Genomic DNA, 61,368 nt, shown 5'->3' with positions numbered 1-61,368 from the left:
ATCATGAAAATCCAACTCAAGACGACCAAAGTTATAAAGTGGCATCACAAAAAGTGTACGCCATCGTTGAAAAAACCTTGTAGGAATCAATTCATACAGGGAGACCCAAACTTTGACACTGACTGAAAAAGTCAGATTTTTCTTATCTTAAGGATGTCAAAGAGATGAAGGTATTAACAACTGCACTTCCTGCCGAAAGTATGATTTTGATATCTTGGGGTGAACGAAGTTCTCGGAGTGTGACAGACTTACAAAAGCTTTTTCCTTTTCATCTGCCCGGCAAATTATAGTCACATTGATCATACTTATCCAATTAGCTCGCTGGTGTCACTCCATTTTTTCTATAAAATAGTGCGGCCTAACCTTCTTGAAATAGTCCAGCCTAACCTTCCTGAAGGAAAAGTAAAAAAAGCCCATTTCTTTTCACTCTTAAGGTTTCTATATTTCTTTGCTCCCTCTTAAACTTATCCGCTGTTTTCGGTTGCCGTGCACTTCCTTACTGATTATCCGCTCCGAGTGCATGACGGGTAATCCTTAGCATGCTGTGATGCGCAAGGTAAAGGAAATTCCTCGATGAGGCATACTAACAATTTACAAATGTCAAAAAACCTGAACAGGGCATAAATTGTTTGACCCTTATCCATCACCATCCAACATTTATTCGAGTTTTGAATACTTCTACCGTAAAGCTCAATTCTCGCCAAGGGCAAACACCACGCATAAACCAGTACGAGTACGAGCGAATGGAGAAGAAATTCAACCTGGTCGACATTCCAGGCCTTTCAACACAACCGCTCAGAAATATATTTTTCATTTGACTCGTGGGTCCAAACAAATAGATAGTGTAATCAACTGAACAAAGGTGCAGAATACATTCTCCGCAATTATTCACATATGAATTATTCATAAACACTGAAATGATGAATCAATTTAATCAGTGATATGTGAATTAGTATGAGAAGACATAAACCGGTTTCAACAGCAGGATTTTTTCCAAGCCGAGTAACATATCCTAGATTAAGCGAAGACCCCACTTCTTTTTTACCATGTTTTGTCTTGCGCGAATGTAGTTTTGATTGCGGTATTCTCTTGGTGGGGTACAGACTTCGTGGTAGAACAGAGCAGGTCAGACCTACGCTGACAAATATTTATATTTCGCAAGAACTTCAAAGCATCGGTTTATGAGAAGGTCAAAGGCTCGGTCAAGTTCAGGAGATGTATCATTTATTATGTGCTATTTTCGTGGCGGTAACAAGAGGTTTACGATCCAACGTTGCAAAATGTGTTGCCAGCCGGCGAAATGCAATTTAAAAATCTAAATCAAACGCATCTGTGACCGGCACGCAGGACAACTGAAGTTGCCATGGTTACCTATTAACGCGGCCCCCTTATGCAGAAAGGTTTAATATCTTGAGACTTTAACCATCGTTCAAACGATCGATGGTCAGTTTTTATGTACTGTACAAGAGGATGATGGCAGTAAACTTTGAAGAAAACGAAGCAAAAGGTTTACAATGTTGTTCGCAGCTCAAGGAAGACCAGAAATCACTTTGCCGAGATGCATTTCTCCAAAGCTCTCAAGAACAGCTGATCTCAAATATATTGTATATGCAATTTTAGAGCAATATCACTTTTGGCTTTTCTAACAACTGATATTGTACCGGAAAAAGATTTTTCCACGGCCCTTCTGTGTACAGTTCTTGTATAAAGAATTCATTGGCAAACACAATAACTTGTCTTGCTTGCAGCAAATTAAATTTTTGATGAGATTAACATGTGTTGTATATATATTTTTTGTTCTTCTTAGCTGTTACACACCGATTATAATGACAACCGAAATCGTTTAATTTCAGTTCGTGCATGGATTGGAAGCCGTTGAAGCAATGGGGCAAATTTATTTTGTCAAGTTTCTGTAGAGCTATCAAAAACTTTTTACATGCCGTGATGTACTAGCAGAAAATAGAGAACAAGATAAAATGGATTTATCATACTCCCCCATGTACCCATGCAGCGTCACAGTTTCTTTGTAAACTCACCCCCCCTTTTTTTCCAAACAGAGAAAAGCCGTGTATTGTAACTGAAGCATTATTACTCAAATTATTTAACTTCTTTGTCCTTTCAGTGCTACTCAGGCTCTGCTTTTTGTCACGATACAAACAGCTAGGTGTAATAGGCTCTGCTGAAGCAAGCCAGGGAATTTCAGCGAACTTTCATCGAGCGATGGCGAGCCACGGCTCGCCATGTAGATATTGTGTTTTTTGTTTTGTTTTGTTTTTTTTCAGGAAGCTGATTCATTCAGAGTTTCAATTAATTCAGTCCTCTTTAACTGCTACACATTTTCTTACAGGTTAGTTACGAAAATTTTTCAGCGAGGTTAAGATGACAACGTCTACTTGATAAGGTTTGGTATTCTCATTACCTGTTTGCTGGATAATGTTTGGATATTATAGGGAGAAGTAACATGTTAACCACTACTTGATAAGGTTTGGTATTCTCATTACCTGTTTGCTGGATAATGTTTGGATATTATAGGGAGAAGTAACATGTTAATCACTACTTGATAAGGTTTGGTATTCTCATTACCTGTTTGCTGGATAATGTTTGGATATTATAGGGAGAAGTAACATGTTAATCACTACTTGATAAGGTTTGGTATTCTCATTACCTGTTTGCTGGATAATGTTTGGATATTATAGGGAGAAGTAACATGTTAATCACTACTTGATAAGGTTTGGTATTCTCATTACCTGTTTGCTGGATAATGTTTGGATATTATAGGGAGAAGTAACATGTTAATCACTACTTGATAAGGTTTGGTATTCTCATTACCTGTTTGCTGGATAATGTTTGGATATTATAGGGAGAAGTAACATGTTAATCACTACTTGATAAGGTTTGGTATTCTCATTACCTGTTTGCTGGATAATGTTTGGATATTATAGGGAGAAGTAACATGTTAATCACTACTTGATAAGGTTTGGTATTCTCATTACCTGTTTGCTGGATAATGTTTGGATATTATAGGGAGAAGTAACATGTTAATCACTTCTGAGACTTAAAAGGTCAACACTGAGAAAATGTAATTTTTTGGTAAACTTGGTCGGGACTTCAACAGGAGGCCTCCAACGATATCGCAAACACGTCTCCGCTGAGAGAGATATATCAGGAAAATAGGACTCAATAGACTTTAACTTCACGCTGGTTTTCTATTTACATCATATTTACATCTACTGATTAATCTATTTTCGATGGCCACATTATTCTTGGCAATTGTTATTTAACAAAATTCAAGGTGGGCTTTATCAGTTCATCTCAGCTCTATGAACATCGCATCACATCTTCTTGCAGGATATTTGGTCTTTTCCTAAAGCTAATGTTCTAAGTCTAGCTAAGCTGATTGGCTAAGAGGCAGGAAAATGTACATGCGCAGTGGTGCTTTTTCTTTTAACTCATTTGAGGGTCTCCTTGTACCCTCCATTTTCGTTGCCTTATATTGAGGCTGGCATTCTTAAAGACGAAGGCATTGTTATTCTGGTTTGAGTATTGTTGCAAGAGCACCATTCAAGCCGAGCCCAATGGTATTAGATCAATTTTTAAAGCAAATGTAGTTTCAATCAACGTCTACGTCAAGTTCTTTGTTTTCCTCAACGTCAGTTTGATTTTCCCCCGCTGAAGATTTTTCTTCCTCTGTAATTTCCACTTCTGTATCGTTAAGACATTCAAACGAGCCGTGTCTTTCTCGTTTTGCCTTCGCGCGACGATTTTGGAACCAAACCTGTAGAGAATAACGCGTATACCAAAATGGTTCTGAGTTTTTACATCAATGTTCAATTCTAATGGGCGTCAATAAGGAACCATTTATCTTTGATTACCTGGGAGGGGGGCTCGGAGAATATGGGAGGGGGGGCATACGGTTTTCAGGGGGGGAACGGACGGGGGATCATCATCATCATCATCATCTTTTATTTGCTTTATTTTAACAATAAAAATATTTAATTACAGCGATTACGGTTAGAAGGTGAGGAGACCCAAGAAGCCACCTGGCTTATGGGAGAGCCAACTCCAGTGGTCGCTAACAGAGTATAATGTAAATGGGGGGGGGGGCTATGAAAAATGAATTGCCAATGAGGAGGATCATTAGAATCCTATAGACTTTTTGCGGGGGGTGGGGGGCGGGAATCAGCTGAATTTTATATTGACACAGTCAAAATTCTCCGACCCCCTCCTCCCTTAGGCGAAAAAATAATGACTGTTCCCTAAGGAGGACCGCACAGTCGGCAGAGGGTGTACCTAGAACTTTGAAAACCCACGAATGAAATTACCTGAACTCGCGAGTCTCTCAGTCCCAGTCTCAAAGCGAGGGTCTTTTTAAACACACTGGTTGGATAGGGATTCAGAGCAAATGCTCTCTCGAGCTCCTCGATTTGCCATCTCTTGTAAGTGGTTCTGTTTCTCCTGCCCCCGGTTTTATCGTGACAGAAGTCTGCTGCGGAAATGAAGTATATATAATAAGCATTAGTGAAATGAGCAGTTTCCGAGTTGGTGTCGAAAGCAATGTGCCGAGCCGCAGCAGTTAAACTCAACGGAGTTTAGCGATTGGTCAATAAAACTCAACCCCCTATGTGTGCCTTACCATCAGGAGATTGTTCACCTTCTGTTATCTGTGCCGAAGAAGATGACTTCGATTTTTCACTTATTTCAGTCACTTGCGGCAAGTAATGGTCTTTTTTCTTCATACAGAAACACAGTTTTGCTAGATCTCAACCACAGTATAGAAGGACTGAAAGCCGTATGGTCATAAATGTCCCGTTTCAGTTTTGAGTGATTTGTGACACATCCGGGACCTCTGGGGGGTGAACTAATCAAAATAAGTATGCAAAACAAAGAAGCAAGCGGAAAGCTCCTCCCAGAGGTTGACGTGCGTATAAACGTTATTTGCTTGTTTGGACATATCTAGTTTACACATATCAACAGAATGGCGATATTCACCAACACCTGTGCATATGTGTTAGTACTGTATTCAAGGTGCAACAACACAATCCCTGAACGTGTTATGAAAGAATCATGACATTAGACAAATCATAGTGAAACCATTCAGGGTACACACTATCTCCTTTGTTCATTTATTGAGCTTGAAACAGGAAAAAAAACACCAATTATTAGGAATAGATTTAGGTATCTTTGGGTTTAATTAGTCGATTTAAAATGATTAGTGATTTGAAATCGAATGAGAACTCAGTTTGAAACATAATTTTCTTATTTCTGATTTTAAAGCTCTTTTTAGGAGTCTGAATCAAATTTGCGGCCAGGAGAACTACTCGATTTACATAGGAAAAAATCACATTTTTCTAGTATCCTAAATACCTTTGAAATGTGGGTTCCAGATAATTGAAATATCATTTTTCATAACGAAAAAGAAAAAAGAAAAGGAAGGAAGAAAGAAAGAAAAAGCAACAAAAGTATAACAGTAATAAAAGTGTATTGTGACTGAAACACTTCGTAAGAGTGGGTATATGGACGAGAACGTAATAAATTTTAAACATCCCTCTTGAGTCATATCAAACCGACTTCCTATTTGGATTAGCATCGATTTCCGTTTTCTCTAACCAGCAAAAATTGATTCTCAGATCTGCAGCGCTCATTAAGGCGTAAAATAGGAAACGAAACCATGCAGAAACCGCCATCTTTTTTACCGTTACTAAACTCCTGTTATCAGAAATACTTGATTACTACTTCCTCGCCATCAGTGGTTAATTGGCATGGGAGGCAATTTATCAGGAAACAAATTTGATGCTACACGAGTTTGCAGAGATAATGAGGCAATAAAAAAGTACTCAGATGGTGAGAAATTTTGAATCGCAGTTTGTATAAAGCAATGGTTTTGTGTATTTTTCGATACAAGAATGATCGATAAACGCCGGTTCTCTGTTTTCACAAGCTGGCAGCTGAGCAAAGATGCGCCAACCAAGCTATCGCCTAGAAGTTAATTATGTTGAATTTTACGTCGAAATCGATCTGTGAATGAGTGACATGTTGGAAAACATTGATATCAAAATAAGGAACTTTTGATGTCTTACAACGGATCGATCGGACACTTTCTCTAAAAGATAAATTTGGGTAAAAGTTTAGAAACCAAACTAACAATGCTTAAATTATTGTAAAAAGAGGTTTACATCGCATGTACAGATCTCAGTCGAACTGTGCTGAGTAACTCACCAAAATACACAAAAGTAGATGGAATTTCATTTTGCCATCAACACAAAACAACTACTTAAAGACTGAAGTTTTTATGGGAAAAGCGTAGGTGAAATCAACCTGTATACAAATGTTAACGTAAGTGCCTAGGAATATTGCATTTATTTTGGTTCTTAATGATTTTACGCGGGCTAAGAAGAGTTCATTAGTAGGACAATAATTTATTAGTAAAAAAACAGCGGTGGTTAATAAAAGGTCTTGGCGCGCCCGTACTTTCTGCGTTTGAAGCCGAGCAGAGAGTGTTTTACTACTGGAAATAATAAAGGTATATTTTATTTTACCTCTAAAACTTCAAAAACCAGTATCCGAGTCCAATTTTAGCGTCAGTGCGAAATGAATAAGATAATTATTTGTAACAATAAAAAACATTATATTACATGGAATAACTCTCTGTTAAGGAGACGGTGAATCAGGTCTTCTCGAATTAGTGGTAGATATATAGAGGACAATTTTCTTTTAAATTTTTCCGAAATTAGCCACTTACGGGCCGTAAATAAAGAAAACAACACAAAATTACTAAGCGAGAGCCGAACCGAGGTTTGACTTTATTACATTATTTCTACTATTGTAGTCAAAAAAGCGAAACATTTCCGAAACAAATCCCCTCCGAAAAGGGAAGGATAAACTTCTGCATTAGAGACAGCTGTTACCTGGTTATAGAAATAATTGGTACTTAGATTTTGCACTGAGAAAATAGGCTATCGATTTAATAGAGCAATGAATCAGGCCGCATGATGTCTTTTCTGTGCGAGTTTCTGTACGCGGTCTACATGCGCAGTATAGTGCCTTGCAACAGATTTTCCTATAGCTATTAATTTAAATGAAAAATGTTAATCGCCTCAAGAAGTAACTCAAGGGACATATATTTTGGTTAAAGCTCACGGGATACTTCTATTTTAAACAGTTTTTCATGACAAGTTGAATCAAGTGTAACTCCAGTTTCCTTCCTCCGAAAATTAGTAGGATTTTTTTTTTGTCGCGTCTCAGTGACGTTTCTTTGAAAGTCCGCACTCACCAACTACAATATTATCAAGAAGTTAAAAAAGGATGATATTGGACGGAAAAAGAGGTACTATACACAACAATCAGCTCGTAAATTGCGTAAAAATTTCTATTTTTGATAAATTGGACTTTTAAAAATTCAAAATGCATCTTAAAACTCACAGAGCGAAAGTATTTCACTCGCAGTGCTCTAAAAATAGAATTCCTTCGAAGGGTGAACAACTTACCATTTTTTAGGTCATCGAACTCTCTAGCTCTTCCATTCCCGTCGGTGTCTGTTGCATCTCGAGATTCACCCTCAGCAAACTGTGCTCGACTCCTCTCACAGTAACACTCGCAGGTGCAACGGGGAACAGACACTACTTGATAAGGGGAGACGGCCCCATATCGCATTCCTGCCAGGCGATACGGAAGCTGGTGCGAATACAGATAATGATGGCGTAGAAGATCCATTAGGTATGTGGCTCGACTGCCCGAGGCTCGCTTCGTAGAAACTAAATTAACAGGCAAACTCGCTACAAATATAGAGGACGAGTTTACAAAGCTGTCCAATTGTGTGATGAATGCCCGCAACCCTTAATTGAAACTGGTGTGAAAGACGCTTGCCAGCCAATACCGAGAGAGCGTGTCAAAAGCTTCATTTCTCGCTTTGTTAAGCGACACAAAAAATCTTCTCCAAGCGAGCGCTCTGCTACGTAACATCATGTTTCCATGGAGTTAAGGTCGAGAGAAAACCGTCCCATTTCATCGATCAGCCGTCATCTTTAATTTTACTGTCTAAACAGACGTTTCTCAGAGTTTTAGTCCATCCAAAGAATTTTTTCACTTGCTTATGAGAATCTAACCCGCATTTAGGCTTAATGAACCCACAACTTAACAGAATAATCTCACCTCACACCTCACCGGCATTTAAAAGGTGTGATATTGTTCGAGTTCGCCTGCCGAATCATCTCCAAAACTGGAACACACGAGTTTTAAATGAGCAAACCGGGTCATTTTTTCGACAAAAGAAATCAGTTCGAGTAGTTTACTTAAAGCCTCTAGCTTACGCATCACGGTTTGTAGATAAAGTGCATTCGTTGTAGCAAAAAAATTGATAAAAATTCATTCTCATATTTAAATGGTTCTGACACTATCAGTACAAGAAAAAAAAAAAAAACTGACGGATAGATCTAAAAGTTACCGTTGATCAGTCAAAAGTATCCGTGTAAAACGCTTATATCTTCCGCACTCAGTAATTACTTGAAGTTCAACGAGTGAAGACTTTCCAAGACAGTCTTGCTGACAATTGCAAAACAACCATCTTTATTATTAACTCTGACTTCCATAAGAAAAATGAGAAGAAGAATTGGACTTCAGTTTTCCGTTCTTTTTTAAACCAAATCTCCACCTGACTCTCAAACGAACTTTAATAACATCGTTTGGGAGGACACACATACACATTTTCTCTTCGAGTTTCTCTTTCACATAAGCAATTCCTCAAAGTTTACTTCGCAGCGAAGACTCTCCAAGCCAACACCTTTGCGAATGGACTTCTCTTTGTCTCTCTAAATAACCTTTATTCAGATAAATCTACACCACAGCTTCAACTAATTCGAAAAAAAAAAAAAAAAAAAACTAAGGTTCTCTCAACTTAGAGAAACGCATCTCGCTGAAATTTGAAAGAGGCACTAAGTTCGCACCAGAAGGAAAAGCAGGATGGCATTTAGACGACACTTACATATGTATATTTTTTATCAGTTCTCCATCGCGTGTTTGCAGAGTAATCGGAACAAACAAATGAAAAGTTGTATGCGAATAACTCAACCATTTGACCAAGAATCTCTTCCTACTTACTGAGTTGGCCGAAATAATAGCTTTGCAAAACTGTTTTCATTTGCTGATAATTTTTTCTTACTTATTTCGGGTTATCAGCCAAGGGAAACAAAAGAACAGGTTGCAATGAACATAGAATTTAAAATGCTTTTCAAATTAATCCGCACTCGTCGCCGATGTCTTAGAGTCACTTGAGACTAATTCTGTTTAACAACAACTCCCCTTCTCTGCAACTCTAAAGTGCTTTTAACCGCTTAACTCTTTAATAAGAGCAATATGGCAACTGTATCTCATATGAGCTTGAGCTCTATTATAAAAAGATTTTCATTGCTTCTGTAAACAACTAACAAAGCTATAATCATTACCCCATTTAAATCAGTGATCAGGGTTTGATTTCGGTTGTATTAACATACCAGACAAGGCGTCATATCTCTTAAACTCAACCTACGCAACCATAATTATCTCTTTTATTCGGTACAACAAAAGTTCATTTGTTTTTATCGTTTCCATTTGAGCTTATTTGTTGATCGGAGGACTACATTTTCTCCTTGTAATGTAAATACACGATGCAATTGGCTTTTAAACCGTTAAAAAACATGAGTTATGCAGATTGGTTGGGTTGGAAATGTGCAAAATCGTGAGGCCTATACACACCCGAACAACATCTTTGACTGTAAATTGATTTGGTTGAAGCTTTTTTATTAAGTTGATAGCGCGGACGAAAAATTTTGATATTTGTCGATCATATCCCGATTTGCTCACATAACATAAATTATATTAACAAACTACTTTTTTTCCCGCTTTAAATGTAACTCTATCAAATATCTCCGGGAAAATGAAATATTCAAAAACTGACTTAACAAAAGGAAGCTTTGAATTTTGAAAACTTAACTTAGGTGTGAGAAAGCTTTTATTTTTCCACGTATACGAACAAATTCTGCCTTACACAAAAAAATACTGCTTTGAGCCTGAAAACTGATGTTCGAGGAGATTATAGGGCCTCACAGTTTTTCCGTGGAAAGTTGTCCGCAATTTTCAATTAATGAAGATTTTAACTCGCTGAAATGAATAGTGAAACACAACGGGGCAAATTACGCGAAACATTAGTGAACAATGCGGGATAATTTACGTAAAAAGGCGTCGTTCAGCTGTGCATACAGTGTGTGGCTGGCGGTATATTAACTTCAGAGGATGTTAGATGAAAAAGGCACCCTGAATAAACCTTGTGGTCTTCGCGCGCTGTGCAGTTTTTATTACGAAACGTAAACGAGTGAAGCTCAATCGCGCATGATAGTCACGAAATTAAAGAATAGTCGACAACATACACGACTGTTTGCACTTAATATGTAAAAAATTGATTTATGCCGTCTCCAAGCGATCGTGAGAAATTATAACGATGTCGCAAACCGCTGGAAAACCCATCTTGTGACATTTGGTTTCACAATGAAAAAGGAGAGTTTGTCGTCAAAGTTTGGATATTCGTTAGAATTTGTTCAGTTAGTATTCGATCTTCTCGAGAAATCTACACCAACAACTTAACTCCTTTTCAATCAAACGATAGTTCGATGAAGTTTTTGATGTCCTTTTCTCTATTACACCTTTTGAAAAACGTGTCAATTGTGATTTATACCTAGAACCATCGCCACAGTGAATACTTTAGACCCCGCATGGACACGTGATGCGTGAGGGGCGATGTTGTGACCACGTCGACGGAAAGAACTAGGGACAAGCGGAAAGTTTCCAGCTTCGACAGAAACGATTATGTTTTTCGCTTCTAATATATTTTTACAGACACTGTTTTATGAGCTTTCAAATGAATCATTCACAGCATTAAGACAATCCAAATAGCTTCCTTCCTTAATTATTTTAGCCGCCAATTCTCCGAAGATTGCCCGAAAGCCGGGCGAAAGTTTCCTTCCGTCAGAACTGGACATAGTCCAAATTTTCAAGGAATATTTCCCAACGGCCGAGAAAATGTGACGAAAAGATAAGCTTAGTTAGTAACAATCTCTTGGTGACTATCTGAGAGATGGTTTTTTTTTTTTTCCGATCATCTGTTAACAGTCTCCGGCATGTTTCGCTTGAATTCAAAGGAAGAATTTGTTGAAAGATCAGGCAAGATGATGGCTTCTTTGTTAAGGCAATTTAGCATAGGCAGGCCGAACTCGATGTACGACTTCACCAGTCACATACTGTGATGACACGGCAGTAGAGTTACAAGGATATGCGTGTAAAAAAGGTTAAACTTAGGATCCTAAAATGTTGGTTAATAAAAAATAGCTCACCTCTTCTCTTGCAAGCGCTTCAATGCAGTCATGTGCCTCCGAAGTGGTTCAAAGTTATTTATATAGCTGGTTTGAAGTTTTTCTCTTGAAGAAAAGCATGGGAACAAAAACTCACTTATTTATTTCCATTTTAGCTTCTTCCGCCAACGAAAAATTAAATTGAGGAGGCGGAATGGGCGGTGAGGGATGTGATCTAAACTTAAACATCTTCAAAACTATTGAAGGTAGCAAATTTCACGATCTGAATTACCTGAGCCCGAATACTGTTCAGTGTGGCAGAGTTCACCTCTCAACCCAACTAAATTTCGAGGGATTTTTAGCTTATATCACTAAATAAATTACCAAGCTACAATACTGCGTGAAAGTAATAAGAATTTTTATTGAATTTATTGAGTGTATCAAATAAAGTTTATGAACCTTGAATACTTTCATGGACTTTCATAGCAGGCCTGAACCAAGCGAATGCAATAGCAAGGCAGAAAGCTACAGTGAAAGCTAAAAAAAGTATCTGTTGCACACACAAGCTGTTTTTGGTGTGGTCGATTTATATTGGGATCCTTCTCACCGTGTATCACACATAACACCTCTTGGATGAGGTTTCTTAGTCATTATGCAACATGTGACATGTTACAAACTTAAGAGGTTGGTTAGCACTTGATAGACACCTGTACCCCATCTCATGTCATATCTCTATGACCAATTTATGAAGCTCCTGATTGTCAAACAAATTCTCCTTGTCAGAAGCATAGGAAATGTAAAAGGGATAGTGTGGAGAATATGAATACCAATGTTCAGTTGTATAGGGGTTAAATTATTATAGCATATTGTTTCCAGGGTAAGTATTCAAAACACCAAACCCTGCATGAATTATTTGGTATGGGTGGTTTGCAACTAATCTCTAGAGACAGGTAACAATGGCGAAAGGAACAAATGCTGGTGGACGAACAAAAGAAGCTAATGAGATATCCATTGTTTACGTCCACCAACATGGCAGCCATGACATAAAGGGCAAACCACCTATACATGTATTCACCACCAGGAATGACTCAAAAGGAGTATCCTCTCGTAATTTGTACCCTTTAACTCTCAATCAATCAATCAATCAATTAATCAAACAATTTATTAACGTCAAAACGTAGGATGGGGTTGCCCTGGTCATACGAGCCAGAGGCTCATGAATAAAACGTATGAATATAAAATACTAAGTTAAAAACGATACAATTAAGAAGTCAATTAAAATACAAGCACCTACATTAGGATAATTTAGAAAGCTGCACCCACCCACGACCCAGTGAATTAAAGAAAAAACTAGGAAACTCTAGCAAAACCCTAAGATATACAATAATTACATTTACAGCTGGCTCTTAAGACTGGTAGATTAAAGGATTTTAAAAGCTTGCAAAATTCACTTAAATCGGTTGATCCTTTAATATAAGAGGGAAGCTGATTCCACATATGCGAAGCCTCATATGTGAACGAATTGTGATAATATCAATTATTAAAAACTAGAACATTGGATAATGCAATTCAAGACTTTTTATTGGCTTAGCCATTATGGTATATCAGCCAATATACCATAATCTACAAATATGGCAAGCGTACGTGTCAGCTTAAAATTAAAAAGGAACTAAAAATTTAATAAAATTTAATTTAATTTAACGTTTTTAATAAAACAATTATTCCACGAGCGCTTGTTGGATATGAAATGATTATAGCCAACTGGGCTCTACGCGCCTCGTTGGCTATCTATCATCTCATATCCAACAAGCACTCGTGGAATAATTGTTAATTATTGTAGGATGGTTGAGTGAGATTGTGGTCGCTGTTCCTTAAATTGTAGTGCAATATATGAAGTTCGAATAATCAAATTTGATTAACATGTAACTTCTCCCTATAATATCCATACATTATCCAGCAAACAAGACCTGGTTGCATAATTGTGTTACATCCTTAGGCAAAACACTTCACTCTCACCATGAGTATTGAAAATCAAGAGATTCTTCAAAAACTACACAATAATTTTCTGGCTAAATGTTAATAGTCTGGGGCTTGTTTTTATTCAGACCAAAAGAGTACAGTACTACATTTCTGTTATTATGACCTGTTCTCCTGCTATTTCTAATTGAAAACCCTGCAGTCAACGAAAACATCCAGTTTTAACACCTTTAATGCTGATGGCATTTTTTATTGTGCTAAGACAAACTTGTCTCAATTTAAATACACCTATTTTTTTCCAATAATATACATATCTATCTACTAAATTTGTCAATAATCAATCTACCAAGTTATTGTAACTCTTTGTAAATAACTTATAAACAGATAATATGAATTAAGATCATTTAACATTTGTTTATGATTAACATCAATATACAAAAAAAATTGTAACTTTTGCAAAGAAAACAAACAATGTCATGGTGCATATTAAAGTTCACACAGCAACCAGGTGGACAATCAAACACGGTTTGGTACTACTCTGGTTTAAAGATTTAATGAATGTAACTCGAGAAATCACAATTCATCCACCAAACATTAGTGGTTTGCTAATAGACCAAAATTATCATTAAATTATCAATATCACAAGAAATTATCTGTTAAATTATTTAACTGACTAAGTTTTGATTGCAAAGAGCTACCTTGCCATTCTGAAATTTTCTTTAAATGTGCTAAAAATCTGACTAAGGGAAGGAGGCTTATTGCAAACTTGAAGCTCTGCACAGCAGCAAGGAAGAGGTTATCAGAATGTTTAAAAAAAAAAAAAAAAACTGACCAATCATTTTACACGACCAAAAACAGGCAAAAACAACAAGCAAAACTGACCAATCATTTTACATGACCAAAAACAGGCAAAACTGACCAATCATTTTACACAAACTGGACTAAGAACATTCCCCTGACAAGAACTGTTCACTTAACTATGATGATGACTTCTGCATAGGTTGTTGAAACATCAGTCATCACCACCGACAACAGTCCTTCTCAGGACTACACTCACCTGAACGATTTTATTTGATAAAATCCCCTGATGAGTGAGCAATCACGAAAAAAGCTTGTAGGGATGAAAGCGTAGTCTTTGTGTTTTTCTAACTCGACATATATTGTGCTCTACTATTATGTATTAGTATAATTTCAGAGCTGTGCAAAAGAGTTTCCAGCAATCTGATTGGTCGAGCAGTTCCTTATATGACGCTATATAGACCGCTCCACGCAGTTTATATAAAATGTTAAAATAAAATGTTAATAGATGTTGCTAAAATGTTATGATTTTAGAAATTTCTCTATTGTTCAGCTCTGAAATTATACTAAAACAATTATCCACCTCAGGTTTGGTAAATATTGTCAAATAATCCCCTCAACTTCGTCTCGGGGATTATTCGACGATATTCACCTCGCCTTCGGCAAATAATTGTTAATTAGCACTGTAACACAGTAAAATCAAAATGCAGACTTACCATATATATAGCAATTTTTATAAACAGCAATTTTTTTGTTATGAAGGCCGAACAGCTGAAAAGTCATTAAATCTAGAGTCAGACCAGTTAGAAGTTTATCCCACTGTTCTTTGCGGAGTTCATTGTTTGCATTAACCTTTTCATCTTGTCTAATTAAATACATATTTATTTATATATTTGTTTATTCTTGTCACTCCTCGGCATGATATTGTACTAATTAAAAATTAATAGTAACTAGAAGTTTACCCATGGGAGTAAAATCCCCACAGATACAAAGGGAGCCTCATAGGCTTGTTCCAGAACCACGATTGTCTCTACATGTTCAGTTACACTCTAGACACCTCCAGAAAACTAGGAAATTCAGTAACACAAACTCTAATTCTTTAATCCATCTAAATGTTTTACTTTTGACAGTTTCATTCTATTTGATAAAAAAATAAAAAAAGAAAAATGAACAAATTTAGGTTTAAGCTTGGATTAAGTCATTTGGTTAAAATTGCCCCATTCGAAGATCTTGTTGTCGCAATGACAGATCTAACTATCAAGAAGAAAAATTCAGTATATAATTTTTATAAATTATCTAAAGGATAAAAACTAAAGAACACTCCCTTTTATCACATCCTCTGCATGACTTTTACTTTTGGGGATAAAGCAAAAACTCAGAGCAGCAACTCTCATAAATACCTCCCTTGATGGAGATAATAACAATTTATTCAAAACTAGATCATTGGATAATGCAATTCAAGACTTTTTATTGGCTTAGCCATTATGGTATATCAGCCAATATACCATAATCTACAAATATGGTAAGCATACGTGTCAGCTTAAAATTAAAAGGGAGCTATAAATTTAATAATTTAATTCAACGTTTTTAATAAAGAAATTATTCCACTCGTGCTTGTTGGATATGAGATGATTATAGCCAACTCGGCGCTACGTGCCTCGTTGGCTATCTATCATCACATATCCAACGCGTGCTCGTGGAATAATTGTTAAATATAAAATAGAAAAAACAGTCAATTTTCCTTTCAGCACAAATCTATTAAATATTCTGAGAATTCCAACAAAACATTTCCTTTGTTTTTTTCAAATGGTAGACAGAAAAAAAAGCAATGCAGGAGTTATGACTAATAAATTATATCCATGTTGAAGATGAGGGCTCATTTGATTATCTGAAAATCATTATTTATTCACTCGAGCTAGACATGAATAGTTTGTGTAACATCTTGCACACAAACACATTTTGCCAAAACAGAAATGCTTCCACTTGTTGAAGAAAAATTTGAATCTCTAAAAAAAATTATATCCACGGATTTTAATAAAAGGGACGGAGAAACATTAAGAATTCCCAAAAATTATGGAAGTAACACTACGTCATTACATATGCAAAACACGTCTAGTTTACGGTTGGCAATTCGAAAGATGAAAATTCAAACATTCAAAATCGAACAACTTCCATAATATAACACTGCGCAAAATATTTGAATTTTAAGAAAGAGCAGCTTGTTATTTTTTGAAAACATAAGCTTCGTAAAGGGAAGGGTAAACCGTATAAACTGTGCTACTGAACTGTGTAGGAACACGTAAACAATTGTTCCGTAAGGAAACCGACTTAAGCGCTCGCAGGGTGTGTCGACGATAAGAATTAAAATGTTAAAAAATATTCTACAGTATTTCTGATCGCTGAATATTTACCTAATATTTCTTACGACACGTTTTCACAGGCCTTTATTGAAAAGGCAGGCTTACGGCGTCCTTAGGAGAAGCAAATGCGGAACGAAAACTAAATTTCTATTCACCAATACTCGCCTCGGAACGTTTTAGCGCTACTAAATGACCCGACGCTAGCATGATACACGTAAAACCTTCGACAAAATCTGGTACATTATCGCTCGAAATGCATTCTACTTCTACTATAAGAATAAAAAATTCTTACTTTCAATTTAACAGTAAAAAAATTAAATGAAAAGCAGCCATACTATCCCAAATGAATTTCTTCTGTAGTCTCTGACTGACCCTTTGAAAGTAGATATTGTGTTCATCGAAGGCGCGTTGTCTTCGAATATACGTTGAGCCACTGAAATGGCAAAATTAGCCACATAATTGACAGATATTGCTGATGGAAAACAAGAATAAAATCCCCTTGTAAAATAAAATTGAAGCATGTCAAACAAACGAGCTCTGAAGTGTAGAAAAAGACAGCGATCTTCGCATCGTAACGATAGCGGTAATGGACAAGATGGCGGTACGGCGGTGGTTTGGAACGTGACTCGTGAGATTCTTTACAATTTCCCTGTAACTGGCACGAAATCCAGAAATTAAATCTTCCCTTTCTAGAGGAAAGTGATTCGCAAATTTTTCCGTGATAATTAGCTTCATGAATCCATTCTCAAGTGAAATATTTGCGATTGTAATTCAAAGGTAAAGAAGAAGGAAGACAATCAAGCAGCTCGAAGAACAACTAGACACAAATTTGTTTCTGTTGGTATACTCTTAGTTCACGCTGAATTTGCCTCTTTACGAAACGAAAATTTACCTCTTACACACACAGGATTGGAATAAAGTCATACAAGGAAAATAAAACTTACCCTGGGATAATTTTAGGCCGAATTATTGTCAAAATTATTGAAAGTTGCCAACTTGAATAGATTTTACGGATCAAACAAGACAAATCGCTCCGACGCATTCAACGAAATACTACATTCTAAAGAACTTTTGAGGCCTAAAATAACCAGCTAACCACTAAAATCTATCGCAAATGAGTACTTCTGACTATCAAACTCGAATCTAGCCCAAAGAACTCTCAAAAACGAGAAATATTGGGATTTTAGAGAAAATGTTTACGAGGAAAGCAATTACGACAGCTCGCAGCCACTTGTCGAGATGTGTTTGTTGCTTGCATTTAACAAAGTTTTTAACTCACTTTCACGTCTTCCCCGGCACCCAATGTAAGTTAAATGCAAAGATAGATGGTTTAACTTTTGTAAACTAACTAAAAAATAAAAACTTCTTGCATATTGCAGGAGCTGCAAGAGTTTCTTTGCAAAATGTCAAACTAAACTAAAATGGAGTTTCGCGTTAAAAGTTAAACTGAAAAAAAGGGGTTCGATAAATTTATCGAAACTTACCATTTCTAGGATTTCGCACTAAGTAACTTTCGTTAGCGACCATTATTTTGGAAATCGCTCGCAAAGATTATCCAATACACGGCGAAACATTAAGACAAGAAGCACAACTAGCCCAATGGCGGTCTGAAATGGCAACAGTTCGTGTTTGTTTCCTCAGTGGTCCGCACCCGATGTATGAATAAGATGCGCGTTCGTAGCTGCGTCACTTCTCCCCAAGCGACTCCGAGTTGAAAGTTCGTGAGTTTGATTGTCTTGCGTTCGATTTATTCCGTGGAACCTCGTTGCCAAATTAATATAATCAGTCATCATGGGCGATGCACCGGCGGCAGCAACGAAGACACCCAAGAAAAAGGCACCGAAAAAGCCAGCCGAGCACCCGAAGTACGAAGAAATGATTGTAACTGCAATTAAGGAGTTGAAAGAGCGAACGGGATCCTCGCGCCAGAAGATCACGAAGTATATCTCGGAACATTACAAAGTGGGAGATAATGTTGGCGTGCAAGTGAAACTCAATCTAAAGAGACTTGTGGTGGCTGGCAAGCTTATTCAGGCCAAAGGAGTCGGAGCATCTGGTTCTTTCAAGGTCAACAAAGCCGCGGAGGCGAAGCCAAAACCCAAGCCCAAGAAGAAGCCCGCAGCCAAAAAACCGGCGGCTAAACCGAAAAAGAAGCCCGCAGCAAAGAAGCCTTCAGCCAAGAAAACTCCAGCTAAGAAGAAGGCTGCTGCCAAAAAGAAGGCTCCTGCAAAAAAACCGGCAGCGAAAAAACCGGCCGCTAAAAAACCTGCAAAGAAACCAGCCGCGAAGAAATCTCCAGCGAAGAAAGCTACTAAGAAAGCAAAGACCCCGACGAAGAAGTCACCCAAGAAGAAGGCCACAAAGAAATAACTGGATTGAACATTAATTTCGGACTATGTCATCATTCTGTTCATATTAGAGACTGCGGTTTCCGTTGACTTAAGAAGTTAAGGAAAAAAAAGAAAAACCTTTGCTATAGCGGAGGGTGCCAAGCGTTGCCTAGAAAACAAAGAAATAGTCAGAGTTTAGAATTCTCTGTAGAAGTGTATTTCCGTTCAGTAACAGGTTTTTTTTTTTTTGATAGACATTTATTTATGTAAAGTATCGGTACTAAGACGTATGAGTTGCACGAAGGTTTTGTAAATAAATCAAGGAAGGAAAAGAATTTTTTAAAACAGCAGTTGTTTGGCGTTATTGTATTCTTGGATGGGGGTGTGGGCGAGTCCTAATCTGTATCCTTTACTTCTGCCTTCATTCACTCTGGAGCTCCTCGTGTATTGCTCTCACACTTATTCCTTTACCCTGATAAAAAGTCGTGAACTGTCCTCTGAGTCAGTCCTGCATAGCGCAAAAGGAAGTGTTAGACCTGTCATAATCCTAACGGCCGCGTGGTCTTTCGGAACATTTTGGGTCAGCTTTGGTACAACCTTCTCCACCCTCGGTCGAAATGAGATAAAAGTAGCGATTATAAGGAACCTAAAAATTGATAATATCGCGAGGGCATAGCTCCTCCACACATGGTAGGTAAACGGTCACTAAATGATCGGATATCGAAACAGCCTCAGGTTTATATTAGTTCAACGTCTAAGGTGCTCCCTTTTAAAAGCAATTTTTACCTGCGAACAAGTCGCTTTGTGATAATTTAGTCCCAATCTTGCCTCATTTGATAGACTTCATTACCCTGTGGTTAGCTTTTAGCGAGTTCCTGCTTTCCGTTCTTGGGCATGACTCAGCTCCAGAAAATTACCAGAGAAACTTAACAAACTGAAGTAGGGGAAGGTCGTAACCTGACTCCATGATTGTCATCTTTTTGAGGGAAGTAGCTATACTCTTGTTTGAACGAAGGCGAGCTCTCGCCGTAATGAGCTCGTACACAGAAACTCCCTCCTTAAGACCGAGACTGTATCTTGCTGAGAAACACGAAGGCGTGGCAGGAAGGCTAGAAAGCGAACAACACGCTTTAAAAATTCAGAAGCAAAGAGCAATGGTAGATTGCTAACGGTCAGGGTTCTTTTCATCACTTTGTTCAATTTTGTCCAGCAGCATTAAAAGTTCGATTTCCACCGAGTCTTCTGCCGAAGGAACAATTCCAGCTTATCCAACGAACAGCTAATGCTCAACAAGTTTCAAACGAGCTCTCTCGTGTGTCGCCCACTATGACGACAGCTGGGCGCGAATCAAGGAAGCTTTGCGATTCACAAAAAGCAACAAACTCAAGTATGCTTCAATTTTTTAATGAACGGAATTGTTAGAGCTAGCATTCATATTTACAATTATAAACAAGCCAGTGTTCATAAAACAGACGAGGTCGTACGAAGCTGTCAAGATCAGCTGCATCAATCCCTTCAAACTAACCCAACGTAGACACAGCCGTTAAAAAAATTGCACGAGTCAAGCGCGTCATACAAAATGTACGTTTTGATTTCTCTCATTTCCGCGTTCTGTTTGCTAGCACTAGGCCCATATGCCACGTGCTCTTCATGGATCCTTTGTTGCTCGTGCTCTCGGGTGAACTTTGTTAGTGTCCCGCGATTTAGATCATGCCTGGTTATTGACCGTTTCTAAGTACTTCTAGGGGAGTTCCTTGTCTTCCAAATATCTATACTCAAAAGTAAAGCCTTCTTTTTTCCTTTGACCCCATTTTTCGTAGTCGAAATAGATGTAGGTGCCCTGTAAGAAAAAATTAATATCGAATGACAACATATATACAACACTACGATGCGTCTGTAGTCATTCCCAAGATGCCATTCTAAGCAAGTGCAACTTTTCCGTTGGAGTGTCGGAAGTGATCTGGAAATGAATTTGTTTTGCTCTTTCTATTCACCGAATCAAAATATGGTGTCCAATTTGAATTACCATTCTTTTTGACTTACTAGCCTCGTCTTCATGTGGAAAACACAAAAGGATTATCACATGTGTGAGAGGCAAGTAAGTCCAGAACAATGGCAATTCAAATTGGACGCGATATTTCGATTCGGTGTATGCCGTGAGTGGTCTAAAAACCCGACGCAAACCTCTTAAAACTGAGAAATCTCTCACAGTTTCCCGCGCTTGAAGCCGATGACTCAGGTTTACTCTGAATACTCACTAGCTTTTCGTTATTTTACCACGCTCTTTTGGAACTTACGGCGCAATAATCATCTGATGGTAGATTCCGATGTTAGCTAGATCTCCGCATATCAGGGGCCTGGGACTAAGTCCATGGACTAACCAGCAACCGTGCCTTTCTGTTGTTTGTTTACTTTACTTAACTGGAATAAAAGGCCGCTGATTACGTGTACTTACTTGTTCGTATTCATCCGTGATAGCCTTGGGTTCTTCGTGTCTCTGAAACCACATCATGTACTTGGTGTGGAATCTCCACGACTGCTTCTTCAAAGCCTTTGCCGCTAAGTACTGTGCTCTCGTTCCCTGGAATTCCATCAACAAATTCTCATCACCAATTCAACACAATTTCTTGTACAATTTTAGAATAGAAAAACGTTAAAACCCGTAACTTTCGGGCGTGATTACCGCGGTAAGTCGTTCAAAAATATTAATACACATCCCGCAAAAAGCCGACGAGAGTAGCCCAACGTATCAGCTAAAGATTGTTACCCTCGAGTGTCACAGTAACGAAACCACTTGCACCCGTGTAACGCTGTTGACATTCACAAGCTCACCTCTTGGTAATAAAAAATAAAGAAAAGCGTCTCCGTGGACAATCTTTGGAAGAATTCTATTGAGTCTACGTGTTGTGGGGGATGTTGGTGATGATGCGCCGGTGTTGGGTAAGGGCTGCGCTGTAAATAAGGTCTGTTGACAAACAAAATCAAACAGAAGCTCAAGTAATTTGACCAAAGAACAGAATAACAATGAGAAGTACAAACATAAGATGAAACAGTGCCATTTCTGGAGTAAATATTCCCACACAGTTAGTCTATATCAGTAATACCGAAGAACTAGTCGTATCACTAACCCTAAAACCAAAAAGGTAACTCACCCAATATAACAAGGCAACTAATAAAAACCAAAAGGGTAAGTCACACAATATAACAAGGCAACTAATAAATTTAGAAAGCATCCTTACTACAGAATTTGATCAAATGTATCGGATAAGCTTCACTGATTTTTTAAATGAAAACACTGTACAGTTGTGGTAGAATGTTACCCGCTTACAAAATAAATTTTCCACCTTTTAAGTTAAGTAAAATTGAAACCAAGAATCAAATTGATCAACAGCACAAATAAAACTCAACATGGAAAATACTGAATTGGAATGCCACCCTGCAGAGCTGGCATAAAAATTGGAAGGAGAGGAAAAATGTAATTTGTATAAAAAGAGTGATTATGCTTTTAAGCTAGTTTCAGCAAACTCAAGTTAAGCTCTTGCTCTGGTACACAAGTTCAGTAAAAGATATACTGTACCTGACTTTCTCTGAGTCAGCCGGTTGTGGTTGATGATGATATGCAGCTTCCACCATGGCCAGCTGATAACACCTCTCCTTGTTTAGGGGCACGGGACCTAATGGAGCCACACCCAGTAATGGTTGGAGATGAGCTGTGTTTGTCTCTTGCAAGGCTTTGGTTTTATCTGTTGTTTGACTATTACTTGTGTCAAACAGACCTGACAGACAGTAGGGAAAAAAATAATATTAAAAACATGAATACAGTCAGTATAAGAAGCACACTCATTTGTTTACTGTTGTAGTCACTTTTGAAGTGGATGGCAACTTTTCAGTCACAAATTCCAATCTTCTTCAGGAATAACACAAGACTCCAGCATGCAGTCAAAAATTTGCAGTCCACATAATAGGTGACCACAGATTGTCAGAAAAACAATTTTACTTCTTCTACAAGTGTATTCACCATGGTGACTAACTGCAACCCTTTACAGTGAACACAATTAGCATTTGGTAATTATGCCATGATTCTTATTTAACGTGCAATGAAAACAGTCATTCAAGAAAAAACAAGAGGTCTGTGGGATAGATTGCTACTGGAAGAGAAACAAGAGCCAACAACAAACCCAATCCTCCCACACTTACCTCTACTTTCTGTGCTGTAGTCCGTTGTTGGTGTTGAGATGGAATTGTTCAATCCAGCTGTAGCCACTGCTTGAGCAGCCATGGACTTCAGTGATGAGAATGAATTAGATGTTGAGGGCTGCTACAAGTTGAAGAGGAAAATAGGGATCATGTTAAAGAACACTTCCCTTTCAATCCAACAAATGCCTTAACAGGTTTAACATGATATTCATACTGTTATTTAGTTACAAAAAAAAAAGAAAAAGATTCTTGGCAAATTTCAGCAGAAATGTAAAAGTAACTTTTACTGTCAGTTACTGATGGCATTTGTGCTTGCTTTGGATTAATGTCCTTTCAGACAGTGATGCAGCTTCACAATTATATCTCTCTCTTTCTAATTGATCTGTTTTATTTGAATTATTTGATGCTTGTGTGAAAAGCTTATTAGCCCCTACATTTTGGCTTTTGTCCAAGGTGTTGTGGTTTATCAGCAGCCATGGTAAAGTTAAAACAAAAACAAAAAATCAAAGAGAATGTAAACTGTACGCAAACTTTTAGTACCTGAGTTGGTCCAGAGTTTGACATCAGGTGAGAACCACTTAAAATTGATGCTGGTGGATTAGCAGATGATACTAAGGGTTCACCTCCCTTTGACATTGTGGAACTTGGTATGACTGGGCCAGAATTTGATGAAAGGGGTGTAGTCATTGACAAGTTAAACCCGCCTGGATCTGACGCTTGAGCTGAAACTGGTACTGAACTTGGTGGAAGAGACGAAGTCAGGCTTGTAGATACTGATTGTATGGGGACCTGTGTTGCAGTTGTTGCAGGCTTCATCCCCAGGACAGAACTAAGACTAGTTGATGATGCTGGGGGTAAGGAGTTGGATTGTGGAGGTGGTACTGCCGTTGATATCGTAGGGGGAGTGGTGATGGACAAGGAAGCAATGGATGACACAAAATCAGCCATACTTGATGCAGCACTTTCTGATTCTGTGACATAAAGGGCAGTAAAATTAGTTCATCCTAAAGAACACATAGTAACTGCATGAGGCACACATATTAGGTATTGATTCTGAAAATAGTATCAATCATTACAATTTTCCATGCAAACATTTCAGTGTTTTGTCTTTTAGAGCCACATGTATTTCAAGCCCAGTTTAAGACACTCCTTTGTACATAAAAATGTTCGATGTCTTTCTCTAAACAGATAAAAGAAAAAAACAACCACAACTTACTTCAAGATAAAAAGAACTAAGTAAAAAATTCAGATGAATTTGCAGATGAAAATCAAAATAAATGAACAAACAAAATATAATTCATATATCTATGACTGAAGGACAGGAAAGGATAAAGTCAAGAAAGGAGATAAGCAATAAAGCAAGATGGATAGCAGGGTGAGAGATCTGAGGGAAGGGAATGGGAAGAGAGGTTTCCTCCTTAGTTTTCTCTTCTTGTACCTATTAGGCCTTTTAGCAGACTGTAATTATTATAATTCCAGAGAAGTTAATAAAGATACAGAAATGTGACCTTAAATAGCATATCAGATCCTCTTTCATCTTCACATTCTAACATGCAAATGAAATTACCAGGAAAGTGGTTAGTATGTGTAGAGAGGTCAGTGGCATTTCCAGGCACTGAACTGGTCCATGATAAACTATTTGCTACTGTTGTTGATGCAGATGAAATATGATTCACTGGTCTTGTTGGTACCACTGACACAACTGGTGATGTAGGGGCACATTCAACATGGTTCTGTTGTGCACCTGCAGCCACAGCATATCCTGACACAGGTGGAGGAGGTGTGTTAGGTTGTGATGACTTTTGAACAGGCTCTTCTCCATTACTGGCCTCATGATTTTCAACTGCATTTGTGTGGATTGTTGAACTGTAACAAAGATACAGCACATCAATTTACAACATTATCAAGTTGGTCATGTCATGAGATTCCAAGAAAGTGGAAGGACAAAGTTCGAAAAGTTCTGACATCACAATGACTCAATATGTATGTTTATTCCATGAATTTTCCTTACATTTAATTCAAAGTGTCACATAATTTCCAGTGACTAAAATATATTTGTCATGCATTACTAGTGCCCTATGAATGGACAGGAACTCTACATTTAACTGTAAAACATAACCAATTCAAATATGATATTCCATTGAAGAAGAAAGTTTCCTAAATGCACCTTTTAGTTACCAAAATTACTTACTTCACAACTTTTGCCGGTGTATTACCTGACGGACAAAACAAAAAGCCTTGAGGAAAAAAAAATCATTAACCCAGGGATCTGTTCTCAAAACAATTTTGAACAAGCAGTAATGCGAATTCAGATGAAGACATAATGTAACTGGTTACTGAAGGTTAACTACCCCAAGGCTACTGTTTTTCTATTCTGGCTGTCATTAGATTTAAATAACAAAAGAATTTAGGAGACTAAATGATATCCACGAAAAAGCAGTTAGGATGATTAAGCAATAAAATTATCTTATAATATCAAAGAGGACCACCTAACACGCAGATTAATTTAATAGAACTGCCCAACTTGAACACACATAGATGTAAAAGGTAGTCCAAGATAACGGGATTTCAATTGAGCTGACTATGAAAGGCTTTTCAACGGAAGTAGCTTTTAGTCTGGGTAGCAGAAGAAGTAGAAGCAGTAGACTTTATTTCACTAGGGTAAGTAATTTTTGACAGCAATTAAACTGATAGACTTAAGTTAATGAAGTTCTACTGTGTTCATTTCAAGTTTTTTTTAATGAGGTGGTTTATAGATATCTGCTTAGCAGAAGTTATGTTATAAACTCTACAAGTTCAACTATTGGTAGATTTAAAACTTACTGGCTTTTATAATTGTTGGACCTGGTGCGGTTGCCGATGATGTCTGTGTAACTGCAGGCTGACTTGAATTGTTCATCTTGAAGGCTGATGTCCGAGGGGGTGAGTTGTTTGGCAAACTATTTGCTTGCAAAGATTCATTCTTTGAGTTTTTCCTTGGTGAGCTCTGTTGGAAACAAAATATTCATTTACATCATCAGCTATCCTTATTATTAGCAAGGCTTTGCTTCAGCATGGCACAGGCATCATAGACAAACCAATTTTCATCTTCAAAAACTGCAAAACTTTGTGCTCAAAAAGCTTGTAAGAAAGAGGCACCTTACTTGCTCATGAGCCTACAGGCACCCCATGATCCTTCTGAGCACAGTTTTGATGAGCAAAATAATACTTGTAAACAGGTACTAAGAACATAATTAGGGTTAGCAAACATACAGGTATTTTGAAAAACACCAGAACAGTGTTAAGAGCTGCAATTTTCACCCAGTGATGTTTTTCAAAATTCCTGCCTGCTTATTTGATTGCATCATACAGAGGGCAACTTCAGTTTGCCCAGATAGAGTCCCATGATAACCACATGCCCAGAAATGATGCAAGCTAAGCCCAATCACAATTATTTATAACTCAATGGTTCTCTTTTTAATTTTTTTTTTTAGAAAAATTTTTCCATAAGCCCATAAGAGCCCAGCTCTTAAGGAGTGTTTTATTTCCTTCCCACAACTTATACAATATTGTTTGAATTTGATATGAGTATGACCATAATGATGTAAACACCATGACCATAACAATAAAAAAAGCTCACACAAACTTCAAATTCAAATTCAATTAACATGCTTGTTGCTCGAGTGAGAGAGGGAATCCTCTTTTATATTTTTAAAGAATAGTTTTGTTCAGTGTTACCAGATTTATCTTGGTCCCTGTACCAGAGTTTGGTCCAGTTGTAGTTGTAGGGGTAGTTGGGATGCTTGGGGTGCCTGGGGTGCCAGGAGAGCTTGGAGGCACTGTAGAGCTTGGAGACATTGGAACATGATTGTGATTGACAATCAAGTCATCATCTTCAGTGGGGGAAGTTGCCAGAGTGTTTACTGTGAAGGAAAATTTGTATGATACATACAAAGTTAGTTTAGGTTTGAAAATATTCCTGTAATTACAACAGTGGTCACTAAAATTTGATAAATGGTGGTACAAACTTGATTAAAAATATTTTTCCATCCAGCCCTCCCAGCTAATCAATAGGTACATACTATTCAAAAACATTGATCATAACTGATTGAAACTACAGGAGAAACACTTACAGGCAGCAATGTTTTCTTCAAGGTCAAAGTCATCATACATGAATTCATTTTCTTGGAAGTCAGGTTCCTAAAAAACAGAAAACATGCACTCACAAAGATGCCAAAGCCAAAAAAATGAAACAAACAACATACTTGAAGTGAACCACTAAAAAATGCTCATGAAATAAGAAATGCTTCTTAACAACCATGATTTCAAGACCAAAATAAAGAGCAAAGTGGTTAGCTGACAAGCTGAATACCTTATAGCAGTCTAGATAATAATCCATGTCTTCTTGTAACTTCTTAATCTATATCAATGGAAATAAATATCAAAACAAACATGAATGCAAGTTTTTAAACAAAGTAGCAAATATTTTGCACATTAGTAAATTAGTTGACTGGTATATAAATACCAAGGAAAAAGTAAACAACAAAAAATAAACATACATCATCTGGTTGTATTGTACAGTTGTCCAACATTCTAAGGATTGTCTGCAAAAAGATTTCATACCAGCAAGAATAATTATTAACAGCACTCACTCTGCCATCAAATTCTTAAGACTTCTCATATGGTCTAGAAGACAAAAAACTAGCTGACATTGTGATAAGAAAGAACAAAGTACTTTGGTGGCCAAGTTGAAGATTATTCAATTAACCATATTCCACAACTATCAAGTGCAGAACTGCCAGCATCAACAAATGATAACAAGCAGTCACAAAATATAACTGCCCGGCCCTTGAAACCTGTGTTTCAACTATCTACCATGCAAGCTAGCAAGGAATGTCAAAACTTTCACACTTAACAAAACAATCTGCAACTGACTTTCCCAGTCACATTATGAGTCAATTTATGAATGAATGTATGGTTTTCATTTCCATTAAAAATGCTTCTATTTCTTTTCCATCAGACATAAGTCTATTTCTTTTCCTCTTTTTGTTTTCACCATTATAATCCTCAACAACAAAGGCAACTGATATTTTCAACACACCTCCCATTGTTGGTTGTGGTGCCGATGTCGACCTGCCCATTCTTGCAACTCGTCCACCTTATCTTGTCTCTATATAATTGGAAAAGGAACACAATTTATGAGGGTTTTTGCACTTTAAACAATAAATTTCCAGGAATTTTCCAGGTCTCCACTGATTCATGATAGTCCTAACTCTCAGCAGTAAGTAAGTTTCTCCTCACTCAATCAAGACAAAAAGGATGCAAATAAGAAATACTACTAGTTTGGTTTGAATTTTAAATTGCATAGACTTCACTACCAGTCATCTTTTTCCAGGAATTTTCAGTTGAGGAAAATTCTGTTCCAAAATTCCAAGACTTTCATATTTTTCAGGACCTCTGCAATCCTTGTCTGTGGGTTTTATGTACTAACCTACATCACCCAAAAGCTACCCAACACAGACAGAACAAATGTCATTTCCCTATTACGAATTTAATTTCATAACAAATATATTAAATATTATTTCAGTATCATTGCTAGTCAACAAGTACATGACTTCAACCCTAACATCTCTGTCAAGTTTCTTCTTGCGTGATCCTGCATACACTTGTTCAATTTCTGACTCAATTTGGTCCACCTGTAATTAAAAAAAAAATTACCATTACTTCACTGCCAAGGGAAGAAATTTTTAACAGAAATTGTGCTATATCTTCGTAATTACAGTGTGCATGATAACTGAGCTAACCAGTTAATGCAACTTCACCCTGCATAACAATTTTTTTTTTCATTTTGGTGGCTGTGGCCAATTTTGCCCTAACCAATATGAGCAAAGAAGCTTAAGAGAAAATTGAAATGTTAATGGACATGCACTTTTCAGATTGGACAACAACACAGAACTTTATCCCAAGGCATAACTTGCTCACAATAGAAACTCTAGAAGTATAGCGTAGTGGAGAAGCAAAGGACTGCCACTTGAGGGTTAGTGAGCCATCAATAATTCACAAAGATGGTTTCTCAACGTCAATCAAGATCTATTCAAAGTCCTCTAAGATCAAGAGAAGGTAATTTTTATGTTTGTGCACAAGAACTTAGAGCACTGTAAACACTAAGCCATAAAATTGCTACAAGGCAATTACAAGCAGACCTCTTGTATATGCATGTACCATGACATACATTTTCATTTCTTTCTATTAGCCTGAGCAGACTTACCTCTATTTGTAGCCTTTCTAGGACTTCCTGAAATAAAAAAAGCAATCAGAAAACTTAAACATTTCCCTTTTTTCTCCAAAACAGAAACAAAACTGGCTTCCTTTTGTGATTCATGTGCCCAGCTTTCTGAAATAATCTGAAATGTGGCTATATTCAAATAACATGGCTAGTGGTGCACGCAAATTCTCAAAAAGACATGAACATTCAATTAACTGATTAAGCATAATATTTGGGCAAACTTACAAGAAAGATCATTACAAAGAAAGGTTTCACTACTGGCTTATCAGAAACACACTCCGAGGCTACAGATACGGTAATAATCAAAACTTTTGTCACAGTTGATTAAATCTTCAACCTATGGTGACAACAGAAACAACCCTTACCGTAATCCAAATACTGGCCTCCTCTCTCTCTTTGGTTGCTGGGTCTATCTTTGCAGCAAGTCCAAGTCCTGTGAACACAAACATCATTACTTAGATTAATGTAGGTCCTCAAGTAAGTGCCGTACCTAAGGCCGTGCTCCAAGAAAAATTGAAGGGAGCCCAGTGCTCTGAAACTGTGAAATCCAGGGTGCCTAAAGTAAGATGCCAGGGACCACCTGGCACTGCTAGACCACAACCCTGCAGGCCCTTATTTGAAATTCAGATAAAAGGAGCAGTGCTTATTGGGAAGGAGAGCACTTATTCAAGGGGGATGCTTATTATTCTCCTATGCTGATTCATCCGTAATAAGCTCAAAAAGCAATAAATGCAGTGGCCATAGAAACAGGTTTTCCTTGTATCCATACTATTTAAGGAAGTGAGAGAGGAGGACAAGGGTGCTTGTTTTGAGAGAGGCTCTTGATTAACATTATTGCCTTGGGGGTGGGTGCTCATTTGAGGGAGGGCACTTATCAGAGCATGGGTGCTTATTCAAGGATATATGGTTTATAATTATGTCCTAAACAAAACACTTTCCTAAACAACAGTTAAATATAGTATCATGAAAAAAAAAATGACAACTCTAGAGACAAACCATACTTCAACTTGATAAAATACATACCTTCTTTAGAATAGGCCTTGGTTTTAGTCTCTCTCTCAACAACCTTGAATCTTTCCATTTGCTAAGAAAAGGAAACACAACAATGTTTAGATAACAAATTACTTCAACTTTAAGATCTCTAGAATCCCTTGAGAGAGGCTACAAGTTAGCAAATTAATCAATGTTTGGAAAAAGTAAATCATCGCCGACATAATTGCAGTCTTAATTTAACTACGTTTTAATCAAAAATGGCGCGACTCTTGGTCGCCATTTTGAAAAAGGCAAACTCTATACTTTACCGTCTCGATAAGTTTTCTGTTTTCCTGAAGAGTTCTCTTGTCTTTGATATCATTTGACGCCATCCAGGTCTTAATCTGGTCTCGCAAACGCTGCAAAATATTCAACAAAACTTAAATTTCAAACTGGCGGCAAACTGAAACTGGGAATGATGCGAGGGTTGTATGGTGTGATGACAAACAACAAAACGAACATAAATGAACTCTCTGCCAAACCTGTAGTTTCTTAATTTCCTTCTTGAGATCTGCTTCATATTTTTCTTTTTGATTCGCGTTTGACGCACTGTGAACCTGAAAGAATACGACGTCATCTATTATTACCGTCCAAACTGTCCAAGTGTGAGCTCAACGTGCTTGGAATAGCATCTTAATCATGGCCTGTTCGAACTTCACGGTTTGACTTATAACTTTTCCAATTACCTTTTTCCAGATATCCTCAAATGTTTCTACGCCTTCTTGTACTTTCTTAAGGCAACGGTCAATTTCACCTAAGATTAATCAGGCAAAATAAGAAAAGGAAGTGGGACAAAATCTTTGCAAGTAAAAAAAATATCAAGGGAAAGCCATGAACTCGTCGTACCTTGTAGCTTCCGTTTATCCGCCATTACCTCGCTGCGTCGCTCTTAAGAAGCATAATTTCGTAGCTGGAATAACTACTGGAATATTCAGCGTTAAAATTCCGCAATGATTAGGAGAAGTGGGGAAAACTAATTCACGAACCGTAAGGAATAACTTGGCAAAGTGATGCTTTTCACCTCGCCATAAAAATTACTATGGGATAAACCTTGACCAAGCGCATGAGCACACCACCTAGTTGTCATGCGCTAACCTGTGTTTTCCATCTGAAAAAACGAAGTTGAAAAAAAATCACGACATTGAGCCTAGCAGAAATGATATTGTTTTCTTCGAATACTCCATACTCAGTGAGGATATTACAAAGGTAGGTTTAATCTTTTTTCAATTTTTGATTATTCTATTTTCGACGTATTCGACAAGAATGAGCTCGTTACTCATAAGCTTGTTTCCAGGCTACCAATGCGCGGTTTCAAACGCCTGCCAATTTCCTTTTCCAAATATAGACCTACTGATCACGCTATGACAGACCGCCCTGGAAGGGAACATCACCTGCGTTACTGTAAAACACTGAAATATGGTAATAGTATGTAGAGCAGGTGAAAATAAAACCAACGCTTCTGCTGCGAGCCAAAAACTGCCTCCTACTCAATTCCGTCCGTCTGGAAAGTGCAACCTTCATCATTATTGCCAACCTTCCCGAATTCCCCCTTATACCGCCCTCCCGTAACAAGCGAGTACTTAACTCACTTACATTACAAGCATGAGTTCGAGACTCGTTTAATCATGAACGTGCCAAAAATTAATACACTCTTAATCTACAAATTAGATTCTGAGTACAGGTGCGATCAAATGATCGGCATGCTTTTTCAGGGGCCATCGAATTATAATATTAAGTCATTTATAGAAGGAGCAAAAAGCTTTCTTCAACATGATTGCTGAAGAACAGTGGCTACATGAACCACATTACAGCTTCTATGACAACATAAATACCCGGTTAGGCCAACTGAGACGATCTCTAGAATGCCAAGTTAAAAGGCACCGCAGGAACTACCTGAAGGGAAGTGCGAGCGAACAACTGGTGAGAAAAGACCAATGTGTCAAAAATTTTGTCGTCAAAAAAGTTTTGTCGAGGCGTTTACCGTTTCTTTTAAGTTTTTCCGTTTCTGTTAAGCCAACAGCTGTCAACTTCATACCACGGATGTAACAGAAATACTGAGATTCAGTGACGGATCCATGGGGGGAGGGTCCGGGGGGTCCGGACCCCCCTAACAGACCTGACGCTTACAACTTTGAAATTGAAATTCTTACATCGACAGGATCGTATATCACTTTTTAACTAGCTGATCTTTTTAATGAATCCAAGTAAACGGTAAGCGACCAAGGAATTATAACGTGGAACCGCGACTGGTGGGAGGGGGTGAGGAGGAGAAGTAATTTGCCTCAAGAGTCCAACAGTCCTTTCTGAACCAAAGTTTGGATCACCTCCAATCAAAAATTATTGGATCCGCCCCTGAGATTTCTTAACCACTTCACAAGACTTACATCACCTCAATGTTAGGAAAAACGAAACTAAACTGTTATATATATGTTGAATTTCACGCAGAGTATCTTGGAAAAAATGCAATGGGGGCATTTCTAAGATAAATGGACTTGAGCTCAAATTAGCGCCCAATAATTAATAACATTGAAAATACTCTTAATTGGAGACGTTGTGGTTTCTCCTCGACTCGACGAAATAGTTTTAAATTTAACATATAATGGAAAAAGATATTAAAAATTTTTCTTTCGGAAAAAAAACCGGATAGAGCTTAATTTTGACCTCTCCACAACATAGGAATAATAATAATAATAATAGCGATTGCCTTGCTACGTCCACTATTTCAAAATCTGATCCTTCGGTTGACACACGTGTCAATTGGTTCGACTGCGAAAAAGGAAGTTGACGTTTGAGCGCTTCGAATACAATCTGGCGTCTCAGGAAACTGTTTCCAGCCACCCAAAAGAGACGGAAAAGATGGGTATTCCATTGAATGGCACACCCCTAAATAAGATTAACTTCCCCTCCCTCTCCCCCCCCCCCCCCACAATGGCTTTTAGACAGGTTTCTAACAGCTGGTACCCAGTCCTTCCACGGTAAAGCGGTTGTAACATATGTGATTCGGATTCTTGCCAAGACAGAGTGACCCAGAGACAGGAATCGAACTCGGACCTTTCGATCTACCTTTCAGAACACTCGAAAAGTGCAGAATAACTTTAATAACATTTAATAAGTGACTTGACAGTTCAGGAAATATTTGGTTACCTGGTTTATCTATTACTTCCTCGGTATTTACTGTATGCGCCTTTATGGCCGCAGGTGGTTATTCTACGAGTGAAAAGTTCAAAATTTTGGCGTTAAAACTATCATGCAAAACTACAATGATGTTAAGTTCCTTTAAAAATTCGTTTACTTTAGAAAGGCTTCTTTTCTTGCGAATATCCTGTGATCACCAGCGAAGTTTCGTTCACCCGCGTAGGTAACCTTTCCTTGACTTGCTGAACGAGCGTAATGCAATGAATGAATCACGCGCATATCACTCGTGAGGAGAGTGACGCGAAAATTTTCCGCCTTTACGCACGTCATTGTTTATTGTGTTACGCTTTCAGACACTCCTCCATGTAACCAACAAGACGATGAGAATTCGCGCTCCTTCTCGCGTTCAATTTACCCTTCGCGTTCCCTTCACACTTGGCCCTGCTCGCCTAAAAACGCAAAACTTTACCGCTTGTTCTTTAATCTAACCCTATCTTAACCACAATGATGTTTATTCATAGGCAATACTTCTAAACCCCGACACTTTCGAGCGATAACTTTAACATGGAGGGAGCCACACTACAACACTTATTTAGAGAGAATCTTCTCTAGTTCCTCGACAGAGTTCACGGGAAGCGAGCAGGTGTAATTCTCGCACACGTAAGCTGTGGCTTTGCTCTCCTTCCGTTCCAATGTCTTAAATACAGACAGCTTGGATGCCAGAAACCCCTCCTGTTTACCATCACATAGGATGAGGACTTTGTTTGGCATGTAATGTGAGTGGACGCACTTCAGGAGGTCTTTCGTGTCTTGTGAATCTCGATCACCCGCAATAATGATCTGAAAAAAAAAAATTACTGAGAGATGTCGCAAGGGGTCTTGACTGACGATTAGAGCAAATTTCCATTTGAGCGTCAAAAGTAATTCAACATTGTTTTGGTTTTCCTTAACTTTGCCCTTTGATTGGTTCAGAAAACTCGCACCATCCCTTCAACCAATCAGATGCAAAACTGAAAACAACCGCGGCTTGGTCATTCGCGTTTTCCCGCCCTTTGAGCAGTATGCTCGTTTTCCCGCGCTTTGAGCAGTATGCTCGTTTTCACTAAGGAACTACGTGACATAAACGAACTGAACTAAAATGTTTACCTGTTTTTTAGGTTGAAGATACATAATATAATTTGACATCAGTTCAGGGATAGCGAGAGGAATCTTGGAAAAAAGGGTTGCGGATGCCTTAATGATTTCCTCAGCCTTGGTAGTGTAGGACTTTTGGTCTACAAAGCTGGACAATCGAATCAAGTTACCAACAGAAGAGGAATTAGCGCTGGGCTCCGCACCATCTTGAGCTGAAAAAGCAAAGCGATATTTGGGTTGAGAAGTAAGAGATACATCCTTCCGCACAACATGTTTCCCGACCCCGGGGTCCTCCATTTGGTTACCAAAAACCGACCTCTCAATTACTTTATTTGTTAAAATTCTAGTCAAGATGTTCATATAGGCTAATATAGGCCTAGTTTTTACACTCTGGGGCCTTGTAACTGGGATGTTGGTAACCAGGCTGGAAAATATCCCACGTAAAAATTATGTTCCGATCTGGAATTGCTCACATAATCGCGTCAGATGACAAAATTCGTCTCCTTAACCGGACTAGCCTGGATGCCGGGCTCAAATGAAGAGGCCTGTGAACGGCTTCCGCAAGGACATTCCGGCCCAGATTTCCCTACCCCACTTACACCCCACCCCAGAGCACACACTAGTGGCAGATCTAAGGGAGGGGCTCGGGGGAACCGGACCCCTCTTATTTTGGGCAAAAAAAATAACAATAAACACAGAAGGAAGAAAAGCCGGCAAGTGTACACACACAACCCCTCCCCCAACCCATCCCCCTTAGTTCAAGGTCTGGATCCACCGCTGCAGACAAATCTCAGTCACCTCGTCATGTAAAGACATGAGTCGGTTTTTTTTCTTTGATTGAAGAGGTGAATTGGAAAATGGCAGAGGTCACCAAGTACTTTTGAAAAAAAAAAAAAAACCCTTCTTACACTAAATTCTCTTAATCCTTCATCTCCCACGAGTGACGAAGACAGAATTTCTCCTTACAACATCAACATAAAATCAAGCAAACAATTTATGAGAATAAAGAAAAATATCAATTAGGGGATTTTAGCTGATCCAATACCAAATTCTCCGCACTAATATCACAAGAATTTTAAGGCAGACAGTAAGGAGAATTACTTGATATGGGGTCTTGAGAGTGACAGGGTTAAGAGAAAGCAATGTCAAATTCTTCAAACCTTCCTTCATCCTCACAAGAATAGAAGGATCATCAGGGGTCGCCATGAAGTACCCAGCTCCTGTACTGTCCCAAAACAGTTCGTCTAACTTGGCCTGTAACGTTACAGCCCATTCTAACCACTGCTCGTCCAAGGAAGCCTCGTACAGGTCCAGTAAGCCGCGAATCATGAACACGTAGTCGTCCGCGAACCCGTCAATAGGTGTATCTCTGAAAGGACGGATAACTTAAGTTGCATTATCTTTCAAATACGTTGACTGCGAGCAGCCTCTCGTTTTCGGAGAAGTGCGTCGCGTGAGTAAAAACGATGGAAAAAAACTTAATGTTAGAGCAGACACGGAGTCTACCATATACGTAGGGCATGCCTCATTCAAACTTGTCGTTACTTACATCTGCATAACCTCGCCGCTCTCGCCTCGATAGCAACTTCGTAGGAGCTTCCCGGATTTCTCATCAAACAAATGTTTCTTCACAAACTCCGCTGCTTTTGCTGCTCTTTTCTCGTACACATCTTCACCAAGAACTTGGGCCGCGCGCGCCAAACCGGAGATCATTAAGCCTGGAAACGAGCAGAAACATTGTCAAATTCAGCGCTATTTTCAGAAGATTTTTTCCCCCAACAACGAAGCCTATAAACTGTTTAAAAAATTTGCTTACATAAACTTAAAGGGCCATGAGAGTATAGAACTGTCTATCTTTTAGTTCCTCTGTTATTAAAAACTGTCTATCTTTTAGTTCCTCTGTTATTAAAAACTGTCTATCTTTTAGTTCCTCTGTTATTAAAAATCATTGAAAACTAAGAAAGTTGATCATTTTTCTACCGATGGTAAGATGATAGCGTTACTACTGCGTAACATCCAAACGTGAAACCAGCAACAGCGTGGTAAAAATCAAGTGAACTATATTCTGCACGTTTTGAATTTTGCACTTGATTGGCTGAAACGACTGAACACTATTTCCAGTATGCAAGTTACCCGCTTTTCCGCCCTGATTTCCCGTATGCAAGTAAGTTCACCATTGTCAATTTTTTCCCACGCCGTTTGGATCAGTTTGTCCTTGATTGGCTGAGACTACCGAGCACCTTATTTCTCGTATGTAAGTTCACCGTAGTCAACATTTTCCCACGCTAAATGCCATGGCATTATATATGAGGTTACTGAGACAATGAAAACTAATCTTCCAGCTAAGAGCTAATGCTTAGTGCTTTTTTGTCAGAAAGAAAATTGAAGCACTGAGTTACCGTTCCAAGCAGTGATCATTTTGGAGTCCAAGTGAGGAGGTGGTCTGTTCCGTCGTTCTTCTAACAGGATCTCCCGAGCTTTCGCCAGCTGCTCTTTGGCCTCCGCTTCGTCCACGTCACACAGTCGAGCGCTCTCCTCCAAACTGCCCCGTACTATAAGAACATTCTTACCTCGAAGTTCTTTATGAGGATCCTACGACAAATAAGAAGGATATACTTGTTTACATCAGTCAGCCGTCAGTGAGACAGCCCGTCGGTCAGTCACACAGCGCGCTGGCCAGCACATCTGCTAGTCAGCAAGTAAGCCAGTCAACCAGTCACTAGCACAAAAACACATTTGGTGTTACCAAACTGGTTTTACTGGTTTGACCAAAACTAAAGCCACCTCTTTACCTGATGGGGTTTAACATTTCCTTCACTCTCCACACCATAGTGTTTTAAGAACATAAAGGACACAGGAACCTTCCCGCCAGTTTTAGTAGTGACCCGTTCCTCTTGTAACAGTTCTATAATCTCTTTTTCCTCCCAAACACAAAAGGCTCCTTCTTGCTTGCGAGTGTCACTTTGGGTTGGTAACGAATCAGCATCTTCAGCAGAGAAGAATCCACCAGCCTAGTAAGCAGAATAAGGGGAAAAATTTTAGTACCATCGTCCCTTCCCATCTCGGAGTACAAATGGGTACAAACAAACTGACCTGTTCAGGATGAGTAACAACACACCTAGTCACTTAATGGAACAAAAAAAAAAAAAAAAAAAAAGATAGGCCTCGGCATTATTAATGGGCCTCTAAATTTTTACCTGAGGATGATAAAATATAATGATAAAAAGAGAGTAATAAAACTGTAAGCACTTCCTAAAACATGTTAGATAGTGGAAACAAAACTTTATCTTACAGCTAGTAAGAGCGATTCAATAAGATTCCCCACAGCTGATGACATCTATTGTAGCAAACGCCTTTAACACAGTTTGTAAGCACCTATTGCTAGATATCATTGAGGGTACCTTGTGGCTTAAGTCACGCATAACATATAACAAGATGTCTCTGGTAGTTTCAGCAAACTTGTCATTTTTGCTGGCCTGTGAGAAAGATCATAAAAGCTATAAGATCATCATTATATTTGCGAGCAACCAAGTATTTGTCTCAATCAATCTCAATTACTTTGTGAAGAGAGGATAACAGAGATCATTGAGGGTTGTGTACAGTTTATTTCCATCTATACAAACTACACGCATTAACCCACAATTTGTCTATTCACTTTAGATTTTCTTTAAGGCAGCTAATTTACATTCATTTGTTAACTCAGTTCAAACAACCAAATCATCTTACAGTAAATAAGATGATTTGGTTTTTCATTTTCTAAATCATTTTCTATTAAACACCTTCTGGAAAAGCAGGATAGAAAAGTATTTCGTAAGGTATCTGGCATAGACCGACACCCTCTAAGGGAACTATTACCCGAGAAGAAAGTATTGACTTACAGTTTAAGGAATTGAACAAGTCAGTATCCGAAAGTTAATACAGATAGATTCAAGAACTCTTTCATTAATCACTTAATTTTTAAATACAATTTAGCTATATGAGTTATAATTTAGATATATATACTTTTTACTCAAATATTGTAACATAAGATATGTATTTTTTATCTTGTGAGGAAATAAAGACTACTATAACTATGACTATTGATGAATTCTCGTTGCCATGTTCCCACCAATAATGTAGCTCCATTTTCTGCCTTTAAAAGCACACACAACCCACAATTCCTCTATTCGCTCCGACGAAGGGCTAACGCTCAAAACGTCAGCTTTTGTGATCGTTACGGTGGCTAATTTACCATTTCAACTTTGTTGATATATCCAAATTACTTTGTTACTCCCACCAACGCAGCCCCAAACAGTTTCTTTCGAAACTATCAGCCTTTATTACAGTAAATATGTTTACTATGAGTAACAATGAATTTGAATATATATGAAAATCATGTATGTGTACTGCAGTATTAAGAAATGTACATGAAAGTGATCCTAGCAGTAATGAACACTACTTATGTAGTAGTGAAAATAAGAGTAACACTCTGTGCGTAATATGCTACCTGGTATCCATCAGCATACAGAGCAGATAACTGTGCCTGATCATACAACATTTTCTCAAAATGAGGAACATGCCAGAAACGATCTGTTGAATACCTGTGAAAACCCTGAAGAGGGAGAAATATAACTGTATAAGTACATAGTGAAAGTTTATGGCTCAATTCTCCCATTTCATGAAGCTTCCAACATCCAAATTATAATCCAACAATTAGGGATAAGCTAGGTGCCAAATCTTCATGATCAACTAAAGTTACCAGTAGTCCCCAAGTACAGGAATGTATGCAGAATTTTCCAATACGAAGGTACCCAGAAAATATCTTACAGGAATTTGAAAACATGCTAAGGTACATTTATTATTATTATAAAAAAAGCATGTACGCAAGTCCCACCTAATTACCAATAAGCCACTATGGTGTATTAAAAAAGAATTGGAACATGCTTTCAACTGAGCATGTATAGAATTATGGATGTACTTGGGAAGGATGTATTATGATTCAATGAGATGTAAATAAGTGGCCCTTAATCCTATAGTTTTATCACACACACTACCCACAAACTAATTCTTAATTCTCATTTATCACTTTTTCAAGACAAAAATGGGGGTTTCAGGCAACCAAGGACCTCACCCCTGGGTTACACCATTGCCTTAGGGTCACTTGCTAGTTATTCACCTTAACACATTTGGTCACAAATAAGCTAACCTGTCCAACATGATCATGTATTCCACCCTTATCCATGAACTCCAGAGTTTTCAAGACCATACCAAGAGCTTTCTTTCCATCTTCAGATCCAGACTTATAGGAGAAGTATCTTAAGAGAAAGTTGAAATTGGCTGCAGAAAAAAACAGACCAGTCACTATTTATGAAAGAGCTTTGAAGCTCCAACTGGTGTGCTGCAGAAAGGACACCTAAGACCATTCAAAAAATAGTTTAAGCTAAAAAATTAAATTTTCACTTACAGGCTTGAGGAAACTTTGGTGCCCCTCCATATCCACCGTATTCTTCATCAAAACTTGTGCTCATGTCATTTAGCAGTTTATCAATGCAGTCTGTACTTGGCATATCCTCTGTCTCACCACCTTTGTGCATTTCTCCTGTATGTTGTTGGATGGCATTTAAAATAACATTTGCTTGCTGTGTCAGCTTCTCCCTGTTTTGCTCCCACTGAAAACACAGAGTAAAATTACTCTTAACCTTTTAACTCCCAGAAGTGACCTGGCTCTGGTTGTTCAAGGGGCGGATAACACTACCCAATGGATAAATCGCTATCCAGTGGATAAGTGTTACCAAAACGTACTGCGCTATCCACCGGATAGAGATTTATCCAGTGTATAGTGTAATCCATCCTTTGGGGTGGAGGACAGGGGTCAGGACAGAATTTCTCTTTACAATGTTAAAAGAACGTAAAGCAAACAAGTGATGAGAGTGAAGAAAAATAACAATTAGAGAATTACTAAATGAGATCTTGGGAGTACTTAGAAGGTTAAAATTTGTGCAGAAGAAATAATAACCAAAATAGAGCCATCAACTCAAGAAAATTGACAAGACAAGCTCATGAGTGTCTGGTTAATAGTATAGATTTTCAATCTGCAGGTCATATGAAATGCATTTGTTACAACTTGTATTAGATTCCACCAGGGGAAAGAAGTCACCCTTCATTTTCACATATCTAATCATACCCTAAGTGGAGTACTAGTAGTAGTACTAGTAGTGGTAGTAGTGGTAGTAGTAGTGGTAGTGGTAGTGGTAGTGGCAGTGGCAGTGGTAGTGGCAGTGGTAGTGGTAGTGGTAGTGGCAGTGGCAGTGGCAGTGGCAGTGGCAGTGGTAATGGCAGTGGCAGTGGCAGTGGCAGTGGTAGTGGCAGTGGCAGTGGCAGTGGTAGTGGCAGTGGCAGTGGCAGTGGCAGTGGCAGTGGTAGTGGCAGTGGCAGTGGTAGTGGCAGTGGCAGTGGCAGTGGCAGTGGTAGTGGCAGTGGCAGTGGCAGTGGCAGTGGCAGTGGCAGTGGCAGTGGCAGTGGCAGTGGCAGTGGCAGTGGTAGTGGTAGTGGTAGTGGTAGTGGTAGTAGTAGTAGTAGTACTACTACTACTACTAATATTATTATTAATTTCTATTGTACAATTATCAATAAAAATTTTCAATTGTGCATTACAATATGATCTTAATACAAATGTATAAAAATACAATTGTAAATGTAAATTTAAATATATAAATACAAGTAGAAAATATAAGATTTATATATATATATATATATATATATATAAAGCATCACATCTAACACTATATAAAGGCTAGTCTAAAAAGATAAGTCTTGATTGCCGTCTTGAATTTATTAATTGAATTTAGGTCCCTGATATCACTGGGAAGCTCATTCCATAATTTTGGGGCGGCCACGAAGAATGACCGGTCTCCGAGAGTCTTGCGAGACTTAAAATGCAGGAAATATCTACTTGATGATACATCTCTAATTGAGATTAATTCACCTATATAGACGGGCGCCAGACCGTGGATAGCTTTAAAAGTACTATTACTGAAAAAACAAACCTGCTTAGAAATGTGATTGAGTATTGTCCTAAATCCTGGGCGGCCACCAATCTGATCTTCAGGAGGAAAATATGTTGCACCTACAAATGGTTTCAGGTCTGGAGTTAACCAAACACTCATTGGCCAGCCTCCACCACCAGTCATAGCCTGTAATCAAGTCAATAAGAGTGATCATTGCTTAAATTCTCTGTACAATTTTAAGACAGTGATAAAGATTGGTAATGAAAATTTAAGCAATTAAATCAAGATAGAACTATACTGCTGACATCAGGTAGAACCAGCTTTCAGATCAAAGAAAAGAAATGGTTAGGGAACTGTTTGACTCTATTTACCATATTTATTTGCCTAATAAGCTGATCCCAGCAATAAGCCGAGACCCTAAACTCTTAGCTTTCAGAAGCTATTGGATGCCAAGGAACTAAACCATAAATATTCTGCTATAAGCTGAGACCAAAACCTTTGTTGAAGTATTGTGAAAGCTTGTCGTTCTTTGTTCAACTTAAATTGCTTGTGGATGATTGCACCACTAATAGCCGAATATACATTCAATTTACATTACTCTGTCATAGGATTTTTTCTTGGTAGAAAAATTCTGCTTTAAGTTGAACCCCCCTAGTCTTATTGAAGTTTGACCAGTTCTCAATTTATTTTTACGTGCCAAAATCGCTTGGCATAAAGGCAATTAAATATGGTAGATCGTAATTTGATTGAGTCGTGACACTCAGTTGAAATGCACACCATCAGCATGTAGGTAAAAATTAGGTGATGCATAGACAGAGATTAGCCAATCAGTACTCAGTACTTGCATGCCTGACCTTTTCATAACAATCAATATTAGCAGGTTTTTCTAAATACATACCTGAATATAAGTCATATAAACTTTGTCAACATCAGGCCTCTCTTCACGGTCCACTTTAACTGAAACAAATTTGTTGTTGAGGATTTGCGCGATCTCTTCACTCTCAAAAGATTCTCTCTCCATCACATGGCACCAGTGACAAGTTGAATAGCCAACTGTATTAGAAATACACAATTAAAATTTATTTCATTGGTATTTTTTATTATAATTATGACTACAATTATTATGATTGGTTTCATTATTATCACAAACCTTTCTGACATGAAAGACAAAAACACTTAACTCAGTGTGTGACAGACTCTTTCACAATGAGTTTTCCATTACATTTTACATCTGTCGGTAATTAAGCAATGAAAATCATTCCTCCTTTCAGAAAAATTTGTTAAAGTTACTCCAATCCAAAAATGGACATATTTCAACTGCAGTGGTATGAGAAATTTTCAGTATGGTGAATGTTTCTTGACAGGTATCTGATCTGAATTAAAATGAATTATAATGCTGTCTCACCTACCAGATAGAAAAATAGGTTTATTTTCACTCTTTGCCTTGTCAAATGCTTCATCTCCCCAAGGAAACCTAACAAATCATTTTTATTTTGAAATCAGATAGTGGAATTTGAAGGAACCTGTTTATTAGAGAGGGGGAAGGACTGGTGTAAATGGGGTGAAAGCCACTACATTTTATACAATCAAAAATCGTTGCTCAAATACAACAAGCACAGCTCAAAGACCATTTTGCACATAATAGTAAGGGCAAGATTTCTATATAACCCCATATATCAATTATGCATAGAGTAGTGCAAAGAAACCTTTATATTTAGTCTTTATGAAATGAAATGCATAATTAATGTATGGGGTTATATGGTACTCTTGCCCCTTGTTTGTCCTCTACTGAACACTAGTAACCACCCTTGCATCCTCTATTTGTAAAATTTCTACCAAATCGTTATAAGATTCAAAATATCTATCCCAAACAACATGTGCATATAATTATGGTTGACCGCACCAGGGATTTGTGCACCGTAACACTTCAAGAGTGTAATTTCATGGGTTTAAGAGAGTATTTTTTCGAATATCTTTTATAACTTTCCCATAAAAAGAGCAGTAAGGCAACGGGAGACAAAACATTTTGTAAGAGTTGCTTGGATGTTACTTCATGTGATATGGAAATCGAACAGCCTTTTCAACCGATGACAACGGGACGCCTGTTTACGCGCGAATAAGATTATTACAGTGTTTTTATGACCATTTGGTCTGCACGCATGAAAATCTTCTATGATCCGGCAATTTCCGACTTTCAAGATACAATCTTTGATCAAATGCTTACCAATCAACAGGGTTGTGTTTGTGCTGCAGTAGGTAGGGCGATTTGGAATGCTGCAAACGGTTTGTATGTTTGGGTTTCTCATCTCCCCCGTCGCCACTTGCTGATGCCATCGTCCGATGCAGAGAAAGTAGGTATCTGTGGATGTAACTGGAGAGACCGGCGTTTCTTGCTGTTTTTGTTACGTTTGCCGAGATCAAGGATGCGAAAATACAGCGAGGAAGTATTGACATGGGAGTACAGCTTGAGTAAGTTCCCGCTTGCTTTCCGGGAATAGAAAGCGAGGACACTGGGAATGAGAGCATGGGCAGCCTTGCCTTCATTCATAAGTTAATAGGTGTTGTAAATTGACACCAAAGCGATCTACTTGTGTCTAGGCTTTTGTACATTGTGCTAGCATTTTTTCGAGCATTTTAGTCAGGCATAAGCATTGAGCATTATTCGAGCATTTTAGTGGCATTTTTCCGGAAAATAAATTTTTTGCGAGAAAATAAAATAGAAATTAACTTTTTTGAGTCCCGCTTTTAATTCACGAAAAAACCTAATACGGTTGAGTGGAGACTGAGGACAAGTCAGCGGTTTTACCTTTCAAGACTCAATTGGTGGCCATGTTTGTTTTCCTCGTGATCCTTGTAAGTTACGAAGAAAACATAAACCTGTATACGTTGTCGTTACTTGCAACACTTGTACGTAAGTGTAAACTTTCAAATTAATTAAAAAATCCTTTGTATAATGAGCATTATCCGAGCATTTTAGTTACTTTTTTGAGGGAGATCGAGCATTTTAGTGGGAAAAATGGAGCATTAAGGTGGAGCATTTTAGTGGGGAAACAAAAGCATAATGTACAAAAGCCTACTTGTGTCCCGTCCCTGACTAACTTCCGTAAAAGGACTAATGCAAGGGCCCTTGAAAGTTTCTTTAAAAAAGGCCGCATAAAGGCCTAGAAACTTCCCTATCTTTAAAAATTTTGGACAGATTACAAGCCAAAGCAATTTGATTCCACCCCAAACCCCAAAAAACAATTTTTTTTCAGATATGATGAATATACGACGCGACTTCTTCCTCAAAGTTTCACAAAACTTTTTCCTCGCCTTCAGGATACGAAATAAAAATATACAAAAGTCAATATAAAGTATATATAAAGTATATAAAGTCAATAAATCGACTAAAACGTGCAAATTCGCAATTTTTTTGGTTGTAAGAACAAAACCTTTCCTTTAAGCCGCTTTCCATTTTTTCAATCCGGACCGGACTCTATTAAGCCGGATTCCGGTTTCTTCAATCCCGGCCGGACCAACGCTCAGGGTCTTAAAATAATTGAGAAAAATTTGCTACCTTTCTATAACATCAAGAAATGGTTAGATATTCTAGTCTTCTCGGATAGGGACGAATAAATGGAGGTCCCGTCTCCTGCAGGGTTGGGGTAGGAGACGTTAATTTCCCACACACGAGATTACTGTGTCATCCCCTGGGGTGGGATGGGTGGGATATTGGGCGCACTTAATTTGGAGCCTCGTTCTGTCGTGTGACCCTCACCACACTCTGGTGAAAGTAATTAAATATAGGATTAAATCCAATGAAGAACAAAAATCTTCCAGGATTTTAACCGCGTGGTCTGCCACGGACAATACCCGTGACATATTAAAATAGAATATGGAGGCCGTGAGTCTTCGCTTGTGGCCTGTCAGTTCTACAAACACATCCGCACATTTAAAGTAACAGACTGTGACGTTATTTAATAAATAATTAATAATTTTCCTTAAAAGACAAAGACTGCTGAACTGATGGTCAATATCGATCAGTGTTTAAATGATATGGCCGAGGCTAAAAGAAAACCAAATGCTAAGAAGAGACAGGTCTCACGAGACAACTCGGTCTCAGACAACGATGCATCTTCTACATTGAGGTGAGACTGGACGATATCTGACAACACTTTCACTTTACACAGCCGAGGCATTTTTGAAAAGATGAAATTATCTTCGCAGTCAAATGTTTGGCAGCCAAAGCGGCTGCGTGTTAAGGTTATTATGCATATTTTTTCTCGGGTTCCTTTCCGCAGCTACTCTAAGTGACGAAACATTACTGCGAGAATCGTCTCATCATTTCGTTCAGTTTCTTCAAGCTAGGTGAGATGTATAATTTCTATAACTGTGATAACACTCTTAATCTTGAAATGCCGACCAATTTGCTTTTGAGCAGCTTGTGCGAGAAGCCCAGCTCGTAACTGTCACAAACGCCGATTTCCCTCGTTTGGAAATATGAAAAATAATGTTTGAACAAACAAGTAAGGCCACCTATGTGAGAAAAATTCCTCAGTCTTTTTTTTAAGTCTCGCCGGAGAATTTGTTTCAGCGAGAGAGCACTTCTAACTTCCTCATTTACGAAATTTAAATCTGTCAATTTAAATACGAGTTGTCGTTTACACATGAGTGTCATTCAGAAGTGAGCCAACTCAGCATTCATCAGATAAAAAAATCCGTGAAATAGCTTTAGATTAAATAACCTCATTATTCAGGAAGTTCCCCCTACCAAATTGCAATTTAATTTTTCGTAAGAAATTTTAAGTGTTTTTAAGTTGCATAGCGGTATACATAAATTAACTCTGTGCTAACTCATAACAACATGCAATATGGAAAACTGGACGGGGAGATGTCAAATGAATATAACGGACGGGTAGCTTTGTCATTATGTAAGTTCGTGCATGTCTTCAAAACACTCACAACTCTTTAAAAGCTTTATTAAGATCTTGGACTGCTGCTTTACAGCTGTTGAATTCAAAACTTCTGACGAGAAGTCTATTTAGAACGTGAGTTAATGTAAATATAGAAGAAGAAATTGTGACTGTTACAAACCTATTCAGCGATAAAAAGATAGGGAAATGGGTTTGTTTATTTAAATGTTTGTCCTTGGAATTCCAATTTTATACATCTTAGCTACGAGTTGAAGGAAACTACAACTGAAGATATTTCATCAATTTTTTTCATCACTAAAACTTCGCAAAGAATTGATTTACACAAAGATCTTCCACTTCGTTTTGACATGTGGAATTGTTTCCATTCGCGAAACAATATTGCAACATCTCAGTAATGCTCGCCTATTTAATTCATGTTTAGTTTGAGTTTGCTTATCGATCAAAAAGCGTTGTGGTTGCTATGGAGGTGCCAAGGCGAACACTGTGTTGCTAACACCTGCGCATTTACATAGCCAAAAAGACGCAACGTAATAATTTACTGATATCATTTGTCAGTGTTTGTGAAAGAGTTAGCTTTGACAAGAAACAATTCGCTCATGATTCATCTCGCTCGAAAGTAGGCAGTTCTCGAGAGTATTTTCGTGTTGATGAAGGCTAAAATCGGATGAATGGCGAATCCTCCTTGGAACAAAGGACCCGTACAATCGACTTCCACAGCGATTTCATATGCTCGAAAAAGGTACTTTGTTTATGTGATATGTTTTTGTGTTGGCTCTAATGCAAGGTTCGCGCGCAGATTTTCTTTGTTTACCGCGATCGAAGTTTTCAAGGTGAAGGAAACAATTACGATATTAAAAGTAGAATCGCTTCTTCTTCCGCTTGAAGTGAAATTCAGCTTGGAATGATTTTGACGTAAAGATATCATTCATTTTAGCGCAGGAGGGTCTTTAACTTCCAAATGCCATTCGTTTAATTTATCTAAGGGAAGACTCATAAAATTGAATTGAGATATGTTGACTTAGTTGAAATGAAAAATTATATCCTTTATAGAGAAAATGACATAAAAAAATCTTATTCTATCCCGTATTTTATTTTGAACATAGCATTATTCCTTTTCGCTTGGTATGTTAAACCGAAGAAATTATTTTTTAGCTGGTGGAGAAATTCGCCCGTGGCAGTTTTACCATTGAGAGATCGAGTGGTGTCAGGAAATCTTTTAATCAAGACAGTTTCTTGAAGGCAGTTGTAACTTTAGGAGATGGGAGAGCTTTGTACGGCGGAAATTTATCCTGTGTATCACTAGCTGTAGCCATAAATCTAGTCTAAGTCATTCAAAGTCATTCTAAGCCCAAAAAATTAAAACGATATCTTCTTGATGTTTTTAAATGTAAGCCACGAGATTTCCCAAATAGTGCATGCTATTAGTACACTCTCAGACTGTAGCTACTTTTAATGATTTTGCTTTAGCAACTCATTGTTGCATGACTGCTCGGATACAAGTCCCAATTAGTTTCATCAGGAATAGCATTGACTCGCTGCTGGTAGTGAACAACTTCAACTTGTCAGAAGCTGTCTAAATACTCTTCCCTGAAAAGGCAAATCCCTTTCGGATAAATGTCAGTCGCTACGAAAATTTACTGAAGAAACTGAGCGAATTTATAGCACAAAATGAGCAAAAATGAGGAGTCGGTATCGAGGGCGCTTCCAAATGTTTTTGAATTGAACGGCTAGGAAAAATCCTTTGAAGATGGGATATGTGTGACTCCATGAAGAAATTCATGCTAACGAACCTCGCACTTGACTCTTCCATGACATTTGGCAGGCTAACTTAAAAGCCAGTAATTATACTAGCCATAGAAAGAATATTAAAAAAAAAAAAATAATAGATAATGACTCCAATTTGATAAGAAAAGTGAGTTCAAGATCACGTTATTTTGTAGCTGAAGTACTCGGTAAGTTTTAATAATTTGCTAATAGTCGATTTTTTGTTTCGCTGCGGGTGCAAGTTTTTTGTAGTTTGATATGAACGAAATGTCCACAGGGGACTAATTTAGTTTGCAATTTTATGTCGGGCTTCAGAACCTCACAGTGTTACAAACAGAAATTCTTAAAGTTTTATTACAACAGTGAGCTACGGCGCATTATGCTCACTGGTAACAATCTACTTCATTATGTTAAATCTCCAAAAGCTAATAAACTACCGCCTAAAAAAACTGGCACAACAACATAATCAGACCCCTGCTCCCTGTCTAATCTCCGTTTTTTTTTAATTTAATGTTGGAAATGTTTTTTCGGCGTCATACGAAGCGATTTATTTAATTTTTTTTTATTCGATTGGAACATGTTTTTGCGGTTAAGGTTAATCCGCAAACCCCGCAGAAATTTTAACACGAAAAATTCTTTTTCCCATTCTCGTGTCGCATTTTCATGCCACACAATGTCTCTTTGCATCGCGGTAACTTCACGACGAGATGGTCGAAGCTTCCGCCCCAAGTTTGGGCAGACGTTGAATCGTTTGTTGGCCAGATTGTAGGTTTTGAGGTGATAATTTCAATTGAAGTTTTCGTCTCAGTCTGAAACACGTTTTTTCTCGAGTTGGCTTTGAAAGAAAAAAGAAAAAAAGAAGAAGACCAAGAAAGAAAGAAACTTTCGTCAGCGTTGTGCACTGCCGGATCTTCTACGTGAATCCACTTTTCCTCGAATAGATTTGGAGGTAAAAAATATTTTGATTCAAAAAGAAAAAAAAAAAAAAAAAAAAGAAGGACAAAAGGAAAGACGGCGGTGTAGAGTTTTAATTCGCCTAAATGATTCCACGAGGAACCTGCCAGTAGACATTGGATAGAATTGTCAGATAATACAACTTCACAATAAACGATCGTAAAAATTTCCTGCCCAACCAAAGTTTACAATGGTTGATTAGTCCACATCTCCTCCTACTGGTTGGATGACACATTTGGTAATGTCATCATCGGGAGGGGGGTATGATCACATTTTCTAGGAAGAGTCACGAAGTGGGTGTTGCATCCGCGGGTTTTCTGAGAAACCAATGAAAGAACCAATATTAATTTGAAAATTTGGGCGTTGTTCCAAACCGAAGAATTTCTGCTGAATACGACACCAGAAAACAGCCCACGCCTTGTCAGTTAAAGATATCACAGGTGAAAGAAATTGGACATTAGGGATGCACCAGGTAATTTTCTCCTAATTTCGGACACATCAGGGTGTTTTGAAGGCAAACTGCAGCTACAGATATGGAAAAACACGAGACATATTTTCACTGAAGTGTGCGATATCCCTATTTGAAAATATCCCCATGATACCCCTAGCCTCCTCCTCGGTTCGCGGAGACGGTCGCAGCGAAAGAAGAAAGCGAGCGAAAAACACTAGAGGCTTGGGAAAGAGTAAGTCCGCTTGCCTTTCGGATTTATTTCGCCCACAGGCCCACCACACTTGCGACTAATCCTGACCATCTTCCGTCTATCTTGAAACCTTTTTTGCCCGAGAAAGCAACCGTGAAGCTTAAATTTGGTCCCATGATGGGACGAGGAATACGAGAAATTCATAAATAATAGAACGTTTTAAAAGTTCAAAATTATCACCTGCCTTTAGGGCAAAAATAAAAAAAAAAAAATAAAAAAAGAAACGTAATGTTTCATTTTGAACGCAACCCTCCAAAATGTGCAAACAATTATAAAATCAATTAATGATTGCCAAATCCAAGACATTAATTTTGCATGAAATTTTTCTTAGTGATCTGCTTAGCTGAATTTTCGAGTATTCTTCGGAAAGTAGGTTTTCAGTCGTAAAATTAATAAGAATTCTTGAAATAATTCAATTAGTGTCCCACTTATTAATAAATGATGAGTAATTCGACTTCGCTCAAAATTAAACAGGTGCAAAGGTTGTTAATCGATTTTAGGCCAAAAAAAATTTATTTTTTTTTGCTTATGTGACAGTTTTGTCTGTTGGAAGATCATTAGCAACAAACGCATTAAAGTTGTTGCAATAAGTGAACACGATATTTCTAACTTAGATATTTCCTCAATTTTTCTTCACGTGTACCTTTCTGCGCCGCCAAACAAATCTTGGTATCGAGGGTAACCTACCTCAGGGGCCAATCAGAAAACGCGTTATACTGAAAACAAACATGGCGGCGTATTGGTGCAATCCTGCTGTAGGGCTTTGATACTCAGTCAGATATCGTCAAACAAATGGTTATGTTTCATTAGGAGTTGCGAAAAGCTATTTAGCTTCAGCGTTAAGATGGATTTGAGGTAATTTCCCTTTTTCTTGCCTTAATAACTTGCTCGTAAACACCGATCTCTCCAAATTGGAATTTGAGCTCTAGCACGATCACATTGAACATCTAAAGTTTATTTGTCTAGTTGTTAATGAAGAGAATTCTCTGTTTAATTTAGTTTTGAAGCTTTTATGCGAACTGCACAAAGCAATAGAAATCTTTTGAATTAGGTTCCACTTTGAGTGATAAAACTTCTTAGATTGATTGAAGATAATTAATGTTTATATTCAGGCTGATAGTTTCGAAAGAAACTGTTTGGGGCTGCGTCGGTGGGAGTAACGAAATAATTTGGATATATCAACAAAGTTGAAATGGTAAATTGGCCACCGTAATGATTACAAAAGCTGACGTTTCGAGCGTTAGCCCTTCGTCGGAGCGAATGACGAAGGGCTAACGCTCGAAACGTCAGCTTTTGTAATCATTACGGTGGCCAATTTACCATTTCAACTTTGTTGATATATCCAAATTATAATGTTTATATTCGTTTGCACGGTAGAATTACATACTTCGTTTGTTGAAACAGTTGAAATATAACAATACTTTTCGACCAAATGAAATAATCTTTTGGTTTATAGTGGAACCACTTGATGGAAAAAGTTTCTCGTTATCGTAAGTTCTAATGCCGCAAAATCCTCTAAGCTTACATAATCTATGCAAAGCTTAACTTTTAATTAATTGGAAATGGAAAATTTTGGCTTTTCAAAATGGTCATAATGTGTGAAGTTGAAAAAGCTTGTTTTCAGAACAGTCCATTTTTCTAAGGCCAAGGTCCAACAGGGAAAAGCTTGGGCAAGATTTCTATATAACCCCATACATTATTATTTATTAAAATCATCTTTATTGAGGAAACTTTTTCATAACAAATATGGTTTTCAAAAAGGACCTCGAAACTAGATATATATAGTAGAAACAAAAAAACAATAAAATTGCAAAGGGATTAAAAGGATACTAAAAAGGCATTAAAAAATTAAAAATAAGTATAAATAAAAATTAAACGTAAGTAGCTATATTAAAAACTTAAAAACATTACGGTTAAAACTATTGACATTCCATTGACATTCTCTTGACACTTGCTTATACAGATATTCTGTAATTTATATATATATTTTTTTATAGACCAACTGTTGGTGCCCATAGTCATCCTTTACCAGCTATAACAGACTCTTCAGAAAAAGGAGTGCGTAGGAATAACAGTCCAGCTCATGAGGGCGGCGGACGTCTTAGACATCTTGAAGGACGATTGAATGTGACTGATCAGTCAAATAAGGCATTATTAGAAGAACTTGTTCGTTTACAGGGAGAACTGAAAGGAAGCATACGGCGTAATGAAGACACATTGAGGGAGGAAAGGGAAGAGAGGCTTGTTCTATCAGAAAAAATTAGATCAGCAAATAATTTGTACACTCAGATGATGATGAGAGTCGCACGTGCTGAAGAAAAACTTGAATCAGAGCACAACACAGTTGGGACTCTTGTTAACCACACCAAGCAGATGGAACAGGCTTTATTAGGAAATCAACAGCAGTTACTAAGTCGCCGGGAACAGCTTCACGTTCATGTGGAACGAGTCAAAGACGACATGGAAGACATGAGAGAAAGCCAAGAACAATTGCAGAAAAATATGAGGGCTCTAATAGATGATGTTAGAACAATGAAGAGTAAACATGAAGTGCAGACTGTTCAGTTTGGCACTGTGGTACAAGAAATAAGACAGAGGATGAAGAAAATTGAGGGTGACACAAACAGTGCAGTAAGTGCTAAATCGCCCTACAATTTCATGGAGGGAGAGGGGACAAGAGGTGACAATCTCATTTATCCCCTGCCCTCTATCCTGCCAATCCCCCCCCCCCCCCAGTCTAGTGCGCATCCCAGTCTAGTGTGCACCCTCTGTCCATTGAGCCAACTGCCTCCCGGTTAGCTCAATGGATAGAGCGCTGGACTGTTGTGCAGGAGTTTGAGGGTTCGAGCCCCGGCCGGACCAACACTCAAGGTCTTCAAATAGTTGAGAAGAATATGCTAACTTTCCATAACATCAAGAAATGGTTTAGATATTCTAGTCTTCTCGGATAGGGATGAATAAATGGAGGTCCAGTCTCTTGCAGGGTTAGGGGTAGGAGGTGTTAATTTCCCACGCACAAGATTACTGTGCGATGGATGTCCTCCCCTGGGGTGGGATGGGTGGGTTAGTACATTAATTGTAAAGCACTGTTGATCTGTCATTGTAAATAGCACTCTATAAGAAATAAATTATTATTATTATTATTATTATTATTATTATTATTATTGTGAAATGTTGTAGATCAATGATTAACCCTTGAACTCCTAACATATGATTATTAATCCTCCCATTTTCCGGTAGCTGTTACATATTTCCTTGTGAACTAGTTAATAATCTTGTGTTGAATCAAGACAAAAACTTCTCTTCCTGATAAGTTTGAGTTTTCTCGGTATGACTGTTTCTTGGATGATTAATAAATGTTATAGCAAGAATTAACATGTTAATCTGGAAGTTAAAGGGTTAAAGTCTAATTTAATTGGTTGTAGCTTCATGTTTATAAGTTTATTTCATGAACTGTATGGCAGAAGTCTAGTAAAAAATGCAGTTGGTTGGTAAGATGATCACTCTACTGAATATAATTAGTCATGGTAAACAGAAATAAGAATACCTGCCAGATTTTTTTTCACTGTGTTTTGGTGTCTCTTCTTTTTAACAGATGTCCTCCTTAAAGAAACAACATGATGATCAGAACACTAAAGAAGCCAATTCATTTCAGTTCAAGAGTATCATGGAAGCAAGGTATTTGAATCATGGTCAGATTTTCATCCTGATGCCTGAAAATTGCACACACAACTGTTATTGATAATTTTTTATTGGGTTGATTGATTTACCTACAGTCTGGGTGTTGAACATGTAGTTAACAGTCATGTTTGGAATCAAATTCACTTTGAAGCCATAGTATGAAAAATGAGAACTATAGTTAACAGCTATTTTTACCGCAGTAGTGGTCTTTCAATTGAATCATGTCATTCAATTCCATGGTATAGATTAGCAGATATAAAAGAGATAACCAGTGAATTGAGAAGGCGCATTGAAGCTGAGGAAAGTGAGAGAAGAACAGCTAGTCAACAGAACCAGCTCAGGTAGGGATCTCAGTTTTCTGTGAACTATGTGACATACAACCGAAAGGCTTCAATTTTGTTGCCTCTTTTCACAAAATGGCTGAGAAATCATTCAATGTACATACATCCAAGATCAGTGTTGATTGTTTAAGTTTCAAATAATGTTTTTTTTATGTTTTTTTTTTTTTTTTTAAATTTTAGTATAGAACAGTTGAGAACTGTTGTGCAGGAAAGTCATCACCAGAGAGAACAAGAGTTATATGCACAGTCCATGAATTCCAAGGAGAAGGAGGATCTTCTTGAGAGTGAAAGAAATATGATTGCCAGTAAACTGGCAGAACTTTCAGACGAGCAGAGCAAAAAGATGTTACAGAAAGAAATAAGACTAAGAGAAGATGCTCAAGCAAAGTTTGTTTTGTTAGAAAAGGTGAGCGGTTTAATTTATAGTTTTTGAATTGTTAGCTAGAAAAACTCACTACAAGACTTCCAGATAGTTCAATAAACATCTGATTCAATATTAATAGTAATCAAAGGAGAGACACAGTGGTCTTGTTTTGGACTCCAGGTTGAGAGGTTCTGGGTTCTAGACCTGACTGGGTCATTGTGTTGGGTTTTCTTGAGCAAAACACTTTAAATACTCTTGCAGTACTTCTCTCCACCCAGGGGTAGAAATGGATACTTTTGAGTTGTCAGGGAAGCTCGATGAAATTCTAGGGGCTAACCTTGCGATAGACTGGCATCCCATCTGGGTGGGGGGAAGTAGTAAGACTCCCAGTCACTTCAAATTCCAATGGAAACTGCAATAAGCTCCAGATGGAATGGTTACCTGGTACAAACAGTAATCTAAATTATCACACTGAAATCTGTTACTTTGCTAATTACAAAGAAATTACGCGAGGAACAAGCAGCTAGACTTGTGTTTGAGAGAACACAGCGAGAGGAGATGGATAAACGTTGGCAGTCACTCAAAGCATACATTGATGAAGAAGCACAATCAGCTAGACAAGCTCAGCAGGTAACTGCTTCCACATGTAAGGTTCTAAAACTTGGCAAAGAGTTTAGTTTTCACATCAAAATAAAACTCTTCTGTATCAGTGGCATTGTAGAAACACGAGTTAAAGTTAGAAAAATAGAGAAAAAGTCTTGCTCAAGTTCTTATAAACCTTCTGGGTGTGTTAGGAAATGAGGAAGATGTCTTGATTTTGAACTTTTTATGGTAGATGTAAATATTGCAATAAAAAAAATAATGGAAATCAAATATAATTTTTCTTTTAACATAGGTTAACAAAACATGGCTGACTATTTGCTTTTAGAAATATTATGATAGGAGCAAGACACTATTTGTCTATGGGATATAAGTTTTTATTTTCAATGATCTATAATATTTTTTATATCATAAAGTAACCCAACATTTTCTACTCAGGTTGCACAGGCAAGGACTGACCAGAGTCTTGTGCGGCTTAACGAGTCCATAACATTACTTGAAAGACAGATGGAGGAAGGAAGGAAGGCTATAGAACAAGTGTTACATGCTGAAATCACATCAAGGTCACTATGAGTTAAATAATCAGTAATTTAAAAAGAAGTGTTTTTTGTTATCCTTCAGGGATGGCACTAATAATGTCTTTTAAGGGGAGGAGGGGGATTTTGGGTAGACAAATTATGGGGAAAAAAATCCTGTATGACAAGAACGGCAGAAAAACAATTGTGTAGGTTGAGGGAGAAACTGTAAAATCCTTGAGCAAGCCAACATTATTATCATATAAGTTGTGGTTTTTGATATTTGCCCAGTTTTAGTTACCATATTCCTAGTGACAACTGTTTGATAAGAATCCTGACAGCAAAGTAACTTGATTTGTGTGCATTATATACTTAATAGATACAAATGCATTGTGATTGTCAGGATTTTTTTTCTGTTAAGGGTTGTGGTAATGTGCTACAAAGAAAAACACAAATCAAGTAGTTAAAAATGATTTTAACATGAAATTTATCTCAGATTAATTAACACAGCACTCATTTGATTTGGTGTGGGCTATCAAGTATATCAAATTGTCATTTCCTTGGGTGAGTGGTATAATCTGTTGGTTCATTTCTGATTTGTTTTGCCTCTCATAATTTACAGGCAATCACAAAGTGAGAAACTGTCCACCAGATGTAATCAGTTACAAGACAAACTAAACATGGCCATCAGCACTTTACAACAAGCACTTGGTGGGGTCAACTCACAGGTTTCCGACAGTGTGGCCAAGGTAGGTTTTTAACTCTCCATAACCCTTTCACTCACAATTAAGTTCTCTTTTACTAGTAATTAGTTTATTAACTTCGCCGATGGGCAGGGACACCGCAACAGCTTTGCGCCAATTACTGCGGGCCCAGTAACCCACCCACCCCAGGGGAGGACATCCATCACACAGTGATCTCATGCATGGGAAATTAATGTCTCCTACCCCTAACCCTGCAGGAGACGGGACCTCCATTTATTCGTCCCTATCTGAGAAGACTAGAATATCTAACCATTTCTTGATGTTATAGAAAGGCAGCATATTCTTCTCATTTATTTTAAGACCTTGAGTGTTGGTCCGGCCGGGGCTTAAACCCTCGACCTCCCGCACAACAGTCCAGCGCTCTATCCATTGAGCTAACCAGGAGGCTAGCTATGATGTTAGTTTGGAGAATTTGTTTGGACCAAATCCCTGAATTGATATTTTTCTTTATTCTCATCACTTGTCTGCTTGATATCATATTGATATTGTAAGGAGAAATTCTGTCTTAATCACTTATGGGATTTCAAAGGTTAAGTACCAGGTTTGTATGTGCCTCAGTACAATGTACATGTAAGTGACAAGTCCTTTATTTTTGGAGCACTTTGAACTGATACATGACTGTCTGTTGTCGCACAGGCAAAAGAAGAATTGATCGGCATGATGGACGAGAACAGTAACACAGGGATCAAAGGATTGGCAAACATGGACACAAGACTTGCCAAGTTGAACAAGCGAATAGGAGAGATGGAAGGTGTTCTCAGCAAGCTTGAAAAGGTGTGGGAGAGGATTTCTGTTGTTGTTCAGGCCCAAACCCAATGAGTTATGGAATGTAATACCTAATTTTCTTTTAACATTATACCAATAAATTTTACTCTTCTGGTAACTGTTGTCAGATAACAATGGTGGTGGTCTTTTATTAATTTTAGTGTTGACCTCTGCGAAGTATCATTGATTCTAAGTTTTAAAGTAATAAAGTGATTTTAGCTGGTAAGGTTGATAGACATAAAGTCAAACTGGTTTATAAATATCAAGTTTTGAACTTTTTTAAGGGAGAAAGAAATAAGAGTTTGATGTGGTGATTATTTTCTTTGAATAGGAAGTCAAAAGTAATGATTATTGCAGTTTGATGTGATTTGAAATGATGAAATATTTTGATACGGTACTTAAAGTATAAATTTACAATCAAATAGGAATATATAATATGTTTTTAAAATAAGTTAAAAGTTTTTTAAAATTTGCTCAATTTTTTGTACACACTAACCATGAACCTGTTTGTATTGAATGTGTTGCTGTCACAGCGGATTAAAAAAGTGGACACTCCGAAAAAAGAGGTGAAAAAAATCTGTTGTAAAATTTTTACTTGTAACCACGAGATAACCAACCTGTTTTTACAATATCAAGTTTAAAACTAAGTTAAAAACTTAAGTTGACATGAATGGATAAAGTTTATGTGCATAAAAGTTAAGAGTGAAGAAAGATACAATTACAAAACAATGCAAAACAAAACAAAATGACATAATTGCTGTGTAAAGTAAAGCTATAGAATGATGAAGAAATGTCTTAAAATTAAACCGATGTTGTTAATTCTTAACAACTAACTCCTAATAAATTCCTCAATCCATAAACAAAAAGACTTGTAAAATTGTAAAAGTATTATTTATTATATCTGAAACCAAGAAATGATCATACCATATTAAAGTAACTGTTTTAATAAATTTATTTTCTTTGTATTGCAATGAAGAAAACTGTAGTTACTAAAAATCATCATCACCATTTGTTAAGTGATATTGAAATGCAGACCTTTACAAGAAAAATTTTGAGGTTGAGCTTACATTTTTTTTTTTTCCGGGGATGTAGAACAGTATGATAACTTGTCTGTCATCAAGGGTCATACATGCCTCATGGGTAGACTTGGACTGATTAGACCATCCCTTAAGTAACTTTTTTTTCATGTATTTGAGTGTTTGTGAAAAATCAAAACATACTGTTGTTTGAAGATTTTTAGTGAGTGGAGAAAAGTTTTGACTGCTATGATTGAGAAAGCAGAATAGTTTCTGAAACTATGTTTGTCTGACATGTTTTTTCTCCACGCAGCATGGTAAAGTTGACAAAGAAGATCGAGACAGAAGCTTAGAACAGGTGGATAGTTGGCGTCAAGACACTGATGAGCAGTTTAGAGAGCTACAAGACAAGCTTAGGCCTCTTCCTGATGAGGTGTGATTAATTTTTACTAATGACTGATATTCATCAGCCTTTTTTAGTTTTCAAAAATACTTGGGAAAGTTGACCTGATTCTCTACTTTGTTCCTCTGGCAATCATAGCATGAGTTTTACATAATGCTTCTATTTCCTATTAAGAAAACTGAGGAAATGTCATAACATCAACAAGCTTTCACACAGTTAAAGTAAAGAAGTAAACTAAGGAACAATGAGCAAAGCCTACTCTGGAGAAAACAACAACAAAAACACAATTCTCCTAGTTCTCTGCCCTCTTCCTTCTTCAGCAAGAAAACAAACAAACAAACAAACAAACAAAAAACAAGAAATAGATTTCTTGGCTTCAACCTTCAAGTGGTTTTAACCTTCATATGGTTTTAACCTGGAAATGAATTTAACCTACAAAATGGTTTTAACGTACAAATGGTTTTAACCTGCAAATGGTTTTAAAAGGGTATAGAACCATTACCACCTGATACAGTTGCAATTTCCTGGAATTTTCATTCATGTAGCTTTTGATATTTAGCTTTGACAACCAAAATTTTAATGTGATAATTCAATGAGACCATCTAATTCCCCTTTACTGACAGCACATGACCGAGGTATGACTCTTGAAGGAGAACTGCAAAACATTCTAATGTCATGTTTTAGATTGCTCTCCTTCAAAGACAGCTTGCAGCGCTGAAAGCTGACTTAGAGGCCAAGGAAGAAGAAGAGAGAAGAAAAGCAGCAGAGTAAGAGATTTAAATCTTGTAAAGGATACTCACCCTAACATCAGTATGCATATTCTCCATACTGTTTTCTATACATTTCCTAAGGTGCTGATAAGGAGAGTTTGTTCAAAAATCAAATGCTAGTGTAGTTGCTGATCATTTTCTTTATTCTCACAGCCTTCGTGTTTGAGTTAGGGGTGATACTGCAGGGAGAAATTCAATGCTGATCACTTATAGGGGTTGGGGGTTAAGCAAAATCACATTTGGGGGTGTAACATGCGAAGGCTCAATGTTTGGTGGTCTCAGAGATGATAGACTCAAGATGAAAAGGTCAAGGTCGTTGTGATGATGTTTTTTTTCAGACAGTACATTTTACTCCTGCAATACGCCTCCCTCCACCCAGGATTACAGACATGTATCAACATCAGGGGGAAACATGATGGAATTCTCTGCTCTCTGAGCGGAGTAACAATTCTCCTTGTCTCCCTGAGAGGGGGCGGGGGGGGGGGAAGAAGTGGAAGGTAACCTGCAGTGAACCAGAAGAAATTATCTTAGTCTCCCTTAGTCCCTTGAAAAGTACTTTAAAAGCGCATTAGAGCATGTTCATATTGAGAATGCACTACATATGTTCATCAGTATCTCATATGGTAGAACAATTTTCCGTGTCTCCCTGTACTGTGGGAGGAGATGGGTAACCTGTGGTGCACTAGTATCGTATCCAGGCAGATTCCGTCTTATCATCATTTTCTTCACGATTTGGAAGCTAGGAGAGTTCCGGTTGTGTGGACCACGTGGGTTTCGTTTTTGACTCTTAGAGTAAAAAAGAAAGCCTCAGTGAGACCGCACTGCAGACTATACCGCAATATAGAAAAGGAATTCTGTTTTATCAGTCACTATTGTTATGGTTCCACAGCAGAGTTTTTTTTTACTAACACTTGGTTAATTTTGTCTTTTTTTTTTTTAATTTTTTAATTTATTCTTTTTGACATGTTCTCTTTTTCTTCAGGCGACCTCGTTCTCCATTTGTCAGAGAGACAGAACCTGAGTTGGAGCCGGAGCCGGAGCCGGAGCCGGTACCGGTGCCAGAGGAGCAGGAGGACACTGGAGACTTGCGGAATAAGGTGCAGAAGCTGGAGGAGGAAGTGCAACAGGTGAGTTGCTACTGGGAAATGTCATCCGATGCACAGCTGCCTCAAGTTACACATATCTTAGCCTGAGAGCTGGGTCTCGATAGCGCTGAGATACGAGTCATCTTATTCGTGCCAGACCCTTGGCAGCTGCTTCTCGCAGTCGAGAAAACGCACGTGTTGTAGCGCTAGCTAACAATAAACACTTATGTAGGCACAGAAAGAAAGTAGTATAGAAGATTATCTTCATTTCCCTGCGCTTCTCTTCGTTAAACGAGTAAGACTAGTTATTCTCCCATCCGACAGGGGAATTGGTGTTATATAAAGATGAAAGTGAGCTTGTTAATTCTTAGTACCTCTTTGTAAGACAGCGTGTTGAAATCGCATCGAGACGTGTAATGTTGATGACTGCCGGGTGTTAAAGGGGTAAAAGATCATGAAAAGAATGAAAGAGGCTCAGTTCAGGTTGTTGATCTTTTCTTTTCAGACCTCTTCTCAAGTAGCTAAACTGGAAAATACGGTTGAGACCTTACGGACCGTCTTGACACAAAAAATACAATCGGAAGCCCAAACGGTGAGTTCAGTTGTAAACTGGAATATTTGGGTGATTTTTAAAAGTATTTGTAGCTCAGGAGAATCCCTTACAGTATGATCATGTAGCTAAATGGTAGAAAACACTAAAGATTCTTGAGGTCAAGGTCTGGAAAAGTTCCAGTGCAATGGAGGAATTGGTGTTTTTTGTACAATGTCTCTATTCAAAACCGACGAGCTCCGATATCAGTCGGAAATAACACGAAGACCATTGACGAACTCCAATATCAGTCGGAGATAACACGAGGACCATCAAAAATTTTCACGTCTATATGTTGTTATCACTTTGTCTTGTTCAGAAAATCGTCGACTCAGCGAGACTCGGCTTTGAGATTTCGACTGTGCGAGATATGTTTTCCTAGGAATGAGTCTGAGTAAAGTGCTGTAATTGTATAGACTAGTGAGGTTCGTGAGCTGTGACGTCGGGTTTAGAAGCAGAAGTTGAATCTGTTTTTTACCATGGACAAAGTGGTTCGCACTCGGACCGATAGTTAAAGGAGCATGTGGCACAAGGATCCAATGTATTCAACTTGAATCTGAGTTGGAAGCGGAGACTAGCTGCCAGTGAAAAGCGCGGGAAATTTTACTGCTCGT

At 37.9% G+C, this 61,368-nt stretch overlaps 5 protein-coding genes across 14 annotated transcripts in view; 2 read left to right on the top strand and 3 right to left on the bottom strand.

Annotated features, from left to right (window-relative positions):
* Nucleotides 1-1,875: 1,875 nt before the first annotated feature.
* Nucleotides 1,876-8,185, bottom strand: LOC111323346 (uncharacterized). Of its 2 annotated transcripts, none has more exons than XM_022926672.2 (3): nucleotides 7,485-8,185; nucleotides 4,323-4,486; nucleotides 1,876-3,775 (listed from the first exon to the last, which is right to left on the bottom strand). In XM_022926672.2, exons 1-3 carry the CDS (start codon nucleotides 7,708-7,710, stop codon nucleotides 3,611-3,613), a joined length of 555 nt encoding a protein of 184 aa, XP_022782407.1. In that variant the 5' UTR covers nucleotides 7,711-8,185; the 3' UTR covers nucleotides 1,876-3,610. The 2 variants fall into 2 exon arrangements, with proteins under 2 accessions (XP_022782407.1, XP_088591840.1); XM_088735714.1 differs by having other exon boundaries at nucleotides 4,323-4,483; nucleotides 7,485-7,796.
* Nucleotides 8,186-18,131: 9,946 nt separating this feature from the next.
* Nucleotides 18,132-19,130, top strand: LOC111323331 (histone H5). Its single transcript, XM_022926658.2, has one exon. The coding sequence runs from the start codon at nucleotides 18,242-18,244 to the stop codon at nucleotides 18,818-18,820; it is 579 nt and encodes a 192-aa protein (XP_022782393.1). The 5' UTR covers nucleotides 18,132-18,241; the 3' UTR covers nucleotides 18,821-19,130.
* A 1,038-nt stretch (nucleotides 19,131-20,168) lies between these two features.
* LOC111323283 (CCR4-NOT transcription complex subunit 3) lies at nucleotides 20,169-31,313 on the bottom strand. 3 transcript variants are annotated; one of them, XM_088735960.1, is made up of 22 exons: nucleotides 31,121-31,313; nucleotides 30,961-31,028; nucleotides 30,757-30,831; nucleotides 30,544-30,633; nucleotides 30,266-30,326; nucleotides 29,608-29,675; nucleotides 29,225-29,251; nucleotides 28,584-28,652; nucleotides 28,058-28,126; nucleotides 27,516-27,560; nucleotides 27,329-27,376; nucleotides 27,090-27,156; nucleotides 26,695-26,879; nucleotides 25,801-25,963; nucleotides 25,169-25,214; nucleotides 24,545-24,843; nucleotides 23,518-23,948; nucleotides 22,978-23,098; nucleotides 22,358-22,556; nucleotides 21,613-21,745; nucleotides 21,236-21,361; nucleotides 20,169-20,620 (listed from the first exon to the last, which is right to left on the bottom strand). In XM_088735960.1, the coding sequence occupies exons 1-22, from the start codon at nucleotides 31,143-31,145 to the stop codon at nucleotides 20,522-20,524; spliced, it is 2,514 nt and encodes an 837-aa protein (XP_088592086.1). In that variant the 5' UTR covers nucleotides 31,146-31,313; the 3' UTR covers nucleotides 20,169-20,521. The 3 variants fall into 3 exon arrangements, with proteins under 3 accessions (XP_088592086.1, XP_088592087.1, XP_022782333.1); XM_088735961.1 differs by having other exon boundaries at nucleotides 22,978-23,095; XM_022926598.2 differs by having other exon boundaries at nucleotides 25,169-25,193.
* Nucleotides 31,314-33,904: 2,591 nt separating this feature from the next.
* LOC111323320 (spermatogenesis-associated protein 20) lies at nucleotides 33,905-44,006 on the bottom strand. 2 transcript variants are annotated; one of them, XM_022926641.2, is made up of 14 exons: nucleotides 43,754-44,006; nucleotides 42,939-43,003; nucleotides 42,428-42,582; nucleotides 41,569-41,715; nucleotides 39,987-40,191; nucleotides 39,729-39,859; nucleotides 39,030-39,134; nucleotides 37,945-38,019; nucleotides 37,336-37,554; nucleotides 36,943-37,135; nucleotides 36,093-36,261; nucleotides 35,704-35,912; nucleotides 34,556-34,755; nucleotides 33,905-34,249 (listed from the first exon to the last, which is right to left on the bottom strand). In XM_022926641.2, exons 1-14 carry the CDS (start codon nucleotides 43,981-43,983, stop codon nucleotides 33,998-34,000), a joined length of 2,355 nt encoding a protein of 784 aa, XP_022782376.2. In that variant the 5' UTR covers nucleotides 43,984-44,006; the 3' UTR covers nucleotides 33,905-33,997. The 2 variants fall into 2 exon arrangements, with proteins under 2 accessions (XP_022782376.2, XP_088592513.1); XM_088736387.1 differs by having other exon boundaries at nucleotides 42,935-43,003; nucleotides 43,754-43,980.
* A 1,507-nt stretch (nucleotides 44,007-45,513) lies between these two features.
* LOC111323288 (uncharacterized) overlaps nucleotides 45,514-61,368 on the top strand; it is a 20,758-nt gene continuing 4,903 nt past the window's right edge. For 2 of the 6 annotated variants that reach the window (XM_088737180.1, XM_022926609.2), the window contains exons 1-14: nucleotides 45,514-45,656; nucleotides 51,859-52,492; nucleotides 53,457-53,539; nucleotides 53,788-53,883; nucleotides 54,064-54,289; nucleotides 54,749-54,877; nucleotides 55,286-55,410; nucleotides 55,985-56,111; nucleotides 56,763-56,900; nucleotides 57,425-57,457; nucleotides 58,221-58,340; nucleotides 58,995-59,077; nucleotides 60,063-60,207; nucleotides 60,671-60,757. In XM_088737180.1, the coding sequence (XP_088593306.1) occupies nucleotides 45,535-45,656; nucleotides 51,859-52,492; nucleotides 53,457-53,539; nucleotides 53,788-53,883; nucleotides 54,064-54,289; nucleotides 54,749-54,877; nucleotides 55,286-55,410; nucleotides 55,985-56,111; nucleotides 56,763-56,900; nucleotides 57,425-57,457; nucleotides 58,221-58,340; nucleotides 58,995-59,077; nucleotides 60,063-60,207; nucleotides 60,671-60,757 (2,148 nt within the window). In that variant the 5' untranslated portion in view covers nucleotides 45,514-45,534. Of the gene's footprint in view, nucleotides 45,657-46,874; nucleotides 47,182-50,396; nucleotides 50,717-51,858; nucleotides 52,493-53,456; nucleotides 53,540-53,787; nucleotides 53,884-54,063; nucleotides 54,290-54,748; nucleotides 54,878-55,285; nucleotides 55,411-55,984; nucleotides 56,112-56,762; nucleotides 56,901-57,424; nucleotides 57,458-58,220; nucleotides 58,341-58,994; nucleotides 59,078-60,062; nucleotides 60,208-60,670; nucleotides 60,758-61,368 lie in introns of those variants that run through there. The other 4 variants (XM_088737182.1, XM_088737184.1, XM_088737181.1 and 1 more) reach the window with 4 other exon arrangements.

The sequence above is a fragment of the Stylophora pistillata genome, chromosome 10 (genome assembly GCF_964205215.1).
Source record: "Stylophora pistillata chromosome 10, jaStyPist1.2, whole genome shotgun sequence".
In the NCBI taxonomy this organism is placed as follows: Eukaryota; Metazoa; Cnidaria; class Anthozoa; order Scleractinia; family Pocilloporidae; genus Stylophora; species Stylophora pistillata.
This window is presented reverse-complemented; position numbering and strand designations above follow the sequence as displayed.

What these genes read in the sequence shown, in the direction of transcription:
- LOC111323346 (XM_022926672.2), bottom strand. Translation starts at nt 7,710, where the DNA reads ATGGATCTTCTACGCCATCATTATCTGTATTCGCACCAGCTTCCGTAT. An exon ending in GTTCGATGACCTAAAAAATG is followed by an intron (nt 4,487 to 7,484) that starts GTAAGTTGTTCA and finishes TCATTTCCGCAG; the next exon opens with CAGACTTCTGTCACGATAAA. An exon ending in TGAGAGACTCGCGAGTTCAG is followed by an intron (nt 3,776 to 4,322) that starts GTAATTTCATTC and finishes TATTCTCTACAG; the next exon opens with GTTTGGTTCCAAAATCGTCG.
- LOC111323331 (XM_022926658.2), top strand. Translation starts at nt 18,242, where the DNA reads ATGGGCGATGCACCGGCGGCAGCAACGAAGACACCCAAGAAAAAGGCA.
- LOC111323283 (XM_088735960.1), bottom strand. Translation starts at nt 31,145, where the DNA reads ATGGCGGATAAACGGAAGCTACAAG. An exon ending in CAAGGCCTATTCTAAAGAAG is followed by an intron (nt 29,676 to 30,265) that starts GTATGTATTTTA and finishes TTGTGTTCACAG; the next exon opens with GACTTGGACTTGCTGCAAAG. An exon ending in CAAACTCTGGACCAACTCAG is followed by an intron (nt 23,099 to 23,517) that starts GTACTAAAAGTT and finishes TTCAACTTGTAG; the next exon opens with CAGCCCTCAACATCTAATTC.
- LOC111323320 (XM_022926641.2), bottom strand. Translation starts at nt 43,983, where the DNA reads ATGTCAATACTTCCTCGCTGTATTTTCGCATCCTTGATCTCGGCAAAC. An exon ending in TCTTGTGAGGATGAAGGAAG is followed by an intron (nt 34,756 to 35,703) that starts GTTTGAAGAATT and finishes TTGCTTTTTCAG; the next exon opens with CTCAAGATGGTGCGGAGCCC. An exon ending in ATCTTCAACCTAAAAAACAG is followed by an intron (nt 34,250 to 34,555) that starts GTAAACATTTTA and finishes TTTTTTTTTCAG; the next exon opens with ATCATTATTGCGGGTGATCG.